Source organism: Humulus lupulus, chromosome 5 (assembly GCF_963169125.1).
Source record: "Humulus lupulus chromosome 5, drHumLupu1.1, whole genome shotgun sequence".
Lineage (NCBI taxonomy): Eukaryota > Viridiplantae > Streptophyta > Magnoliopsida > Rosales > Cannabaceae > Humulus > Humulus lupulus.
In genome coordinates, this window is record NC_084797.1 from 14398062 (window position 1) to 14470150 (window position 72089).

The 72089-nt window shown below is 37.1% G+C and overlaps 2 protein-coding genes and 1 non-coding gene across 5 annotated transcripts; 2 read left to right on the plus strand and 1 right to left on the minus strand.

Moving 5' to 3' along the window:
* Positions 1-11596: 11596 nt before the first annotated feature.
* On the minus strand, positions 11597-12902 carry LOC133778873 (uncharacterized). The gene is made up of 2 exons (XM_062218891.1): positions 12368-12902; positions 11597-12252 (listed from the first exon to the last, which is right to left on the minus strand). The coding sequence occupies exons 1-2, from the start codon at positions 12900-12902 to the stop codon at positions 11597-11599; spliced, it is 1191 nt and encodes a 396-aa protein (XP_062074875.1).
* A 13601-nt stretch (positions 12903-26503) lies between these two features.
* Positions 26504-30865, plus strand: LOC133834501 (uncharacterized). 3 transcript variants are annotated; one of them, XM_062264135.1, is made up of 7 exons: positions 26504-26682; positions 26802-26981; positions 27371-27850; positions 28390-28584; positions 28709-28738; positions 28947-30053; positions 30149-30865. In XM_062264135.1, the coding sequence occupies exons 3-7, from the start codon at positions 27419-27421 to the stop codon at positions 30698-30700; spliced, it is 2316 nt and encodes a 771-aa protein (XP_062120119.1). In that variant the 5' UTR covers positions 26504-26682; positions 26802-26981; positions 27371-27418; the 3' UTR covers positions 30701-30865. The 3 variants fall into 3 exon arrangements, with proteins under 3 accessions (XP_062120119.1, XP_062120121.1, XP_062120120.1); XM_062264137.1 differs by having other exon boundaries at positions 26802-26880; XM_062264136.1 differs by having other exon boundaries at positions 26802-26876.
* A 12957-nt stretch (positions 30866-43822) lies between these two features.
* Positions 43823-43929, plus strand: LOC133781019 (small nucleolar RNA R71). Its single transcript, XR_009869817.1, has one exon. It is a non-coding gene; the product is annotated as a small nucleolar RNA R71 (small nucleolar RNA).
* Positions 43930-72089: the final 28160 nt, after the last annotated feature.

Genomic DNA, 72089 nt, shown 5'->3' on the forward strand with positions numbered 1-72089 from the left:
TTTTTACCAGAAATGAGTTTTTAGCTTGGGGATTTAAGCCTTGGGCCTCGGGATCGATCCTACTACCCGGTTTAGTAGGATTCGATGTCTCGGAGGCTAGGTTTTGGTTTGGGAACTTTTGTCTCTCATTTTCATTGATGAATCTTATATTTTGGTTATGACCAGGTGACCGTCAAGGAATTAAAAGATTGATTGTTCTCAAGGGTCGTTCTTGTATTAACTTTCACTCGAACCAGAGGTAAGAAAATTGCACCCTGTGTATATGTGACATGCGTGTTTGTATTGAGGCATGTTGACTGATAAATGTGGACATGGATTGCATGTTAAATGCTAGTGAATGTCGATTACTTGTATGTGACACTGACTAGTCAGGGACACTGACCTAAAGGTCAGAAACGGCATAAGCATTCTGAACGCAGGGCCGAATAAAGATTAGATCTAATCGATATCAGCATTAAATGGCTCTATAGCATTAATGCTGGACCGACCCTAAGGTCGATGAACTTGTAAGCACTTGACTAGTCTAAGACTAGTTACTGAGAGCTAGGGCATAAGGCCCAGGTGACTGCTTGTCACATGGCTAGGGAACGATGTTCCATAGTTATGACTCTAGAGTCATGAGGAAGGTTATGTTGGTGACTAATCACCATGCACCTGTCCTGTTTAAGCTAGTGAAATGCTCACTTATCTGCTTAGCCCTGGTGATCCTATCGTCACATGGCTAAAGGGAACTGTCCCCATTCTAGTGAATTTTGCAACTGTCACCTATTTGTTTGGACTAAAATTCTTGAATGACTGTTGTGATCATTGTTGATATTATATCATGTTATACTGTGTTTTCTTGCTGGGCCTTGGTCACGGGTGCTATGTGGTGCAGGTAAAGGGAAAGAGAGGCTCACCCAACCTTGAGTGGAGAGCTTAGGTGGTGTTGTGTACATATGCGGCCGCTTGACCACCACGGCCAATGAGTTCTCAGGGGAACTAGGGGGTTCACCCTATTTTTTCCGCTTAGGTCGGCGGGGATTGTAAATTTGAAACAGTAGTGGCCATTTGTACTGTAAACAACTTGTACATGTTTTGAATAGCTCATGAGCAATTTATATACTTAATGAAATATATCCTTTCCTTTTTATTGGTTTTTCACCTTAGCCTGTTAATAACACTTAGAGCAAGTTTTTAACCAAAGGACTCGGGTAGCGGGTCAAATTTTCGGTTCACCGTTCACAGTAACTGTCCTAGGGTAACCAGGGCATTACAATTAATGTTGATCATATTGAGAATATTTGTCAATTAATTCCAATATTGACTTTAACTAGAATTATGGTTTTTGGTAATTCTAATTAATTAATAATATTCTAACATCTTGTTGTACTCTTATTTATGAATCTTGTTTTGATGAAGCGCTGAGTATCTTTGTTATCCCTAAAAAATCTAGAGATGACGTGGCGAATGAGAAAATGACACGTGGCATCACAAATCATGAAAAATAACGAAGTATTGAAAGAAGTTTGATAAGAAAAAAAGATAGGTCCAGACCTATAAGAACTCGACCAGACCTAAACCCCCTAGGGGTAGTCGGCCCAAGCATGCCCAAGAACCCCTCAGGGTGGTCAGCCCATCCTATCTTCCATAGGGTGGTCAGCCTACACTCCCAAAGACACTTCACTTTGTAAAACTCACGCTCGTTCAAACTGAGATCAACAGGCATAACACCCAAAGGGTCATCAGGCCTAGCACCCAAAAGATCAATAGGCCAAGCACCCAAGCTCTAAAGGGTCGTCGGGCCTAGCACCCAAGTCTCATAGACCAACCAAGACTTAACATTTTCTCAAAGGTTTCAATCGTGCATCGTCAACCACGATCTAGAGAAACAAAGAGAAGACCCCACGATCTCATAATCATGGGGAGGTGGACACGTATCTCCACTCATAATGATCGTGTACCAAACCACGATCTCCAGTACTACTGATCATGTAACAGCCCCTGGGTACTACAAATAAAGGACACATGGCTTCATAAAGGAAACTTTTGGACTCTTTTCTAGGACCTCTTTTTCTGGAATTTTAGGGGATAGATCTTTTTGATGACTGAGCTATTTAGTTTGTATTTGTAATTGTTAGTCGAGTGATTCAATACTAAAGACTAAGTGGATTAGGTCATTACTGTTCATCAGAACAAGGCTGAACCACTATAAAATTTATGTGTGTTTATTTAAGATATTTGTACTCTGTCGTATATTAGATTCATTCCATTCAAAAGGTGGCTGTTGGACAATGTCACAGGTCAACACTCTTGAAATCCCTTCAAAGAATAGTGAGTGCTCTCTTCCTCCCGAAGTGAGACTTGATGAAATCTTCTCCGAGAGATCATTGGAAACACGTTCACAAGAGATACTACTTGTTACAAAGAACAAGATAGATACAAAGAAAATTGCACTTGGCACAAACACAAAGATTAATGTGAACAAATTAATCTTTACAAAGAAAAAAGAACTCTTCAAGAAATTAACAACAAGTGTTTTTCAAATTCCAAATGGAAGAGGTAATTTTTCCAAAGGCCTTAGCAATGTAATTATAGCTGAGAAAAACGTCCAAAGCCAGCTCTTCTGAAATCTTGCAATTAATACAAGAATATTTACAAATTTCTTTAATTGAAAAAGTCGGCTAGCCTGGTTGATTCTGTTCCGACAAAATAGGAAACTACTGAGTTAGCAAGATAATTAGTCTTGTTTGACTGTAACGAATCCTGTCATTTTTCTTGACTAGATTCAAATTCGATTTTACCTCATCCAGAAAACGAAATCACTGAATGCTTAATCAGAATAAGTCAAATATATTATCCTTATCTTTTAAAAAATATTTTATCATAAAAGATATAATAATAATGATTTTATGATAAGATAATATATTAGCACAAATCATGGTCATTAAACATTGACAATTAGCTCAGAATATTTGAACAAGAATTTTCAAAAATGTCCACTAAATCTTCTAGAAGCAAATCTCATAATTTAATGAAGAAACAGTTTCATGAATTCACTACACCAAAATATGGATTTAGTAACGTTTAAAAATGTCATTATTGCTTAGTTTTAGTAACATTTATAATTTTAGTGACATTGTGAGTGTGCAAATGTCACTATATTCTTTTTAGTGACATTTGAAAAACAATATATCACTAAAAATAATTAAATATTATTTTCAAATATTACTAAATTATTTATAACAATGAATTACATATTTGTTTTTTATATTAAAAAATAATTGTATTGACATTCTATAAAAATGTTACTAAATATGATATTTCAGAATATAAATTTCTTTTTAATGTATATTTGTAAACATTTTAATAAAATAAAATTTTATGAATATTTTCAATAATAATTTAACATTGCAATAAAATTTATGTAAACAAACCATCTTGATAATACACATAACAAATAAAATGTCTGTAATTATATTTAGAAAAATTAACTAAAACAAAATACATAATTGTAGTATAGAGCTTTCCTCCTTCTTCTTCTTCTTCGGTTTCTTTCAATTTCTTCAAACAAGTCTTCTAAGCTCTTAATTTTCTTTTGCAATATGCATAGTCAAAATGCTTCCATCAAGCCATTTCTTGCTAAAGATGCTATCTCTACATCACTAAATTGAAATAATGCCTGCAAATCCAATGAAAACGAGGATGATAGTGAAGATTAAAATCATACACTCAAAGAAATTTCATTATCAATATTCAATATCTTGGATATATCATAAGAAAATAACCCATAAAAATAGATAAAATGAAAAATAATATATGGGAAGTAGATCAAGAAAACTATATCACGAAACTTGCTAAACAAAATCAAATTCATACTAGGAGTTCAAGATAACAAACACAAACATATATATAAAGATAAAAAAAAATCAAATATGACAAAAGTATATGCATGAGAGCTTTACCACACGATGACAAGTATGGGAGGTGCGCGACACTGGGCTTTGAACTCTTGACCCTAAGGTGTCCTATGGTGGTGGCGGTGACATCCACATCAGTCTACAGAGCAAGACCGGGGCCGAGAATCCCAAATGCCGGTGACATTCATTTGTGAGTCACAGGCGTCAAAGCCGATCTTTTTGAAAACCCAAAAAGTAACCAGTTTTTCTTTTTGAAAATTAGAATATAGCAGTTATAATATACTTAAGTTATTTTTTTATTAATATTAATATTAAAAAATAAATTATACGCAATAAAATACAGCAATCTTTATAGAATGTCACTAAAATGTATTTATAGTGATATTATTGAAATGCTACTAAAGGTTATCTCTAGTGAAATTTTGAAAATGTTACTAAATTTAAAAGTTAGAAACCTTTATACATCTAGTTACATTTTTTTATTAAATGTCACTAAAATATTATTTTTGTAACATTTTTGAGCAAATGCCACTAAATGAAATGTCACTAATTTACAATTTTGTCAAAAATTAAGTTTGCCAAGTAAGGACCTAACACATTCATATAAAATAATTATTAAAATTGATCATTATATCAACTCATCATTATACCTATACCTTAAAAATGTTACTTAATAAATTTGAGTTTTTAAAAGTATTTATTTTTTATATAATTTTTTATTCTTTCGGATAAGTTTACACTTCAAACTTTAGCTATAAAATGACACTTATAAAGAAACGTTAATGATAAAAGTTATATTAAACGAATGTGGGATTCCACAAATCATCAACATGTTGGTGCAACAATTAATGTCATAATGTGGGATTGCATTTATTTGATAAAATCTTTTATTTTTCCTGTTTTTTTTTTCGGACTAAACACCCTGAAAATCGTTTGTTTTTTTTTTCAAGCTTTAATCGATCAAGAAGAGTGGAATGTATTTAAAAACATCTATAAAAACACAACTTTACAATAATTAAAATGAGTACTAGAATAAATTATGATTGTGTACTAAGGCCAAAGATCATCACAGAATTAGTTTTACCTAGCTTTGAAGTAGAAGATTCATAGACATAAGATATAATATGAAGAAGATATCAACAATAATGTGATGTACTAAACAGATGCCATTGTTTAAATTTAAATCATCTTTCTAAATAGCAAGCACAAATTTCAAACAACTTCACTAAAGAAGACACCTCATGACCTTGGAAATGAAGAGCAAAGTTGAAAAATAAGTCATTTCTTGAGGTACATGTTACCACCACAATCTTCAAAATCTCAACTAGTTGGTTAGATTGCAAAATTAGGAGTAAAGATCAAAATTACTTATAAGATGTGTCATTAATTCTAACCACATCACCTACATAGGTCTTGATTAGCTAAACTTTTACTTTTGACTTTTAACTTTGTAAAAAACTATTTTCAAGAAAGCTAAAAATATATTAACTTATTAAGGAAGAACTTTTCAGATTAAAAAACAAAATTGACTAGTAAATTAAACTAAATATAAAAGAGCTTTGAGATGTTATGAGCACCAAAAAGAGTTTTTATAAGCCCTACCAACCACAACCATAAAAATATCAGCATTGCTATAGGACACACATGATGCCCAACACTACCTTAGGTCGATTAGTGCAATTTAGTAACGAGTCCCACATATTATATTTTAAATGTGAGATATAATATTAAATTGCACCAATAGCAGTATGTCATATAAGATGGTGTTGAGCATCATTAGTGATATTTAATATTAATCTAAAAATATTTAAATGACTAAGATTGATGACACATTATAATATATAATTTGAGTGTGTGTCTAGTATTACTCCTAAAGAAAAAGTCAGAGTTGTTTTTATGAATATGTAGTAATTTGATAATGTTGTCTGTGATTTCACCACTAGACACATGATAGTCATTAGATAAGTGATTAGGCTCCTCGGATACTAATGAAGTCTAGTGGAGCTCGCCTAGAGCTCCTCAGAGCGTGGTTTGTCCCAACGCATTATTATCCGCTTCCAAGCGTGGATGTCTTCAAGTTAGGCCACGTCCCGAGGACAGCCATTATGGTCCTCCCGTCTTCTTGATCAGTAAGTCCTCCATGCCTAAAAGTTGCTCCTCGGGACATGGAGGGAGTGTCAGATGTCAGTCCCAGCGACATTGGACCACAAGCGGCCACCTGACAGCTTTTCGTGCCTCGAGTAGTGGTGTCGAGGTCGTACACTCGATAATTGGTATGCCCCAATGCTTCGTCTAACTTGGGAGACGTGCGGCTGCATTCTAACCATGTCAGAGGCATGTTCCCCATAAAAGAGTGGGTTGCAACCTACGAATTGGGCCCCGTGTGATCTGCATGGGCCCACCGCCACCTTTATCTCAGAAGTGTATCTTAATTAGGCATTTAATCCCAGTTATGGGGGAATATCCTTGTATTAACTCCTCATTAAGAGAGTTAATTACCCTCAACCTCTATAAATAGGGCTAGGGCACCATTGTAAAAGGATTCACAACTTTTGTTTTCATAGCAAATCATAAACGCTGCCTAAACTCCATTGAAGCATGCCCAACCAAGCTTCACAGATCCTAATCCTAAAAGCCTTGTGGACTAGGGTTGTTTTATAACCTGAACTACGTAAAAATCTCGTGTTCTTTATGCTGGGGTTTTATGCCCTAATTAAAACTCAAATTCTTTGTAATCTCATTTATTATCAATAAAAGAATAGAAATCATTTTTTGACTTGGTCAATCACTTTGCTCACATGTTTTATTTTCATGATTATTTGTTTAATATAAATTTCTATTAAATCCCGAGCATATAGCTAATCTTATTTATAGTGACGTAATCACAGTGGAATATAAATATGATTATATGTTAAAAAATAAGTTAGTCCCAAGATTAGTCAGTGCACGGGATTTACACTAACTTGTCAATCTACGATATGGTCTACTTACACATTGTAGTGTTATGTTCTTTCCAGATTATTAGCAAAGTAGATAAAATCGGATGTATTTGTTACATTGGACTGGACTAATATTGATAGTAGATAAGATAAGTAAACATACTATTATTATTATTATTATTATTATTATTATTATTATTATTATTATTATTATTATTATTATTATTATCATCTATTATAGTCATATCATATAGTTTACCACAAGTCAATTCATTCTCAATTCTGAGTGGTTAGTATTCTAACTGATTGTATTGTTTGAGTTCTTTGACTTGTTCGTTACCAGCTTACCCTACGGACTAGCCCATACTTACATCTTGGGAACTCGGTAGTATAATTGAGTGGGAGTGTTAATCATAGATATGAACATCTATAGCTTCTGATGAAGAAGTGAAATGATGGTTTCCTTTTAGTTTGGTTCAAGGTGTTAAATGATAGAGAACTCATTTCAGTAATTAATATTAGTTTACTGAAATATCATTTACAAGGAACCAAGTGTTTTGAGGATAAAATACAATAAGGGGTAAAATGGTATTTTAGTCCTATCTCATACCGTCTATAGAGGATTGAATGACAATTATGGTTGTAACAATGGATAATTAATAGTGTATCTATATTTGTTATAGAGTGTTCTATGAATTCAAGAGTGCAATTCCGAGTCTTTAGTGGAGTCACGAGGAATTAATAAGTTAGCAAATTTATTTGTTAGATTTATGATAACTTATTGGAGCTTGATTTCATAGACCCATGGTCCCCATTGTATCTTGGATAAAATCATCTAGATAGTCTCAATTAATTGATTTAATTATCAATTAGAGTTATCAAAGTTGGCCAGGTCAATTTTGGATAGTTTCACAGAGTTATGTAATTTAGAGAAGAAAAGAAAAATTATGGCAGAGTTATTAATTAAGATAAATTGGTATCTAAATTAATAAATAAGTTTAAATCAAGGTTCAAATTATAAATAATTCATTTGATAAATGATTTAAATAATTATTTAATTAATTAAATCAATAGAAAATAATACATACCTTGATTTTAAGTCCAATGGGCTTATAATCAAATGAGAAATTTCACGAGCTTAAAACCCATGATAATTTCGACCTAGGGCTTCAAATTGACTATTATTATATTGATTTTTTTTAATTAAATAGCCTAATTGGGTCTATAAAATGAGTGCTTAGAGAGAAGTCAAAAGACAAGTTCATAAGTTGAGAAGTCAGATTTCTGATAGCCTTTAGATTCTCTCTAAACACAAGTCATTTTCTAAGCCTCTTTGTTATTTTCTCTTCTTCTCTCTATATCTATCTCATGTGTTGTGAATTGCCCACTCTAGTCTAGGTGATTCTAAGGATACTTTGGAAGACTGTGAATATTATAAAAGATCGGTTCAATTTATTGATAATACTCTGCGACAGAAAGGATACAAGGGTTAGAGAAACTGAAGGAATAACTCATTCATTCCGCTGCGTATAATGTAAGTATTCTTATCATTGTTTCTCTTTGCATTTAATTTTAGAAACATGTTCTACGTTATCTCATATTAATTTGTTTAATATTAGATCTACATGAAAATAAATAAATATCTCATATAAGTTTCCCAACACTTTATTACATTTCCTTAAAGTTATATTTATTAAGTTGATAGCGAAAAATGCAGTCAACAGATAATGCATCTTGAATAGCCCAATTTTATTTGTTACTAGGTTAAGACTTAAAAGTGTTAGTTTTCAAGATAAGTAATATTTTATTGGATTTAGATTTTTTACACAATATATACGATGTTATAACTTTTCTTGAAATATTTAGATGAAATTTAAAATTAAGGATTTCCCCTATTTTTAATGCATAATGAAGACTAAAATCCCTCTCCAATCCATACAAAGAGAGATCAATTGTTTGTTAATAACATATTTGATACTTGTTTATCATAATAATTGTTAATAAAAATTGAGATTTTAGATGCTTATTTTTTTTTTTGATCAAGAAGAATGAAGACTTCATTAATCAACTGAACAAATCCAACCTACAAACTCCAAACTCCTATAAAGGAGCTCAACAAACCTAACAAACTGATTACAAAATCAATCTCATCACCAAATTTCTCTCAAGTCTACTATGGTTCCTATGTATAACAGTATGTAATCGATACTTCACTACATTTTTAATATCATTTACAATATGTAAACTCGACCTGGAACAACCTTCAAACAGGCATTGATTCCTATTAAGCCAAATATAGTAGTTGACAGCTGCCAGGACAGTGACCCTAATGCAGTGCACCAAACCGGTCATCCTCATGCTCAGCCAGTTAACCCAACCTCTGAAATCTTTAGGCCAAGCAGCCACTCCTAACCAATCAAAAATCTGGTCAACAATTTGAGAAGATAAACTGCATCTGTAGAACAGATGATCATGAGATTCTGGGCTGATACCACAGACAGGGCAATCCAAAGTGACCAAATCAAGATGAAAACGAACCAAATTGTCCCTGGTAAGAAGCTGGGAATTCATTATTTGCCACAGCATGAATTGGTGCTTAGGAACATTCAATGAGTGCCAAACAACTTTATAGTAGGGACACACCTGAGATTGAGGAATTAAACTGTTATAGAGAGCAGCAGCTTTGAATTTTCCAAAGCATCCAGCAGCTTCAACATCTGCTTTAGGGAACCAGCGTCTCAAGTAGCAGAGCTTGCGCCAGTACCAGCTAGTGTCTGGTTTAAGTTCATACGACCAGAAAGGAGCACCTTTAAGATAGATGGAGTTGATCCACTTGACCCACAGCATGTCATTTTTATCAGAAATGGCCCAGATAAATTTCGCAAGTATAGCTCGATTCCAATTAACCCCATTCTTGAAGCCAAGTCCCCCATAAGACTTCGGAAGACAAACCTTATCCCAGGAGGCAACATGAACTTTGCTCCTAGTTCCATTAGTGCCCCATAAAAAACCTCTACACAATTTCTCAACCTCCTTAGTCACACTGTGAGGAAGCACAAAGATGCTCATCCAGTAGTTGCGAAGGCCAAATAACACAGAGTGAATTAATTGGATCCTTCCATCAAAAGATAAATGCCGACTAGCCCGAGAATGCAACCTTTGATTAATTTTCTTGATTATAATGCCACAATCTTCAGCTCTCCATCTAGTAGGCCTAAGAGGCACTCCCAAATATTTTAAAGGGAATTCTCCTTCTGTGAGTTGAAAGTCAGAAAGCATACTACTCCTTTCAGACGCCTGAACACCACCAAAGAAGATTTGCGATTTATCTTTACTGACAGAAAGCCCTGAAGTGTTGGTGAATTCATCCAAAATTTCCTTTATAACTAACAGAGATTGTCTAGTACCTTTGCTAAAAAGAATTAAATCATCTACAAAGCAGAGATTGATGAGATTTAGACTCTTACACATAGGATGAAACCTGAATAAAGAGTGATTCGCTGCTAGCTGAAGTCTTCTAGTCAGGTACTCCATGATAAGAACAAAGAGTAACGGGGATAAAGGGTCACCTTGCCGCAGCCCTTTCTCGCCTTTGAAGCTACCTTGCACCCTCCCATTCATAGACAGAGAATAGGTAGTAGACCGAACACAGATCATCACCCTCTGAACAAACTTACTAGGAAAGTTGAAAGCTGTAAGCAGAGCTTCAAGGAAATCCCAGCTGACTGTATCATAAGCTTTGCTTATGTCAATTTTTATAGTGCATCTCGGAGAAACTAGCTTTCTTTGATAATTTTTCAGAAGATCTTGCAATATCATCACATTATGAGCTAAAGACCTACCCTTAATGAAAGCTCCTTGGTTTTGGTTGACCAATGAAGGCAGCACTTCCGCAAGCCTCAAACACATTAACTTGGCAATGCATTTGTAAACTGTAGAACAACAAGCAATGGGGCGGTAATCAATAGCTCTAGAAGGGCTATCCTTCTTAGGAATCAATGATATCATCGTGGCATGAAATTCAGCAGGCATAATCCCTGAGTTGAAGAAATCCAATATGGCATTGCAAAAGTCAGCTCCCAAAACAGGCCACATGGTTTTGAAAAACCCCGAACCATATCCATCTGGCCCTGGGGACTTATCATCCGGAATACTGAACAGCACACATTTTATTTCCTTGATAGAGAACGGTTTCAACACAGCAAGTTGTTGCTCCAAGCTAAGCTTAGCACCCTTTTCCATACACTCACAGTTAAGTTTCATAGTAGTGGTACTTCTGCTCCCCATATACCCACGAAAATGAGATAAAAAGTGATTTACTACTTCAGAAAACTTATCGTTTATCATCCCCTGGTCATTAACAAAAGTAGCAATCCTGTTCTCCACCTTTCTTTTCTTCAGATAGGCATGAAAAAAGGCAGAGTTCTCATCCCCTTGTTGAAGCCGATTAATCTTACTACGTTGTCTCAAAAAGCTGAAATACATCTTTTCAATCCTGCTTAAATTCTCAGCTGCAGACTTCTCTAAATGCTGGTACTCTATAACACTCGGATGCATTTGAGCCTGAAATCTAGCTTCAGTGTATTTATTCCTGGCTTCAGTAAAAGCTATCCCCACATCACCAATAGCAGTCTTATTAAACTTCTTGAGAGAATGTTTTAATCTCATGAGTTTATAATAAAGACCTTTCAAACCCTTAATAGCCAAAGGTTTCTCCCAGCTGGCCAATACAGTCCCTTTGAAATCTTGATGATCAGCCTAGAAATTAAAATAACGAAAAGGTATAAACCCAATCTTCTCTGATATAGAAGCAGCAATGACACAAGAACAGTGATCAGATGAGGTCTCCCAAGCAAAATGAGCAAAAGAATGAGGGAAAATATCATGCCAATCCTCATTAACCAACGCATGGTCTATTCGCGAATATATTCTACTAGCTCCTTCTTGGTTGTTAGACCAAGTGAAAAACGAGCCAGTCCTTTTGAGAGCTTCCACATGAGCCTGAGCTAGCCACAAATTAGAATCATTCAAGTCCTTCATAGCAATAGGAACCCCACCAACTCTGTCATCACAATTGAACACTGCATTGAAGTCTCCAAGCAGAATCCAGGGCTTAACAGGAAATTTAAGCTTCATAAGGTCCTCCCATAAACTTTTCCTCGCATCAATGGTGTTTAACCCATACACAAATGTAGCACAAAAAGCAATATCCTGACCTGTCATTTTAACAAAGCAATGCACAAACTGAGTGGATTCAGAGATGACAATCACTCTGACAAATTTCTTCCTCCAAATAATAAGCAACCGACCCTCAATAACTGGGCTATTATAGCAATCCCAGCCACTGAATTTAGTCATCATCATTTCAGTAACCTTGTTCTCCTTCAACTTAGTTTCAATTAAAGCTCCAACTCCTATTTTATTCATACTACAGAAATCTAAAACAGAATTCTGTTTATTCTTGTTATTAACTCCCCTAACATTCCAACTAGCAATATTACAATTATCCATTATTCGTAATAGAGATACCTAACTCCTTTGCCACCGTTGGCACTGAACCCTTCTCCAAACTAGTTCCTGAATCTTGCAAAATGCTAAAAGCATTTCCAGATGTCTTCACTTCCTGTCTAGCTGAACCTGGTTTAGCATACTCTTGAGTTCCTTGCCCTTTTGCTTGAACTTTTATTTTAGGAATAAGCCATTCTTTATCCTGAGTAGGTGGTGCCTTAACTTTATTGACCAGCTGAACATCAGGATTAACCCTTGCCACCTCCACCGAAGTCTTTAGATCCTGAGCATTGGAAGCTGCTTCAACCTTTTCTACAACTTTCAGTTTCCCTTTAGTAATCATTTCCCCCTTACGACAGTCAGCCATAATATGCCCATACCCCGAGCAACTCTTACACTTCACAGGAAGCCATTCATAATCAATGCCCTGCTCCACTAACTGACCATGTTCATTTAGAAATTGGATAATACGAGGAGGAGAATCCGTAATATCCATCTCAACCAAGACCCGAGCGAACTGGACTCTAGTACGATCCTTAGTATGTTGATCAACCATAATTGGTTTCCCAACAGTGCTAACTAAGGTACTTAAGCTCTTGTTCCCCCAGTACTGTAGACCCTAGTCGTGTAACCGGATCCATAAGGGCACATATTGCACAATTTTTAGAGCATTCAAGTCCGCAGTCCAAGGCCTGATAATAACAGGCTTTCGATCAAAATGAAGAACCCCTGACTCTAAGACCTGATTTCTTGTAGCATCATCATTGAATCTAACCATAATCAACCCCATTCTCATTCTAGCCACTTGTGCGATCCCAAGATGTCCCCAAATTCGCTTGATGAAACCCTCAAAAACTGCCATAGGAGGATTTGCTCCCAAAACCATGCAGATAACAGCCGAACTCCAGCTAGCAGTCTGCATAAGCACCTCTTCTGGATCCACTTGAGCAATCCTCATCCCATTCTTGATCAGAGGCTCAGAATATGAGAGCATTGGATCACGACCAAACATGTTTTCCTTAGAAAAGGATTGCCAATGTGATTTCGCTGATTCATGGTAACAGCCCTTGCCGATCTCAGAATCCGGCATCGTCTCCATCTCTTCAGCCCAATTCGAATTGCTTTGGATGATCGGATCATCCATCAAACCAGGCTGATGCTCACGTCAACAAGTAGTCGGACTGTTTTCTCCTGAATTCACCACTTCTGCAATGAGATTCAAACCAGTTGAGGAATCAGCACCATTCTCTACATCTTCTCCGTCATGCGCATCAAGTACAGAACCATGATCCGGGGAATGGGAAGCAAGCTTTCGAACCACTCTCTTCTTCTTCGCCATGGAAAAGAGAAAACAGGGAAACGCGCGCCTCTTCTATTTTTTATTTGAAGAGTTTTTTTTTTTTTAGATGCTTATTTTGTGATTTTTGTTTTTAGGTTATTCTAAAGTATTGAAATTTTAATATATTTTAGAATATATATTATGACAAGGTGAAGATAAAAATCATTAGACTTTAAAGAAGTTGATTATTTAGTATTTTAAATATTGTTGATCACAATGGCAATTTAGAAAATAAATGACAAATAATTTGAGAACTAAATAGAAATAAATAAATAACACAAAAATTTATAGTGATTTGACTCTAATAATTAATAATAAGCTATGCCCACTTGACACTTTTACTGAATGAACACTCAAACTTAAGATCAGAAAAACTAGAATCAAGTGAGTTTCTCAAGTTTGAAAAAGTATTACAAGTTGACAAAGTTTTTGTATGGAAAAGTGTGTATGAATCTTTAATTGTAGAGTGAGTACTTTATTTATAGGCTCACTGATGTCACAATTCATAATGGGTCCCTAAAAATATGTAGGGCTTTTTTATCACGAAAAATACATAAAAATGTCTAAAAATACACTTAAAATCATTTAATTCAAAATAAGTTGCTCAAGAGCTATATTTTGGGTCTTGTACTTGACCAGCAACATTTGTTTACTCGTGACACACAATCAGGTCAACATTTTACCAGTGTCGTTAATGGTATTCGTCTTGACTTTCTACTCCATGGTCCTATTCAACTAGAATTAATGTTGTATGCACTTTCTTATTGTCACGCGTCCTTTATAAATGTCACGCCTTCCTACTAATTTTTAGGAATAACAAACGTCATTTAAATTTGAGATTACAATAGCATTGGTAGCACCACGAAGAAAAATAATTCACAATCAGCAAGTGGTGCTATAGTGCTATGAAATCTTTTATGCCCAGGAACTAGCGCTGCAACATTAATGCCAATTGCTTAATCATTTAGCCCTAATCATGCATTTTTTTAAAGTAAACATTACAGGGTCCAATTAGAGAGACTTTTGACGGCTGGTTCTTGAAGAGAGAAAAGAGAATGAGGCTTTACAACAATTGATCGATCTATATCAGCTTTCTCTTTTCTTTACTTTGTTTTAGAATTTGATTATTTCTTATGATTGTTTTGCTTTAGTTACCATAAACTAAACATAATTTCTAGAGGAATGGTTGAATCATCTTAGTGTTATGAATTGAAAATTTAGTATATTTTATTAAGTTTTCTTTCAATTTGCTAGCCTTTTTTTGTAAAGTTATACTTTTTAATGTTTGTCCACTATCAGAATGATAAAAAATTTAAGATTGAGAGATAATCTTAAATCAAACTATAAGGGGTATTTAGTATGAGAGTTTGGTTTAGTGGGAATGAGAATGAGAATAAAAATGAGAATGTCAAATCTAACCGTAAATTTATTTTTAATGGCTTAGGAGTTTGAGTTTCCAAGTGTTGCACGAAAATTAACTGCAAGTGAGAAATGTCTAATTTTATTATAGATGTGATAAATAATGATGTTGAACCCAAAGATAACAAATTTTAAATATTACTAAGTATTATAATTCTAATATTTTGATTTTATTTTGAAAAATAAAGATGAAAATGGATCAAGATAATTAATAAAAACTAAAGAAATTCAAACAACCAAATAAGAATAATTCCAATATTTAAAATCCTACTCTTAATTTTTCTAATATTTCAATTATGAATCTTAGTTTCTAAATATTTTCATTTAATTTTCTCTAATTTGTATCAAAAACTCTAATTTAATTATACCCTCTCTCAAGTGCAAGTAAATTTATCATTAATCTAACCATACAATATCCCTATTCAATATTAATTAAGTAATAATTCACTAAGACTTATAGACTTCATAGGAATTATAGACTCTTTCGATCTCATACTCTTCTTATATTCATTATGTAATTCTATATCCAATTCAAGATTACTTTTGTTGAGTGAGAATTATAAATCTCAACCCATTTTAATAGTGGTCAACGCCAATAAGTATAATTCAACAAAAAAGAATAAATAAATTGAATGAAAATATTATATTGGATAATTCTATAGTCCGGGCATAGAAATACCCATACTATAGGCTCATTTTTTATTTCTAGTATTTGAAAAAATTATAACCGAATTATTTTTTTTTATGTCGGTGTATATTATAGTTATAACAGACATTTTATCAATTTTCAAAAAATTTCGACTAATTTATAGTGTCCAAATCAAAGTTCAAACAGTCTGTTTTCTACGCATATAAAAAAAATTAGTCATATGTGTAACTAATTTTTGAACTCTCATTTAGGCACCGTAAATTTTTTAGAATTTCTCAAAATTTAGTAGGATGTTTGCTATAATTATAATATACACTGATATAAAAAAAAATTATATTATAATTTTTCTAAATGCCAGAAATAAAAAACACTCATGCAATAGGGATAAATGCATATTTATGCCCCTACCAATTTTATATTAAGAAAATAAAATGTATCTAAAGAATATAGGACAATTCTTCTATAGGGGTTTTACTTTAAGCTCTATTGGTAGGGCTCTCAGTGTTTCTCGACTCGTAAACAGTTTTTGGCGTGACTTTTTTTATGACCGTGTATATTGTAGCTATTTAGAGCATCTGCAAATTTTCAGAAAATTCCGAATAGCTTACAGTACCGAAAAGTAGGTTTAAACATGTTGTTTTCCACGCGCATAAAAAAAAATTAGTCACGCGTGTAACAATATGTTTGAACTTAGTTTTTGGTACTGTAAACTATTCGGAATTTTCTGAAAATTTGCAGGATGCTCTAAATAGCTACAATATACACGGTCATAAAAAAAATCGCGCTAAAAACTATTCACAGATTATAAACACTGAGAACTATATCTATAGGAGTTAAAAGTGAAGCTCCATAAAATTCCCTGAAGAATATATCCAAATGTTAATATATGATTTTACTTCAAAAGTTAGATTAGTATAAGCTTTTGCTTTCCATCGACCACTTGTATTCGTTGCTTTGTCCATTGGTGATGAATAATATTGAATTCTTTCTAAGGCTAATCAATTATTTTATTATACTTAATTGTGTTATATGACACGTACTAAATTATGGCACATTGATTGAACCATTTCGTGGCTGTTAATTAAGGAATACAATCATTGTGATGGTCCATCACATCAAAAAAAACGATAACTAATATGACAAGTGGCGAGTTGTGTTGTAACGTATATAAAAAATATAATATGTCCAATAGATAATATAAAAATTATTAAATTTGACTCACAAAATAAACAAATATTATATTGTGTTGTAATGTATACTAGATGCAAATTGATTGAAAAATTAATTATCATTTAATAATTATTAATAAATAAAATATTTTAAAAAGTAATTAATTGCAATATTATAATTAAAAAATGTGTATTAAGGTATTTCATTAATGTTTAGTGATAATATTATAAATAAAAAAGTGATCATTTATTATTGATCTAAATTTAAATTATGATATATTGTGATCCATATTAATTTTACATATGTTTTAGCTCATTATCAAAAATTTACATTTCTATTGAGTTGCTCCTTATTGGCTAGTTTGATCAGGTCCTAATCAAAATTATTAGTATAAAAAAAAGTAAAATTTGTTGAGAATACGTGATAGATACTAGGTGAAACGACATAATTTTCTTTCTAAAATAATGATGGGGTTGTTTGGTATGGTGTAATATTTTATTAGGAATAGTAATATTCAATATTTTCATGTTTGGTATGAGATTTTTCTTTGTTTTATGCCTAGAAAAATTATTATTGTGAAAATGAGATTACTCATTAAGAAGGTAATTTTAAATTCTTTCAAAACTGTGGATTTTAAACATTTTCATTAATTATAATACAATAGATTCTACAAATTATTAATTTTTCAAAATAATGTACAAACAATGTGATTCAATTGATGAAATTGAATTTAATGTTGTCATATACAACCGAACACAATTTTGAAGTTACAAGTCAATTATATATAACCTTTTTAATATTCTAGGTGATCAAATTATTTTATCAAACAACCTGAGAGAGTTTAATCGATTCTTTCTTTCTTTTTACTTTTCTTTTTTAATCTTAACCTTCTATTTGTACTAAGGACAAAAAAGTTGTGTGGTGCGTCTCACGCACTGTTTGGAAGCCTCGTGCAAATTTTTTTTTTTAATTATTCTTTAAAGATAGCATCTTTATCATTTCTAATAAAATAAAAACGAGTATAAAGTATTGTTTTGGTATTATGTATTTATAATAATATTTATTTGTTATTTTATATTTTAAAATTGTATATATTTGGTATTCTAAATTCAAATTTAATTAATTAAATTTTACCAATTTAATCAAACTTATATGAATTTTAAATTCAAATTTAATTACTTAATTACATATAATTGATGACAGTTTTGTCATATTGACAAAATTTTATTTATCAAATCTGAATTTAGGGTACTAAATATGTATAATTTTAAAATATAATGTACCATATAAATATTATTGAAAAAATAAAGTATCAAAATGATATTTTGTAAAAATGTAGGATACCAAATGAGTAAATTCTCAATAAAAATATATTGTCTGTGAAAACTTTAATTTTTTTTAATTTAATGTACTTATTTCTCTAATATAATTGATTTGTCATGTTTTATTATGAGAAAGTGACATGAACATATTTAAAAATATTTATTTATAATTTAACAGGAATATAAAATAAATAGTATAATTCTATTTCATTATATCAATGATATTACAACAAAAGTAATATGGTCACATTAAAATATTATTTGATAAAAAAATATCCATTAGATTATTTTTGTAAGTTTCGTAAAATAAAAAGATCATCTTTAAATTTATTAATACGAATCAAAATTGGTATTTTAAACAAAAAGTAAATAAATAAAAGATACAGTGAAATTATACATTCTCAATAATTTGTTATATATATATATATATCTTTTACAACTTTGGTCCCTTAGTTATAGCTACATGACACTTTGGATCTTTTGTTCCCAAAAAAATATTAAAAAGAAAAGAGTAATACTATAAGACACCCTAGAATATGACCATTAATCTGATTTATTATCGAATCCCACATATTTTAATTTAAATTAAAATATATAGAACCTAATATTGACTTAAACTAATAAAAGTATACCACTTTGTAAAATATTGGACAACTTAGGTGCTCCTTAGCATTTGTCTTGTAACAAATATAAGAAGCTAAATTGTATAAACGACAAATGTCTTAGGAAAATTTGAGTTTCTATGCTTAATGGGGGGTCCTAATTAAAACAAATTCTAAGGATTTTGAACATTTCAAAATGATGTCAATTGTTGCTAGTATACCCAAAATACTCTTAGCATAATTTTTACTATTTCTCTCTACCTTAATTCACTCATCTCAACTCTCTCTCTCATTCATTACTAGAGAAAATCCGCAAGTGAGGTAAAATATAAGAGAACTCAATGTAATGGCAAATATTCATCACTGAAGACACTAAAATACTGCATTTCAAATAAATCTGGGCATGATTTTTTATTTTATTTTTTGCGATTTTTTTTTTCCAGATATGAAACTATGAAATATTTAGAAAATTGATTTTTCTCGATGGTGCTCAATGTCAGCTTGATGGGGTCTTCAAAATCAAGGTTTTCATGACAAAATCGGTGTTGCTCGATGGTGGTTCGATGGTGATTCAATGGTGGCTCGATGGTGCTCGATGTGATTCTTGCAAGAGACGTAGTTTTTCACTCGAGTGTCCATTTGGGGTAATTTTTTTTATTTTGGATATTTTTTCAAGATCTACACGTTTGAAATGTGTATATACACATTTAGGAAGTGTAAATCTTGAAAAAAAAATACAAAATACAAAACATACCTCATGTTAAAGACATGTTTTGGTATGTTTTAAAGTTTTAAACTTTGAAAATGTGTACATGCACATCTCAAACATGTAGATCTCGAAAAAAAATACAAAAAAATCACTCCAAATGGACACTCGAGTGAAAAATTACGTCTCTTACAAGAATCGCATCGAGCAATATCGAACCACCATTAAGCAAAGTCATTTTTTTCATGAAAATCTTGATTTTGAAGGCCTCGTAGAGCTGACATCGAGCACCATTGAGCAAAGTCAATTTTTGCAGAGTTTTAGATTTGAAAAAAAAAACTCAAAAATCATGCCTAGCTCGATGGTTTCTTGATACCAGCTCGATGGGCCTTCAAAATCAAGATTTCATGAAAAAATGGTCTTTTCTTGATGGTGGTTCGATACTACTCAATGGTTGTTCAATGATGCTCAATGCGATTCTCGCAAGAGGCATAATTTTTCACTCAGGTGCTTGTATTAGGTTGATTGTTTTTTTTATTTATTTTGGGTATTTTTTTGAGATCTACACATTTGAGATGTGCATAAACAAATTTTCAAAGTTTAGAACTTTAAAACATACCAAAACAAGTCTTTAACATGAGGTATGTTTTGCATTTTTTTCAAGTTTTACGCTTCCCAAATGCGTACATACATATTTCAAACGTGTAGATCTTGAAAAAAAAACCAAAATTAAAAAAAAATATCTCCAAATGAACATATGAGTGAAAAATTACGTCTCCTGCAACAATCGCATCAAGAACTATCAAACAACGTTGATTTTTTCATGAAAATATTGATTTTGAAGGCCCCATCGAGCAATGTCGATTTTCTGCAGATTTTATAGTTTCATATCTGAAAAAAAAAACCCCCAAAATCATGCCAATATCGGTTCGAAATGCAGTATTTAGTGTCTTAAGTGAAATAAACATAACCATATTTGATAAATAATTACTTCCCTATTAATTTCTACTCCAAGAATCTTCAAAATATATGTTGCTTTGGGTATTGTGTTTATCTCTACAAGATGGCCGAAGTTATGGAAGTTTTTCTGGTATTAGTGGTGTTGTGAGGTGAGAGAGAAGAAAAGAAGAGAGAAGAAAAAAGTGTGGGGAAAATAGCAGAGGTATTTTGGGTAGAGTACCAAAAAGTAACATTATTTTGAAATGTTTAAAATGCCTAGTATTTTTTAATTAGTACCATCCATTAAGTATAAAAACTCAAATTTCCCATGTCTTATTATTATTATTTTCTTTTTAGAACTTTATACATAGAATAATTAATTAATTTATAAAAGTTCAATCAAAACCAACGCTCTATATGATTTTTCATTAGAAAACCTTGTCATAAGTGTTTGTGTCTAATATTTTCACGCAAGCTGTGAATTTTTTTTTCTTAGACAAAAAAATCCAATGTAATTTTCACCAATAGAAGGATAAACAACCTTACAATCCTCCATTATTTGCCAAGACTTGTCATTTACATCCTATGTTTTGCATTTGTATCTATTTGCACCATTATTTACAAAATGGGTTATCATTTACCCTATTTTCATAGTAGACCATGATCGGGAATTTAAAAAAATATGGCTTTTTAGCCATCAATGTGCAAAAATATGATAATTAAACTTTCCTTAATTTGTATAAAAAAATTTAAATAACAAAAACTCAGTTTATGAGAAAACTAATCACATATTGGAACTCATAATTAAACAAAAAAACATCAGCAAAATTAGGGGTACTATGGTAATTAACATAGCAAAAAATCCTCATTTGAAACTTGAGTCCATATCGTGTCTTCAGCCAAGCCACCTCTTCTCTTTCATTTTTCTCTAGCTGCCACCTCCCTGTCCCTCACTCGCCTGCCTCACCATCTCCACCATCATCTCCAGCCACCCACCTGTTGGGGTTTTATGCTCTAATTAAAACTCAAATTCTTTGTAATCTCATTTTATTATCAATAAAAGAATAGAAATCATTTTTTGACTTGATCAATCACTTTGCTCACATGTTTTATTTTCATGATTATTTGTTTAATATAAACTTCTATTAAATCCCGAGTATATAGCTAATCTTATTTATAGTGACGTAATCACAGTGGAATATAAATATGATTATATGTTCAAAATAAGTTAGTCCTAAGATTAATCAGTGCACCGGATTTACACTGACTTGCCAATCTACGATATGATCTACTTACACATTACAGTGTTATGTTCTTTCCAGAACATTAGCAAAGTAGATAAGATCGGATGTATTTGTTACATCGGACAGGACCGATATTGACAGTTGATAAGATAAGTAAACATGCAATTATTATCTATTCTAGTCATATCATATAGTTGACCATAGGTCAATTCAATCTCAATTATGAGTGGTTAGTATTCTAACTGATTGTATTATTTGAGTTATTTGACTCGTTCGTTACCAGCTTACCCTACGGACTAGCCCATACTTACATCTTGGGAACTCGGTAGTATAATTGAGTGGGAGTATTAATCATAGATATGAACATCTATAGCTTCTGATGAAGAAGTGAAACGATAGTTTCCTTTTAGTTTGGTTCAAGGTGTTAAATGATAGAGATCTCATTTCAGTAATTAAATTAGTTTACTGAAATATCATTTACAAGGAACTAAGTGTTTTAAGGATAAAATACAATGAAAGGTAAAACGGTATTTTAGTCCTATCTCATTGTAGACCGTCTATAGAGGATTGGGTGACAATTATGGTTGTAATAATGGATAATTAATAGCGTATCTATATTTGTTATAGAGTGTTCTATGAATTCAAGAGTGCAATTCCAAGTCTATAGTGGAGTCACGAGGAATTAATAAGTTAGTAAATTTATGTGTTAGATTTATGATAACTTATTGGAGCTTGATTTCATAGGCCCATGGTCCCCATTGTACCTTGGATAAAATCATCTAGATAGTCTCAATTAATTGATTTAATCATCAATTAGAATTATCAAAGTTGACCAGGTCAATTTTGGATAGTTTCACAAAGTTGTGTAATTTTGAGAATAAAAGAGAAATTATGGCAGATTTATTAATTAAGATAAATTTGTATCTAAATTAATAAATAAGTTTAAATCAAGGTTCAAATTATAAATAATTAATTTGATAAATGATTTAAATAATTATTTAATTAATTAAATCAATAGAAAATAGTACATGCCTTGATTTTAAGTCCAATGGGCTTATAATCAAATGGGAAATTTCACGGGCCTATAGCCCATGATAATTTCGACCTAGGGCTTCAAAATAGCTGTTATTTTATTGATTTTTTAATTAAATTAAATTGCCTAATTGAGTCTATAAAAGGAGTGCTTATAGAGAAGTCAAAATAAGAAGTTTGATAAGTCTTAAGTTAGATTTTCTGATAGTTTTAGATTCTCTCTAAACACAAGTCATTTTCTAAGCCTCTTTGTTATTTTCTCTTATTCTCTCTATATCTATCTCATGTGTTGAGAATTGTCTACACTAGTCTAGGTGGTTCTAAGGATACATTGGAAGATTGTGAAGAAAATAGAAGATCGGTTCAGTTTCTTGATAATACTCTGCGACAGAAATGATACAAGAGTTAGAGAAACTGAAGGAATGACTCTTAATTCCGCTGCGTATACTGTAAGTATTCTATTCTTTGTTTCTCTTTAATTCAAGTTTAGAAACATGTTTTAGGCTATCTCGTATTAATTTGTTTCATATTAGATATACATGAAAATAAATAAAGATCCTGTTTAAGCTTTTTCCAACACCACCCTCACCACCTGCGATTCACCTTAGGCACGCACCTTCATGAAACCCAGCCAAGAACACCCAGTCACGCCATTGTCGAACACAGCCCCAATCTGCCCGATTCCATTCGTGAGCCCCCAAATCCAAAACGACGGGGATAGGCTGAGGTGAGGGATGTGTTGGTGGTGGTCGGAGGCGAGGGAGAAAGATGGCGCCTAGGCTGAGTGTGATTCGTGGTGCTCGGAGCTCTGCAAAACGACGGGGATGGCTGGGGTTGCAATGGGGTTTTGCGCGCAGGGGATGGGTGGTTTTGGTGGTGGTCGAAGGCGAGGGTGGAGGTTGGTTTGTGGTCAGACCTGGTTTTTTTTTTTTTTTTTTCTATCTTCAGATCTATGGTAACTGGTTACCTTCACGTTCTTTGTGTGTATATTTCTGGAGGTAACTGGTTACCTTCACGTTCTGATGTGTGTGTATATTTATGGGTTCTTTATGGTAACTGGTTACTAAATTATACTTACTCTTCCTTTTTTCCTTCAAATTCGATGTTTCTTTTCATTTCTAATATGAGTGACTCATCACCCCTTTTATGGCAGAAGGTTACTCATCTCATTGTAACTGATTACTCCTCCTGATACACGTTATTTAACCTTTAAGACTATTTTTTACATAACTGTGAAAAATCAAACAAGTAACTGGTTACTCCTCTGGATAAATGTTATTTAAGCTAGCTGTAGGATTTTTTTTACATAACTGTGAAAAATCAATTAAGTAATCGGTTATCTTACCCAAATTTTGAAAAAAAAAATGTACAATCTAAAAAAAATGAAAAAAAAATGTTTATAATAAATAAAAATAAATAAACACAATTCATATTACAAAAAAAAAAAAAAATTGCAAAATAACCATGGAAAAATTTAATATAAAATTTTTTTTGGAAAATTTTGAATAATTTATAATATCGAAAATAAGGTTCAAACAAACTGTTTTCCACGCGCATAAAAAAAATAGTCACTCATGTAACAACTTGTTTGAACATTGTTTTCGGTATTGTAAATTATTTAGAATGTTATGAAAATTTATAGGATACTCTAAATAACTACAATGTACATGGTCATAAAAAAATTTCACCGACCGAAAAACACGATAAGGTGCATTGGTGCGCCTATTTTTAATGCTCCTATCATATAATTTTCTTATATATATATTAGTTGCTCATTTTTCCTTTTTTTTTTATCATATTTTTGTTTAGCAATATATAAGCATAATTTATATTTTTCTTCTAAATTAATATATACTGTTACACCCAGATTTCGAGACTTGAGGTTGTGACCTCGAAAGCTGGATTCGTCAGGTGTAAACTCGCGATAGCTAAAATACATGTTCGTAATCTAGACGCCAAATCTTCAAAGCAGGTGGCAACCTCGAAGATAGGTAGCCTCGAAGTCCTCACAAGCTCGAAAGACAGAACATCGGAGTACGTCCATTGTCGGGTGGCCTCGGATCAAGTGGTCCGAGCTTGGCATAGGTGTGAGCTCGAAATAAGGTGGCTTCAGTGATATTTACCCACTCCGAGATGGTCTTGGGGAAAATAATGCAACTCGTAATTTATTCAAAGACCTAGATTGACATGATGCTGATTGTTGATCTCGAACGACTTAATAGGTCACCTGAGGAGATGCAGTCTATGCATTCAAGAGATATTTATTGTTGTAACTTCCCTACAATAAAGGGATATTAACTAGTCGGTTATACGCCTCTGGTCTTCAGGACGTTTCCTTGTATATAAGAGTTACAAACTTTAAAGTCATTAAATTTATTAATGTACAGAATAACTTCCAAAAATATGTGGGATTGTATTCTGAGATCTCCTCTATAAATAGAGAGATCATGTACCTTTGTAAATGACCGAAATTTTGTGATCTTGAGAGAAACTCTGGAGAATTCATCCCTGAAGAATTTCCAGAAATTTCCTAAGTCTTAATAAAAAGGACTCGTGGACTAGGCAGAGTTAACTGGTGAACCACGTAAAAAACTCTCATTGTTTTATTGTGTTATTCTTGGCATAGTTTTTGCTGTTTATGTGCTCTACATTTTAAGTTGACGAAAAACGACGTCAACATATACATATATTAGTGAGTAACTTTTTTTAACTAATATATATATATATATATAGGAGACGACTATAGTGGGGACATACCTTTTGCCCCCACCGGTAGGTGTGTCTTTGTTTTTGGCACGTGGAAAAATTATAATTCAATTTGTTTTATATGATGTTGTACATTATAGTTATTTAGGACCTTCCACCAGTTTCTTAAAAATTTCGAATAATTTACGATACAGAAACAACTTATTTCACGTGCGTATAAAAACAAACTTCAAAACAACCTATTTTTTATTTTCAGCATTATAAATTATTTAGAATTTCCCAAAAATTTATGAGGAATTCTAAATAACTACATTGTACACCGTCATATAATTTTATTTTAATTGTAATCTATTCATATACTAAAAAAAACATGAAAAAATGTTATTTTTAAGCTTGTTTTATACATGCGTGAAACAAATTATTTTGAAGTCTTTTTCGACACCGTAAATTATTATGAATTTCTTGAAAATTGGTGGGATGCCTACTATAACTATAGTGTACACCGTCATATAAAAAAATTTTGGTTATAATTTTTCACGCACTAAAAATAAGAACACCCCTAACGGTGTGGACAAAAAACATCCTCCTATTGTAGAATTCACCTCTGTATATATATATGCTTATATGTTAATTTAGAAGAAGAATATAATATATGATTATAATATATTAGTTTATAAAATACATGCTCATATGATAGTAAGTAAAAATGAGAAAAATAAAAAGTGGGTTGGTAATTTTTTTTAAGGGTAATACAATTAAAGAGTAATATGTATAGTTATATTTTAATTATTAAAAAAAATCAAAAGTGAGAAAATTATCTATTTTTGGGGCGGTGGACACAAATGCAAAACATAAGCGCCAAATGAAAACTCAAAACTCAAAACAAATAATGAGGCTAAGGGTTATTTGTCCCCAATAGGATAAATGGCTAAACTAAGAGAGCCAACGCGCGGTTTTGGAGCGTGAACTAAACGCGTATCGACTTCGGGTAACAAACTATAACCAGCAAACACCGAGTAAGATAGGAGAGAACCTGGTTGACTCGCCATCTTTCTCATTAGATCTATATAATAAATTTTCTCTTCTTCATTATCTTTTTAGTGATAATTATTCATATATAAATATTATATACGACAATAATATAGCTTTGTAGTACAATCCAAATTCCCATATCTTCTTCTTCCTTTCATGGCCGATCGTTTTCTCAGGTCCCATTTCATTTTAAAAAAAAAGTTCTTACCTTTGTATTTATTGTCTTTTCAAGTTTATCACTTTTCATTGATTTGAACTTTATTTTTTTTTTGGGTTGTGTGTGGTTGTGATGCAGTTTCATATTCTGTGATCGGATCCAGTGGATACCTACCCATGGTGTTGAAAAAGGACTGCTTCGAGGGGTTTCTTGGTAGGTAATTGTTGTTCAAGATTAATAATCAGTCTTAATCCTCCATTTTGTGTATAAAAATCTTTATTCTTCTGCTTGCTGAAACTGAATGGGAATTATTGAATTGTAAGTTTATTATCTGGCTTACAATTATTTTTCTGTAATTTGGATTAATATTCTGCCGTTCGGTTTCTGAGAAACTTGTTGGGAAATGTGTGGATAATGTTGATATGGGGTTTTAAATTTATTATTCTTTGGAAAGCTTTGAGTTGAAAATAATGAATTTTTATACTGGATTCTTTTTCCATCTTTCTTATCAGATTCTTACTTAACTATCAACCTTAGTAAATTTACAAATTGTTTTTCTTATGGACTTAATTAGTCCTTTTACATTTGATTCTGAAATTTTCTCTTCAGCCAAACAGAATTGAGATTTGATGGGTTTTATTTATGCTTAATGGTTTTCACCAGTTGTTAATTTATTTTTTTGTTATCTTGAACTGGGATGATTTCAGATTAATGATCTGCTGGTGTATAAGGAGTACCAAGTTATCTGATTTGTAATGCAATCATTTGGTGATGAGAATAAGAAAAATCTGAAGCGTTCGAGATCCAACTCTTGCAATATGCCAGTTACAGACTCCAACATTGTTGATGGATGTAATCTTTTCCCTGTTGAGGAGATTGTACAATATCCGTTGCCCGGATATGTTGCCCCAACATCAATCAGTTTTAGTCCTGATGATAGTATTTTAACTTTTTTGTTTAGTCCTGATCATACTTTGAGTAGGAAGGTTTTTGCTTATGATCTAAAAAGTTCCAATCAAGATTTGTTTTTCAGTCCGCCTGATGGCGGGCTTGATGAGACTAATATTTCACCAGAAGAGAAGTTGAGGAGGGAGAGGTTGAGGGAGCGGGGGTTGGGAGTGACACGCTACGAATGGGTGAAGACAAGCTCTAAAAGAAAAGCAATTATGGTGCCATTGCCAGCAGGGGTTTGTTACTAAATTATCGTTTACAATTTCTTTTTCATGTCTATATATTAATGTGTAGAGATTAGAGGTTCAATTTTTTCTGTATGACATGTATAGAGCTTTTAGAAATTTGCATTAATAGGTTGGTTGAAATTATGAATTTTGCCAATATGGCTTTTTAAGGATGCTGGTTCTAATACCTTTCTTTCTCGTTGGTAGATAATGAAAGTGGAATATTTGTTACTAGACTCTAGTATTTCTTGATGAAGAAAGTCATACTTTTTCCCTAAGTATCTTAATTTTACCAATCATTTATTAGACTGTTAATCTCAAATTGTTTATTATGAAACAAAAGGTTATTTTCTATTGTGATTTTTGTTTTGGCTTGAGCATTTCTAATTTCATTTTGAAACACATTGGGTCACTTTACTATAGTACTTTTTTCATCCAATTTTGTGGCGAAACAGAAATATTTAACACCTATATCCTACTAAATTCAACAAAGTGTGCATCTTTATGCTCTACATTCATCTCTTACTTAGTGCTCTTTACATTGCTAGATATACTTCCAAGATCTTTCCAGTTCAAGGCCAGAGCTTAAACTTCTGAGCACCCCGTCTTCGCCAATTATTGACCCACATCTATCCCCTGATGGTTCAATGCTTTCTTATGTTAGAGACAGTGAGCTGCATGTTCTAAACTTGTTGTACAACGAATCAAAACAGTTAACATTCGATGCTAAAGAAAGTGCTGTGGTAAAGTTTTGTACAAGTTTATTTGACATCTGGAGTTTCATTCAGTTGTAATCTATGTAGAAAGTTGACTCTTAGATTTTGGCTTGTTTTGACTGATACGACTCTAATTTTCTGTTTTTTGCAGACCCACGGACTTGCTGAATATATAGCTCAGGTGAGAATATCATTTGAACACACCCCGAAATTCCCCCCTTCGATAAAATGCACTTCCTTTTGAATTGATAGTCTTGTAGGTGTGTCCGGTTTTTGAGGATTATGGCACATAACAAGAAATTAATTTCAAAATGCAAGTGATGCTTTGTTTTTTTCTTTTAGGATTCATAAAATTGTTACAGAGATTTCGAAATATATTCTTATTACAGGAGGAGATGGACAGGAAGAATGGATACTGGTGGTCACTAGACAGCAGATATATTGCATTCACAGAAGTTGATTCTTCTGAGATACCCCTTTTCAGGATTATGCACCAAGGTAAAAGTTCTCTTGGCTCCGATGCACAAGAAGACCATGCTTATCCATTTGCTGGAGCTTCAAATGTCAAAGTTCGTCTTGGGGTTGTTTCTTCTGTTGGAGGTCCTGTTACTTGGATGGATCTCTTATGCGGAGGAAAAGATCAACCAGAAAATAACGAGGAATACTTGGCCAGAGTAAATTGGATGATGGGGAATGTGTTAACTGTGCAGGTTTTGAACAGATTGCACACCAAACTAAAGATCCTAAAGTTTGATATCAGAACCGGTGAAAGGAAAGTTATATTGGAAGAAGAACATCACACATGGATTAACTTGCATGACTGCTTCACGTCGTTGGACAGAGCAAGCAAATTTTGTGGGGGATTTATTTGGGCAAGTGAAAGAACAGGTTTTCGACATCTTTATCTTCACGATACAAATGGAAACCTCTTAGGAGCTATCACTGAAGGAGACTGGATGGTGGAACAAATTGCTGGTGTCAATGAAGCTTCAGGGCTAGTATACTTTACCGGAACCTATGATGGGCCCTTAGAATCTAACCTTTATTGTGCTAAACTCTTCAGAGATGAAAACGAACCCTTGCAGGCCCCAGTGAGACTGACTCATAGCAAGGGGAAGCATGTTGTTGTCCTTGATCATCATATGAGGAACTTTGTTGATATTCATGATTCACTTGACTCTCCTCCTAAGGTTTTACTTCGCTCCTTGCATGATGGTAGCTTAATAATGTCTCTGTATGAGCAGTCATACACAGTTCCAAGGCATAAAAAGCTTCACCTTGAGCCTCCAGAGATAGTTCAGTTACAGGCAAATGACGGGTCTCCATTATTTGGGGCTTTATATAAGCCTGACGAAACAAGGTTTGGACCTCCACCTTACAAAACTATGATCAGCGTCTATGGTGGACCGTGCGTACAGCTTGTTTCTGATTCTTGGATAAACACAGTGGACATGAGAGCGCAGTACCTGCGAAGCAAAGGGGTCCTAGTATGGAAGGTAATTAGTTAGCGTACTTATTGTATTGCATAGCAATTAATGTCGTTCACTGTTATGTTTCCTGTCATAATCATCGCATTTTACTCGTTTTACAGTTGGACAACAGAGGAACAGCTAGACGAGGATTGAAGTTCGAAGGTTCTGTTAAACACAAGTTCGGTAGCGTTGATGCTGATGATCAACTAACTGGGGCAGAGTGGCTTATCAAACAAGGTCTAGCAGAAGCAGGCCGGATTGGATTATACGGCTGGAGCTACGGTGGATATCTTTCAGCTATGACTCTAGCCAGGTATCCCGATGTCTTCCGATGTGCTGTTGCAGGTGCGCCAGTTACCTCATGGGACGGATACGACACATTCTACACTGAGAAGTACATGGGACTGCCGTCTGATAATCTGACGGCTTACGAGTTTGGATCGGTTATGCATCATGTTAACAAGATGAGAGGAAGCCTGCTGATTGTGCATGGTATGATAGACGAAAATGTTCATTTTAGGCACACTGCTAGGCTTGTGAATGCACTTGTGGCGGCCGGAAAGCCTTATGAACTTCTGATATTTCCAGACGAACGCCACATGCCTCGCGGGCAAAGGGATCGGATTTATATGGAGAAGAGAATTTGGGACTTCATAGAGAAAAATCTTTGAGCTTAGTTAGCTTTCTGATAACTTCTGTGAATATCTGATGTTGTTTGGAATAAGATGCTTTTTTTGTTTTTTGTAATAACACATATCCACGTAAATTACTATTTGTCAAAACCCAGGATATATTCCATGTCATGGAACAATATAATACTGTGGACTTCATTCAAACTGACGCTCATTTCTAGATTTTGAAGTTTATGCAACTATAAACAACTAACATATATCCACTTTTACCTTTTTTCCGAAGTGATTTTTTCATATTTATGATTTTTAAAAGATTGTTTTACAAAAATATGGATATTTATTTTTTTTACTTTTTTTTTATGGTTTTTTGATTTGAAAGTTCACATTTATGAAAAAAAAAAAATTCGCATAAATTTGAAAAATATATAATTATGTCATATTTTTTTATATTTTCTTTGATTTTGAAGATAATTTTTTAATTTTGTCTTTTATTTTTCTTATTTTTCATTAATTTTTTATTTTTGTTTTCTATTTTTCTACCAATTTTTTCATTCATCTTTTTTTTTCTTTCCATGTTTCCATTTTTTTTTCATTTATCTATTTTTTTGTTCATTTGTTCATTTTTTTTTTCAGTTTTCTTTCTTTTTATTTATTTTTTTAGTTTTTTCCTTTATTTTTGTATTTATTATGTTCTTCCATTTTTTTTCCACACATATGAGCTTTTTTTTCTTCTTCTTCCATTTTTTTATTTATTTATTTTTCATTTTTTTCTACCAATTTTTTTCAAATTTTTTCATTATTTTTCTTTTTTGTTTTCATTTTTATTCATTCATCTATTTTTTTTTTCTTTTTTTTCTTCATCATTTCATTTCTTTTGTTTTGTTTTTTTTTTCATAGTTTTTTTAGTTTTCTTCTGTTTTTTTCATTCTTTATTTTTTTCCTTCCATTTTTTCTTCTTTTTTGTACTTATTATTTACTCCTTCCATTTTTTTCTTTTTTTTTACACATATTTTAACATTAGATAATTATTTTATTATTTTATCATCTTTTATTATAGTAATTGTTTTTTTCATAGTTTTTCCCACTATATGTAACAAAAATTCAAATCAATTTTTTCAACATTTTCTTTTTGTTATAACCCATAAGCATCCAAATTTGGAAAGAAAAACAATAAAAATATGAAAATGTGAATAAGTAACTAGTTACCCTGATGTGAACATTCAAATCTAGAAAAAAATTATCTGATAATGTGAATGAGTAACCTGTTATCCTAGTGGGAACATTCAAATCTGGGAAAAATAATATATATGAAAACTTGAATGGGTAACTGGTAAACTAATCACTTATATACAACAAATGTAAAAAAATTACTGTAATAACACCAAATAAACTAATTACAAAAATATATACAATCTATACCATTTTAATATATAAAATTATGAAAATGCAATCCCTTAATTTCAGTCACTTTCCATATATGTTTTAGTTTCAAAAGTTGTAACTTCCCATAAATAAAATACATACAAAAAACCATAATAGCTGATATAAATAAGGATATCTATCAATTAATATATAATATGAGTAATAATGATAGGGGAATAAATATACACAAATATTAAACATTTAAAATCTGATTTACACAAATAAAACAGAAGATACATAATCATAAAATATTAATAGGCGCCATTTTAAAAAAAAATTCAATATATATCTTCAACAAATCTGCATTTTGTTCACAATTTGATGAGTAACATTAAGAAAAAACGTTGGTTAAAAGAAAGATAAATATGTTTATATTTTGATATAGGAATTAAGTGTATTGATCTAAAGTAAACTACTTAGAAAAATGATGCAATATCCAATTTTGAAGCTGCCATTTTGAGACACCATTGTTTCCAGCAAAGTAAGCTTTCTGATTGAATTATATCTCAATTTTGTTTTAAAGTACATATATATATGTTTGATTTAACATTGTGATGTGCATAACATATGTTTAAGTAGTTTTATATTATAATCGACTAAGTTTAAAAATGAAAAGCTTGAATAATAATGGGTACAATCAGCACATTTAGATATAATTATCAATTTCATTAGTTCAAAAAAATAAACGGATACATTTATTTTGTAAGGTGTTCAATTGAACAACAAATTATGTTATGTTGCATTGTTAGGAATAATTAGATGAACTTAAATAACGAAATAAACAAAACAAAAAAGAAAACACACTATGATGTAGAAGGAAATAAACAATGCTATTGTAAATCTAAACATAAATTTGTAAAACATAAAAGGACTCTTTGAACAAATAATTAACAAAAACATTTATTTTTAAAAAAACTATAACCTAATAGTGTAATGTTTTTCTTTTTAATTATTTATTTAGATATGTTTTTGTTTTAAAAACAGAATATGTGAAATTAAAACAGATTTGTTTAACTTAAAACATTTTTTTTTATTTTCAATGTCACGAGGAAAAAAATAAAAATGGTCAGTAATTCAAGGGTTATTAAATAACATATAGGTAACTGTTTTTTTTTTTTTTTTTTTGAAAAAATTATACATAAACATGACTACAGTTTATATAAATCTTATAAAAAAAATAAACAATGTTTTTGTAAATCTTTAAACAAATTTTTTTTTATATAAAAGAAAACTTTGACCAATTTTTTTTTTAAAGAATATACATCTATAAACTGCTATTGTTATGTATTACATTTTATATATTTATTTAGCAATTTTTGTATAAAAAGAAATATGTAAAATTATAACACATCTGTGAAAGTTAAATACATTTGTTTATATTTCGATTTCGTGTGAAAAAAAATGAAATGAGTAAAGTAATACAAGTTTTATTATCTAACATATGTCTTATTGTTTATTATATGAAAACGGGATACACAAATATGACAACTGTGTACATTTACTACAATGATATTTGGGAAAATCAGTTTACTTATAAATATTTTGAGGTAACTGGTCTCATACCTCCTAGTGACTGTACTTTTCTTCAATTGAGTACAATGATCACTAAAAAAAATGAAGGTACAAAGTAAAAACATAGCTGTAGAAATTAAGTTCCAACCAAATCCATCATTACTACCGATAGTAATAGATGATGATGACACGGTAAAGTCAAGGTTTCATTAATAAGCTTTATTACATAATAATGAGATGTGTAGACTAACCTCCCACCCAGTCTATTCTCGGGTTTGAAAACAAGTTCACCATCTTGTAAAAAAATATACAAATGAACATATAAGAAAAAAAAATATTTCAGGAACGAAAGAAATAAAAATATTATTAAATAAAACAGGTTGCTATGAACAACAATTTAAAATCATAAAAATTAAAATAAATCAAAAAATTAAAATTAAAATTAAAAAATAGACAAAAAATTTTAACATGTGAAACAATAAACAATTGAAAAAAAATGAAAAAAAATAAACAAATGCAAAAAAATAAAATAATAAACAAAATTATAAAATTTCGGAAAGCAAATGAAATAATAGGCAATTGCAAAAAAATAATAAATAAAAACCGTCTGTTATAACTACACAAAAATAAAACTTAGTGTTGCGATAATTTTGCTATGCAAGTGCACATAGTCGCGAACTTGTAATAAAATGGTAAAACCAAGTATCGTCCTCAAGGACTGAGTTATCAATTACCAGTCAATTAATCTCTTGTTCTATTTGATGAATTAAAACTTCTTGATTTTTGTAAAATACAGCAAAAGAACCAATAAAGTGCAGAAATAATAATCGACAATTAAATAGAATAATAACTAATAGTAAAAACTCTTAATTCAATCACTGAGAAACAATTAGGATATTCAATCTCATCAACTATCCTTCCTATTATTCCCTAATGCAAAGTATGAATTCTTCTTATTTTTTTACCTAATTCAATTAACAAGTTGAAACAGCAGCCTATAATCATACTATGAATTATAAACTCAACCTAGGTGACAATTTCCTATATTTCTATGGTAAATTGAACCACAAAGGTAGCATTAAATTCCACAACTTAATAACAGCTACACAATTAATTCAGATACTTTCGTTCTAAATTATAATTATGTCCAATATAACCAAGGCATAATTAAATCTCACTTCTCAGATTTTGACTTAAAAACATATGAATATGACTAAAGATGGCCAATCAATAATCATTCTATAAGAACAGATTATATGGAATTGAAGAAGATTGAAGAAGATGAAATTAAAATTGCATTAGGTCATAACAGAAATTCAAGAGATTCAATTGAACATCCTAAACAGAAAATTAGTTCATAGTCATAGTGCTAATCACAACAGAAATTAAAAATAACATCAGGAAGAAAAACATGTAAAAATACTCTAAGCTTGAGCCTTCAACACCAGAACTCCTCCCTTCGTCCGTACGTCCTTCTCTCCTCTTTTTCGTCCTTTAAAACCTAGGATTTTTAGATTTTAGAGAGGCGGGCCGCGGCTCTACATACACTATGCCGCGGCCCGTGTCAAAATTTCTGGGCAGAATATCCTTTCAATGCCGCGGCTCTCTGAAACCATGCCGCGGCCCGCATCGTTGTTTTCTGGGCAGAGTGCCCATCCATGCCGCGGCTCTATCTAGCCATGCCGCGGCCCGAAGATGTCCTCAAAAAAACATGCTTCTGTTTCTCCCCCTAGCCGCGGCCCTACTTTGATCATGCCGTGGCTCTTAAGGAATTCTTCAATTCTTCAAGTTTTCATCCCAAAATTTCACCAACACTTCCAAATTGTATTGAGAACCATTCTTGATCAAAATATGATGAAAAACTCGGTTATTTCTTCCCTTTCTTTGGCATTTTCTTCCACATGCTCAATTCTTCCTGATATTCTCAAAAACAACCAAACAAAGCGTAAACCCGCGCTAAAACAAGGAAAAACAAAATAAAAGACTACTAAAAACATCACCAAAACATAATAAAAACTAGACTCATCAAACTCCCCCAAACTTAACCTTTTCTCGCCCTCGAGTAAAGACCAAGTTACACTAACAAAAAGAAACAAACACAAACGAACAAGCTAAACCATCATTACCATCTACACTGCTTTGCCAACACTCATGAAATCTCAATTGCAATATTTATAACTAGAATTTCAGCTCAATTGCCTTAAAGTCCAACTTATACAGTTCAATTAGGGAAATCAATAATATATCATGAAAATGACTACAACACTTGCATTCTATCATATATGCTCAACTCATTCCAGACAATTCCACAAACCAAATCTACAATATGCTTGCATTACTCGACCTTCTCCACTAATGTCAACAACACATGTTTTGAAATCAAAAGGACTTTCACAAGTTATAGTGTTAGGCTTAGGTAAGGGTAGATGAAATTCTCATTTAAGCTCAATCGTTACCATAAGCATAAAACCTTAAAACCAACCAAATTTTTCTTTACCACACCAAAAATCACCCTTTTATACAATTAGAGAGAGAGATGACAACACTTTTCATTATTTTCTTCTTTTCTTTTTCTAGACTTATCACTTTTTTTTTTTTTTTTTTTTTTTTCAAATCACACTCCCCCAAACTTATTATTTTCTATATATATATATGATCAAGGAGTGTGACAAAGTGATATTATTCCTTTTTTTTTTTTTCTCAAAGACTTCTCTCTCTCTTCTTTTTGTACAATCATACTGTATTCCAATCATAACAACCTCTTACTATTTTTCCTTCTTCTTTCCCACAGATTATATGCTTATGATAACAAAAGGAAAGGAAAACAAAAATAAAGAAGTTAAGAAATTTAGGCTCAAATAGTATGATCAAGAACAAAAACCAAATTCAAGGCTCAAAAGGGTAACTAAGGATAATTAACTCAAGGTCGGCTTGAAAGGCACAATCGATCCAAAAAAATTGCCTAAATCACTTTTCTAAACACATGTCATCAAGAATTTCGCCTCAAAAGCCAAATAATGCAAGTTCTATTAGATTCAAATTGTCATTCCACCAACCCTAGTCAAACACATATAATACAATCCAAAATGTTGTCTTTTCAAAACATATTAGAAATTTCCCACAGAACTTTTTAAATTCAACTCTAAAACAATTGAACCAAGCACACAGTTGAATTCAATTTCCTTTTCACGAGCAAAGACAAAGCAAGTACAGACAAGAATGATGGTTTAACTTTTACACTACAGAAAACTAAACTAAACAACGCAGAAAACAAAAATAAAACAAAATAAGCTCCCCCCCAAACTTAAGACGCACATTGTCCCCAATGTGATAAAGAAAAAGAACAAGGGAAGAGAACTTACCTGACGCCACATCAGTATGGCGGTGGAGGTGGTGGAGGTGGCCACTGATATGGAGTGTACTGTGGCGGTGGAGTGAAATAATTCTCATCGGCTGAACTCATAGTCCACCTCGTGACCAAAGTATTCAACTCCTCAATATGAGCCCGGCCATATTCATTTTGTTGCACCATAAAGTCATTATAGTGCTGATTTTGCGCTTGCTGCGATTGGATTAAATATTGATTTTGTTGAATAATGTAATCCAATCGAGCATGCGTACTCTGCGTGTGCTCGTCAATCGGTCCTCCAATTGCCAAATTTTCATGTGGGTTGCTGGGACCCGCTTCTTCTACTTCCTCCTCCTCAGCGTGATCAGGGCCCCCTGTTTCATCAGCCCGGCTGCGCTTATTTGGCTGAGTAGAGTCAGGCTGCATAAGATAGGCTGGAGGGAAGGCCGTAAACAAGGTCTGATTGATGGCCCCCATTGGCCTCCGGACTAGATCGCTGGAAAAGGTTGGTACCTCATAAGTGCTACATAAAGTCGAAAGGAAGGTACCATGGGCGACACCAGCGGTAGTGTTGAATCGACTGATGTTGCGTATGCTATATCGAATAATGCGGCCCACATCGACCTTCTTTTGAGTCATGATAGCGTACACTAACAAACAACGCTCTCGATCAACAGAAGACAGGTGAGACGTTGGCAGTAAACGTGCACACACAAAATAAAACCACGCCTTCGCAACTGGGTTTAGCTGCCACCTGAACAATTCTTTGGGCCTCCCATTATGATAACTGAAACGTGCCCCTTCCATACTCAAGACCGCAGCCACCGCATCATAGTCTGGCTCCTCGAAATGGGCTAACTGCCAGTATTCATCCTCTTGTGCAGAAAAAGAGGGAAGACCCAGTAATTGGTTGAATGCATAGGCTGATGTAGGCACCAATTTGCCTCTGACAAAATTATTCTGCTCTGCATCTTGATAGGAGAAATTGGCGAAAAATTCATATATAATAGAGCAGTTGGCTGAATCCACATGGTTCGAGTCACAAAACAAATTCCATCTTCGACGCACTATTTCAGCTTTTATAAGTTCATAACCAGGGTGTTGTACAGCAGGGGCCTCATCAAAGTCAAACCCCCTCTCCCTTACCACTGATCTTTTATAAATCTTTTTAAACAACTCGGCAGCGTCCTTACTAACAAAAATATTAGTGTCATACTCAGCTGGGGCAGGTGGTGTTGGTGGTGGTTGAGTGCGTGATGAGGATGCTTTCTTGGAGGAGGTGCCTCTAAGGGGATTTCGCTTAGGACCCATAATATCTTTAAAAAAGAACCAACTAAACCCCCAAATATGCTCTCAAGAACTTGAGTATAATTTCCTTTTTGGTGTCACTCCCCCAAATTTACTAATTACCACAATCAACAACCCCAAACAATAATTCCCACAATCAATAGTCTCAAACAATAATTCCCACAATCAATAGTTGGCAAAACCCTAAATCTTCTCACAAGAACAACAAAGAACAATCCACAACACCACAATGCAATCTAATCTCCAATCAAAAGCATAAGACTAGAGAAGATACACTTACTTGAATGGCTCAACAATCCTTCTTGTGGTCTCCTTGACTGATGGAAGTCTAAAAAAAAATTAGAGAGAAAGATGTTTGGAATGTGATTTGTATTGTGAGAATGAATGAATGAGACAATGGCTGATTTAGGGCTTTTTATCCCAATTTTCGGACTAGGGCCGCGACATTACCTTGACTATGCCGCGGCCCGCATCAAATTTCCAGGTTGGAATGCCGCGGCCCTCTAAAACATATGCCGCGGCCCGCCTCAAATTTCCAGGAAATCTTGGGTTCAATGCCGCGGCCCTCCTCATCTATGCCGCGGCCCGCCCCTTTTCTGCCAAATCCGTGAGCCTCTGGAACCCCCCAATGCCGCGGCATCATAGGGCTATGCCGCGGCCCTTAAGGAATTTTTATTTTTTTTCATTTTTCACGTTTTTCACGATTCTAAAAGTACAAAAAAATAAACCAAATATCCATTGTTTACAAATCCAAAAGTAAAAAAAATAACAAGTAAAATATAGGGTGCCTCCTACAAGCGCTGTCGTTAACGTCATTTAGCCGGACGCGGAACCCTCTTCAGAGAGGCTTCAGAAGGAGGATAGACTTCGCTTGATCAAAACTACCACCCAAGTAGGGCTTCAATCTCTGACCATTGACTTTAAATGAATCACCTGAGTTGCCCCGAACTTCTACAGAACCATAAGGAAAAACTTGAACTACAGTGAATGGTCCTGACCATCTTGACTTCAATTTGCCAGGAAACAGTCGAAGTCTTGAATTGAACAGAAGTACCTGCTGCCCTGGTTGGAACTCCCTTCTGATTAAGTTCTTGTCATGCCAAGCCTTTGTTCTTTCTTTATAAATCTTGGCATTCTCATAAGCCTCATTTCTGAACTCGTCAAGTTCATTCAGTTGCAACAGTCTTCTTTCACTAGCGGCACTCCAATCATAATTTAACTTTTTCATAGCCCAAAATGCCCTATGCTCCAATTCGACTGGTAGATGACACGCTTTACCAAACACCAACCTATAAGGAGACATGCCTATTGGTGTTTTGAATGCAGTTCTGTATGCCCAAATCGCATCATCTAACTTTTTCGACCAATTTTTCCGCGAACTGTCAACAGTCTTCTCAAGGATGCTCTTGATTTCTCTGTTCGAAACTTCAGCTTGTCCATTTGATTGAGGATGATAAGGCAAAGCTTTTCGGTGATAAACTCCATAATGAGCCAGCAGTGCATCCAATTGCTTATTCACAAAGTGTTTCCCTTCATCGCTAATCAGAGCTCGGGGAGTGCCAAATCTAGTAAAAATATGTTTATGCAGAAAATTAAGCACAGTTTTACCATCATTGGCTCTAGTTGCTGCAGCCTCCACCCATTTGGATACATAATCCACTGCCAATAGAATATATTCATTGTTGTAAGATGGTGGAAAAGGCCCCATGAAATCGATGCCCCATACGTCAAACAGTTCCACCTCAAGAATCCCTTGTAGAGGCATTTCGTTTCTCCTCGAGATATTGCCAGTTCTCTGACATCTATCACAAGCCTTGACAAACTCATTGGCATCCTTGAATAATGAAGGCCAATAGAAACCGCTTTGTAATACCTTAGCCGCCGTTCTTGATGCACCAAAATGCCCTCCGCATTGTTGAGTATGACAGTGATTAAGAATGGACTGCGTCTCTTCTTCAGGAACGCACCTTCTGATAATCTGATCGACACAGTGCCTATAGAGAATAGGTTCCTCCCAATAGTAGTGTTTCACCTCAGAAAAGAATTTCTTTAATTGCTGCTTTGACATTTCAGAAGGCACAATTTTTGCAACCAAAAAGTTCACTATGTCTGCAAACCACGGGACACCTAAAGTCTCACTTACCCCAAACAACTGCTCATCAGGAAAATGATCATTGATTTGCACTGCTTTCTTATTTTCAGTCTCCTCCACCTCAAGTCTAGAGAGATGATCAGCTACCACATTCTCGCTGCCCTTCTTGTCACGAATCTCCATGTCAAATTCTTGAAGCAACAGAATCCATCTAATCAAGCGGGGCTTGGCATCTTTCTTTGACATCAAGTATTTAATGGCAGAGTGATCAGTGTAGACAATCACCTTGTTACCAATCAGATATGGTCTGAATTTATCGCAAGCAAACACAATAGCTAGCAACTCTTTTTCTGTAGTGGCATAATTAAGCTGAGCATCATTTAGAGTCCGACTAGCATAGTAAATAGACCTGAATACCTTATCAATCCGCTGTCCCAGAACTGCCCCCACTGCGTAATCACTGGCATCACACATCAACTCAAAAGGCAATTCCCATCTCGGAGCTATCACAATTGGAGCAGAAATAAGCTTTTCTTTCAAGAAATTGAACGCCCTCAAACATTCGTCATTAAAATCAAAGACAACTCCATTCATAAGCAGATTCGAAAGAGGCTTAGACACTTTTGAGAAATCTTTGATGAATCTTCGATAGAACCCAGCGTGACCAAGAAAACTTCTAACTCCTTTGACTGAAACTGGTGGAGGCAGCCTTTCAATGGTGGAAATTTTCGCTCTATCTACCTCAATTCCCTCACTTGAAATTTTATGGCCAAGAACAATCCCCTCTTTCACCATAAAATGGCATTTCTCCCAATTCAACACCAGATTAGCCATCTCACAACGACGCAGCACGTTCTTCAAATTACCCAAACAGAGGTCGAATGATGAGCCAAAAACAGAGAAATCATCCATGAAAATCTCAATACACCGGTCTACCATGTCTGAAAATATGGCCATCATGCACCGTTGAAATGTTGCAGGGGCATTGCATAGTCCAAATGGCATTCTCCTGAAAGCAAATGTGCCATAAGGACATGTGAAGGTTGTTTTCTCTTGATCCTCTGGTGCAATAGCGATTTGATGATACCCAGAATACCCATCTAAGAAACAGTAGTAGCTGTGGCCTGCCAATCTGTCAAGCATCTGATCAAGGAAAGGCAAAGGGAAATGATCCTTCCTTGTTGCCTTATTGAGCTTGCGGTAATCTATACAAATCCGCCACCCCGTTACAGTTCTTGTTGGAATGAGTTCATTGTTCTCATTTTTCACTACAGTCATTCCACCCTTCTTAGGTACCACTTGCACAGGACTCACCCATGCACTGTCAGAAATTGGGTAGATCACCCCAACATCCAACCATTTAAGAATCTGGTCCAATACTACATCCTTCATGGCTGGATTGAGTCTTCTCTGGGCCTCTATGGATGGCTTGCTATTCTCCTCCAATAAGATTTTATGCATCACTGTCGCTGGGCTTATTCCTCTAATATCTGCCAAGGTCCACCCAATGGCCAATTTATGCTCCCTTAGAACCCTCAAAAGTTTCTCCAATTATACCTTTGACAGGTCAGCTGACACAATGACCGGTAAAGTTTCATTCTCTCCCAAATAAGCATATTGCAAGTGATCTGGGAGAACCTTTAATTCCAACGGTGGTGGTTGCTGAATGGAGGTTAGCGGTTTTTCAGTCGCATCCGCTAATTCTTGGAACTTTTTCCAATATGGTAAGAAAGAATTGATCCAGTTGACACATTCTCTGATCTCAGCGTCCTCATCATCATCGCCCTCATCACCCAATAATACTGCCTCTAAGGCATCACTGCTCATCCTTCTCTTGGAGACTGCCTTTTCTATCACATCCACACTAAAGCAACTGTCATTAGCCACCGGATACTTCATAGACTTGAAGACATTAAAGACCACCTCATCTCCTTGAACTCTAAGCTTAAGCTCTCCTTTTTGAACATCAATAAGAGCTTGGCCTGTGGCTAGAAATGGCCTACCAAGAATAATAGGGACATCTGTGTCCTCCTCCATGTCCAGAACAATAAAGTCAGCGGGAAATATGAACTTATCCACTTTCACAAGAAAATCCTCAATAATTCCTCGTGGATGTGTTAACGATCGGTCTGCGAGCTGTAAAGTGACAGTTGTTGGTTTTGCCTCCCCCAAACCAAGTCTTTTAAACACAGATAAGGGCATCAGATTGATACTTGCCCCCAGATCACATAAGGCGTGCTTGCATTCAAACTTGCCAATGGTGCAAGGTATGGTGAAACTCCCCGGATCTCTCAGCTTTTGGGGTAACTTCCTTTGTAAAATAGCGCTGCACTCTTCAGTGAGTGCTACAGTCTCATAGGCCTCCATTCTCCTTTTCTTTGACAGAATCTCCTTCATGAACTTAACATAACTGGGCATCTGCTCCAAGGCCTCCGCAAAAGGAATGTTTATGTGCAGCTTTTTAAACACCTCAAGAAACTTAGAAAACTGTTTATCAAGGGTAGTCTTTCTAAGCCTCTGAGGGTATGGAACTCTAACTGGCTGCTCAATGACAATTGGGGGACTCTGATCTGACTTCTGATGGTTTTCAGTAACCCTTTCTGAATCAGACTGTGCACCCATCTCTTTTTTCTGAACTACTGCCTGTGGAGGTCTAGGCTGCTCTGTTTGCTTCCCACTCCTCAGAGTAATTGCCTGAACTTGCTCCTTGGGGTTGACTTCAGTATTACTAGGCAAGTTTCCCTGGGGTCTGTTATTGAGCATATTGGCCAACTGCCCAACCTGTGTCTCAAGGTTTCGAATGGAGGATCTTGTCTCAGTCATAAATTGAGTCTGAGTGTTAGTAAGAGTCAACAGGGCAGCTTGCAGTTCATTAGGTCTCTCAGGTTGAGGCATTGATTGTGGAGGCCTAGGCTGCATTGATGACGAAGCTTGATTCATAGGTGGCTGAGGCATGTTATTATGAAATTGTCCCTGAAACTGAGGTTGTTGGCCTTGATTATTCTTCCACGAAAAATTTGGATGATTTCGCCACCCAGGATTGTAGTTGTTGGAGAATGGATTATTGAGCGGCCTTTGAAAGTTTCCCACCGCTTGAACTTGAGCATGATCCATTGGGGTGTTATTATTACAGATAGGGCACTGATCGAAAGAATGAGCACCACCACACATTTCACACCTCACTGCCATCTGAACCGCATTAGCAGACACACTACTCTGTTGCAACTGCTTGGTCAAAGAGGCTACTTGCGCTGTTAAAGCAGTAATTGCATCTAGCTCATGCACCCCAGCTACCTTTCTAACTCCTGATGATCTTTCCTCTGACCACTGATGGTTGTTTGTAGCCATGTCCTCCAGTAGCTCATAAGCGCCAGTTGCGCTCTTGCTCATAAAAGTGCCACCCGCTGCAACATCTATAATGGTTCTGGTTGTCGGACATAAACCATTGTAGAAGTTCTGTACTAGCATCCACTGTTCAATGCCATGATGAGGACATCTTCTAAGGAGTTCCTTAAACCGTTCCCACGCCTCATATAATGACTCTCCGTCATTCTGGCAAAAGTTATTTATCTCTCCCCTTAATTTAGCAGCTTTGGACGGAGGGAAGAATTTGGACAAAAACTTCTGAGCTAGATCTTGCCAAGTGACAATGGAGTTTGGCTGCAGAGAATTCAGCCAACTTTTAGCTCTGTCCCTTAGAGAAAATGGGAAGAGCCTAAGCTTGATTGCGTCATCACTCACCCCATTATATTTGAAGGTTCCACACAACTCCAGAAAGTTGGACAAATGGGTGTGAGGATCTTCAGAGGGCAACCCATTGAATTGCACAGAGGACTGCACCATTTGTAAAATAGCAGGCTTTATTTCGAAGTTGTTGGCCTCTACAGTTGGTGGGCATATACTATTTTGTACTCCCGTCAGAGTGGGTAGCACATAATCTCTCAGACTCCTCTCAGCGTTGGTCTGAGCCTGAACCCCTTGGACAACTCCTGGATTTAGACCATTCCTGCCATCCCCATCATTCTGTGCCATCTTCACAGAATTCTGGGTCTCTCTCTTATTCTTTCTGATTTGATTGCAAGACTTTTCGATCTCGGGATTCAGAGGAACAAGTGTGGCTTTTCCTTTTCTGCCACGCATATACCAAAATTCACCTGAGATAGACAAATTAAGCAACTAAACAGATTAGAAACGAGAGAAATTAAAATCAAATTAGAATAAAAATTAATTAGACTGATATTGATAATTTTCAGTCCCCGGCAACGGCGCCAAAAACTTGTTGCGATAATTTTGCTATGCAAGTGCACATAGTCGCGAACTTGTAATAAAATGGTAAAACCAAGTATCGTCCTCAAGGACTGAGTTATCAATTACCAGTCAATTAATCTCTTGTTCTATTTGATGAATTAAAACTTCTTGATTTTTGTAAAATACAGCAAAAGAACCAATAAAGTGCAGAAATAATAATCGTCAATTCAATAGAATAATAACTAATAGTAAAAACTCTTAATTCAATCACTGAGAAACAATTAGGATATTCAATCTCATCAACTATCCTTCCTATTATTCCCTAATGCAAAGTATGAATTCTTCTTATTTTTTTACCTAATTCAATTAACAAGTTGAAACAGCAGCCTATAATCATACTATGAATTATAAACTCAACCTAGGTGACAATTTCCTATATTTCTATGGTAAATTGAACCACAAAGGTAGCATTAAATTCCACAACTTAATAACAGCTACACAATTAATTCAGATACTTTCGTTCTAAATTATAATTATGTCCAATATAACCAAGGCATAATTAAATCTCACTTCTCAGATTTTGACTTAAAAACATATGAATATGACTAAAGATGGCCAATCAATAATCATTCTATAAGAACAGATTATATGGAATTGAAGAAGATTGAAGAAGATGAAATTAAAATTGCATTAGGTCATAACAGAAATTCAAGAGATTCAATTGAACATCCTAAACAGAAAATTAGTTCATAGTCATAGTGCTAATCACAACAGAAATTAAAAATAACATCAGGAAGAAAAACATGTAAAAATACTCTAAGCTTGAGCCTTCAACACCAGAACTCCTCCCTTCGTCCGTACGTCCTTCTCTCCTCTTTTTCGTCCTTTAAAACCTAGGATTTTTAGATTTTAGAGAGGCGGGCCGCGGCTCTACATACACTATGCCGCGGCCCGTGTCAAAATTTCTGGGCAGAATATCCTTTCAATGCCGCGGCTCTCTGAAACCATGCCGCGGCCCGCATCGTTGTTTTCTGGGCAGAGTGCCCATCCATGCCGCGGCTCTATCTAGCCATGCCGCGGCCCGAAGATGTCCTCAAAAAAACATGCTTCTGTTTCTCCCCCTAGCCGCGACCCTACTTTGATCATGCCGTGGCTCTTAAGGAATTCTTCAATTCTTCAAGTTTTCATCCCAAAATTTCACCAACACTTCCAAATTGTATTGAGAACCATTCTTGATCAAAATATGATGAAAAACTCGGTTATTTCTTCCCTTTCTTTGGCATTTTCTTCCACATGCTCAATTCTTCCTGATATTCTCAAAAACAACCAAACAAAGCGTAAACCCGCGCTAAAACAAGGAAAAATAAAATAAAAGACTACTAAAAACATCACCAAAACATAATAAAAACTAGACTCATCACCTAGATTATGACCAAAAAATGTATCAATATCATTAAAGCATTTTTCTTTTTAAACACTATCACTTTCAATTATAAACAAATTCTTAAATAAAGAAAACAAAGAAAAACAATAATTGCTAGTTGAAGAACTAAAAAAAATATACATAATGAAAAGTCTGAAGAAAAGATTATGATGTTTACTTTAGAAAAAAAAAGCTATATAAAAAAAACAAACCTTTATCAATAGAGATTCAGGGATTGGGTCGGAATCTGAAACCGAATCTTGAACAAGCTCTGTCTCATCAACAATTTTCAATTTCTTGTTAGTTCTAGGTTTAGCAGAGGGGAGCAATCTACTTTTCATCTTCCTAACAGGTGCATGCATCTTCACACTCGGGGGGAAAACTCTTTCATCTTCGGACTCGTCAGATTCAAAGTCATCATCGAAGGGTTCATCCTTCTTCGGCGACTCGGTGGATAGAGTGTCTCTGGCACTCCGAGTTGAGACCATGGCAATGGATGATGAAAAATAAAAAATGGGTTTGGGTGTAAGGGTTCATGGTAAGGAATGGAAAGAGAAGGAAGTATGGGGTTATTTTTGAAATGGGAAAACAAGCATTTCCTGGGTAAACGAAATGTCAGAAGAACAAAAATGGGTTTGGGGGTAAAGGATCACGATAAGGAATAGAAAGAGAATGAAGTTTGGGGTTTTGTTTTTGAAATGGGAAAAAAGTTTTTTTTGGAGAAACAAAATGATAGAAGCTTTTTAGAAAGTGTTAGAAATTTAATTGAATAAAAACAAAAAGACAACCAAAATTTAAAAAGTAAGTAATAAATATAGAAACTATTATCACGGAAAGTAATAAATAATACAAAATCAGTATTGGAAATACAATATACAATCATACTAATTAAAATCCAAAATCAGTTAGGATATGTATATAAAAATGAAAATATGTTGAAACGTATTAATATAGTAAATAAAAAATATATTGTAATGAATTGTGTAAAAATCCCTAACTGGTAACCCTGATAGGAACATCCAAATTCGGAAAGAAAAAAAATAGATATGAAAACGTGAATGAGTAACCAGTTACCCTAATGGGAACATTTAAATCTGAAAAAAAAAATCTGATCAAAATGTGAATGGATAACCAGTTATCCTAGCGGGAACATCCAAGTTTGGAAAAAAAATTAGATATGAAAACTTTCACATTTGAAAAAAAAAATGATATGAAAACGTGAATGGGTACTTGGTTACTCTGATGTGAACATCCAAATTTGAAAAAAAAAATCATATATGAAAACGTGATTATTATTAGTTACTTAACCCAAATAAGGAAAAAAAATAGTCATGATCTTTGAAAAAAATGCAAAAAAAAAAAAAGTTAGAACAAAAAAATTGATTTGATTTTTTTAATGTATAGTAAAAAAAAATAAGTACAATAATAAAAAATGATAATAAATAATAAAATATTTTAAGTTGAAGGGAATGTGACTTAATAAGAAACTTTCTCCAAAAAAGTTTGACAAAGAGGGAGGAGAAATAAGACGTCAACGAGAAGAGAAGTTGAATAGATAAAAACTAAAAGGCTTTATACATTTTTGGACCACGTATTTTGACAAATTACTTTTTGGACCCTATGTTTTGTAAAATGGTTCAAATAGAACCTTAAACCCGATTTCGGTAAAAAATTTCTCAACTAAAATCACTAATAATTCACCAAACTAACAATTCAGAACAAAAATAAAATCATTCTGCTTAAAAACTGTGTTGTTATATTCAATTTTTTATTCATCGAAATTGAGTTCATGGGTCTATTTGAACTATTTTACAAAATATAGGGTCCAAAAATAATTTTTTTAAAACACAGGGTCCAAACAAGTAATCAGAAAAAACATAGGGTCCAAAACAGTATAAACCCAAACTAAAAATAGTAAAATGAAAATGTATTTGTGATTTTAAATTGCAACATTAAATTATGAAAAATAAACATTAAACAATAAAAAACAATAAAATAGATTAAGTTCCCTTTTGAAAATATTAAGTCAATATTGTATAGTGAAACTAATATAAAAATAATAAAATAAAAAATACTTAAATGACTAAAATAATCTTGTTGACGCCGTTGTTCGTCAACTTAAAATGTAGAGCAATTAAACAATAGGAACTATGACGCAGATGATTAATACAGTAGAACAACATGAATTTTACGTGGTTCAGCAGTTAACTCTACCTAGTCCGCGAGTCTATTTTATTTAGACTTTGGACTTTTCTGGAAATCCTTCAGGGATAAATTCTCCAGAATTTCTCTCAAGATATCAAAAAATCTGTCATCTACAAATGTTCATGACCTCTCTATTTATAGAGGGTTTTCAGAGTTCATTCCCACATATTTCGGGAAGATGCTCCTATTTATTAATAAAAATAATGATATTAAATTCTGTAACTCCTATATACAAGGAAACGTCCCCTGAAGACCAGGGGCGTATAACAGACTTGTTAATATTCATTTAATGTTGGGATGTTACAACAATAAATATCTTTAAATGCATGGAACACGTCTCATCAGATGATCCATTACGTCGTTCGAGGTCGGTAATCAGTATCATGTCGGTCCAGGTCTTTAGGTAAGTTATGAGCTAGCCACCTTACCCCAAGACCAGCTTAGAGCGGGTAAATACCACCGAGGCCATTACACTCCAAGCTTATACTCATGCCAAGCTCGGGCTACTTGATCTGAAGACACCCGACAACGGATATACCCCGATGCTATGTCTTTTGAACTTAAAAAGAACTTCGAGTTTACATATCTTCGAGGTTGCCGCTTTGCTTCGAGGGTTTGGCATCTGGACCACGAACATGCACTTTAGATATCTCGAGCTCACTCTTGATAAATCCAACTTTCGAGGTCACAATTACAGGTTTCGAAATCTGGGTGTAACAAATCTCCTAATTTAAATAAACTTAATTAAGAATAAAAATATGGCATAAACCAATTTTTATATAAAAATATGAGAAACTAAATCTATAAAATTGATTTTTTTTTTAAAAAGCCACAAAATAAGTTCTTTTGATTTTTTTTTTTTGTAAACTCGTTAAAAAACCCCGTAAAAGATGTAATTTCCTCTTTTTTTCAAGTACACAACTTTTTTTTCTTTCTTTCTTCCTTTTGTTGATAAAAGGAGATTTGAGTAACTCTTTTGAGATTAATTAGAAATCATTCTTAATGCTTAAAAGTCTTCAGCAAATAGGTGTGGTTGTCATTTGTAATGTGATTGCAGAGATAAAATCCAATTAAATTGAGGAATTTTAATCTTTTACGATTTTCTTTTTTATATATCATTTTATAATTTTTTTTACATTTATACAATTTGATATATATATATAATATGTTGGGTATATATTTGATATCAATTTTAGAAATCATACTTTTAAAATAAAAAAAATCATATTTTAAAAAATATAAAATTCTATATCTTTATATTTCTCTTCTATATAAAAAGTTTGTAGATAATATAAATTCTTGATTTTAATATTTTTTTTATTAACTTTAATGAAATATTCTAAATATTTAATTAAATATACTTTTAAAATTAATTAAAAATAAATATTTATTAGTTATTATAATAATATATAATAAGATATTTAATAATTATATAAATTTAAATTTAAATGTTATAAAATAGTATTATTATTATAATAATAATAATATATAATCTTAATTTTTATAAAATTTTGCTAGAATTAATATTTAGTAATTATATCAATATAAATTTAAATATCATAAAATTTATTATTATAATAATATTTGTAATAATTATATTAATATAAATTCACATCTTATAAAATATTATTATTACAATAATATATAATATATAATAAATACATTATTGTTGACGCGGTTCTTCGCCAACAGGTAATTAAGAAAAGAAGAGAAAGGGATTAGTGCTAAGGTTGAACCGAAACAGATATATGATCTTAGGAAATGAAATGGCTACTCAAGACACGTTTTTTAAGTGGTTCGAAGGTTAAAATCCTTCTACTCCACTAGTCAATATTATTGCTATATTCTGAGTATAAGATTACAGGGTATTTCTTACAAGAGAGAATCCAACCCTTCTTTATTCCCAGGGTCTCCATATTTATAGGAGAAGGCACCTGGGAGTTGGTAAGAAGGTCATCCCGTGACCTTCTTACCTATCGTATCAACTCTGTGACATTCATGATTAATTCCTAAACCTGCACATGAGTGTGGTCAAATCAATATGTAAGGAGATTGTTATACCCAGATTTCATGCCATGTTAAATGCAACCTCGAAAGCTGGATTCACAACGAAATGAACTCGTAAAGTTTGAAGTATGCTCTAGGACTAAATATCGAGCCTACAAGACTGAGACGACCTCGAATGTGGTGGCCTCGAAATATTCACGATCTCGAAGGGTAGCTCCCGAGACGCATCTATCCTCAGGAAAGCCCTCGGATCAAGGGTTCCGAGCCTGACACACGTACGATCTCGAAGACATGTGACCTCGGGAGATGTCATTAGCTCGAAAGCTGATGAGAAACCTGGGAGAGTAAGGGCTTGGAGATATATGATAATAATCTTGAATATCTACAAGTGTTGTCTATAAGGGACGTGTTCTGCATTTATTATTGTAAATCCCATAAAATCATGGGATATTATTTGATTAGTTATACGCCCCCTGGTCTTCAGGGGACGTTTCCTTTTATATCGGATTGCAGGCATTTAAAGCCATTTAATTTATTTACACAAAAAGGGTCACTACCCAAAATATGTGGGATAGTATTCTGCATCCTTCTCTATAAATAGAGAGGTCATGCACCATTGTAAAGAAAAAAATTCTGAATCTTGAGAGAAAACTCTGAAGAATTCATGCTTAAGAATTTTCAGAGATAATCTTGAGTTTAATAACAAAGACTCGTGGACTAGGCAGATTTAACTGCTCAACCACGTAAAAAATCGTGTTTTGTATTATCATATTTTAATTGGCCATTACTAGCTATTGTTTATGTGCTCTTGTTTCACTGTTGACGAAAAACGGCGTCAACAGTTTGGTGCTTTTCATTGAGAGCCTTAAGCATTCATTGTTTAACGCCCAAAATGTGACTACACTAAGCGGTAGTTGTAGTAAGATCGGGCGGTCGATCCACAAGGAGGTAACCTAAAATCAAAAGGTTAGTAGAAAATGACACAAAAAGTTAGTAACAAGAAGGAAATAAAATTATAAATGGAAAGAGGTATGAGATTTTGGAATTGTATTTTTGATAAAGTGGTGAAATGAGATAAGTGAAATAAATGTAAGATGTAATCAAGAGTTTGAGAAAATGAAAGGGTTCAAGAATCATCCATATGCTTGTTTAGTTACTTGGTTACTTGATTTACAAAAATACACAAGTAAATAGTTCACATCCCAACATTTACTTGAAAAATCATATTAAAGTCCATAGTTTTTCTAACAAAAGTTCATTTGAGTCATAAAGTTCTTTACTTTAAAAGCACAATGTTAATCTTATGAAAAATCTAAAAATGACAAAATACCCAAGGGCAATAATGCAATAGAAGATTAGACATAAAATTATGTATCAATATTACTTTTACTAATTAGAAGCACATAGAAAGAGCATGACTAATCCTATATATTATTAGATTAAGTAAATAGAGATAACAAAATAAAGATAGAGATGAAAGAACATAAATAACTCAAATATATTACATTAAGAACATAGTAAATCAAAGTAGCAAAATAACATCACTTGCATATGGAATCATCCCTAACCTTCCTAGGAAGATTAGGCCATTATGCTCATGATTCTCACAAAATTCTAAGAAGAAAATATGAGAAGAAAGTGAGTGGAAATTTTGCTATAGTTTCTCTACTCTCAAAATTACATGCCAAATGTGAAGAAAGTGTCCCTATTTATAGATGGAGAGAAGGACTAAAAAGAAATTAAATAACAATTTGGGGTTTACAAAATAAATCTGAAATATTAATAATAAAATATGATTTTGAAAAATCAAATCTTATTATTAATATTAACCTAGCTATTTTGGTGTATGGTCAAAATACCATTTTTCAAAAGCACAAAAAAAGATGAGCTTTAAAGCTCAAAATGGTAATTTTGCAAAGCCCAATACCCACAAAATATGGGTTGAAAGTGGCTGTGGCAGAAGTGGGTTTTGACCCACTCCAACCAATGATAGTGCGACACGTAGGCAGCTGGCTGGGGTGAATTGGGTTGGGCTTTCGGACTGGTCTTCAGCTGCATTGGATGGAGTTGCAAAAGAAGGCAAGGCCTTCATTGGGCCTCAGCTGTACATAATCGGATTGGCCTTCGTTGGGCCTCAGCAAAAGATGGTACATAATATGCATATATGTGTCAAGGAGGCTGAAGGTCACATTCACGTTGAAGGAAAATATGCATATATGTGCATATGGTCAATGCAGGTGGAGACAGGTGGCGCAAGCTGGAGGAGCTGCCTCGGACACGTGGTAGGTGGGGAGCGCGACAAGTGGCTGCTGGAGAGAAGGGAAAGCTTTGGGTCTGTGGTGCTTTGGGCCGAATTTCTGGGCTTCAATTTTTGCAAAAATGCCAACTTTTCCTCCTTTATTTCTTTATTTCTTCTTTCTTTTCTTTATGTCAAAATGCACTTTAATTCCTACAAAATAACAATAAATTAAATTCTAATAAAATATTTTCATTTATAAAATAAATCATATTAATTCCATGAAAATATTAATTAAAACTTAATTTATTTTGACAATTAAAATCAACAAATGTACATTTTTCACCACTAATCATTCATCCCTGAAAAAGTCATGGCCACCAATAATCAGAACACACCTGAAGAAAATTACCCAAGACGTCCTGGAAAACAACCAATGGAGAACCCGGATGTTGAAGAGAGAAGTGGGTCTTCTGATTCCCGGGGACCACCTCCTCCACCAAGAGATGAGGATATGTATTACAATCCTGGGCGCTATGTTCCTATTGTGGAACTTGAAAACCGGCAATTGAAGCAGCAGTTGGCAGAGGCCAACAGATGGAATGAGGAGTTGGCAAGGATAGCCGCAGAGGCGCAGGTGGCTCAGCCCCCACCTCCGCGCGAAAACCAAGTTCCTCCTCCAAGGGACGTGCATGTTCCTCCCCGTAGACCCCGTGGGCGTCCACGAAAAGACGCTACCACAAGGAGGCCGACTCAACCTCCGGCACCAACAGAGCCATCCTCTCCACCTAGGCCCCAGAGGAATACTCGGGCTCGGGCCCCGGCTAACCCGCCTGTGGAAGTGCCTGCAGGAACTGAGAATAACCGAACCCCTGTAGAGGCTCGGACTCAGATACCCGGGAGCGCACCAAATGCGTCCGACCCATCTCGGGCAAATTCTGGACCCTCTAGGCCGCGACATGGGTGGTGGCCACCATCGCCTATACGGTTTCCTCCATCACCCATAAGATATCCTTCGCCCCCCCGCAGGAACGCTCAACCCATTTGAGATCAGAGCGAAGGGCGTGCGGGGGGAAGACAAGGAAATGGGGAGGCTTTCCAGGAGCGGAGAGGCGCCCCATCTGAGAAAAGTCAAACGTCTCGGTCTCGCATGGCGGAGACGAGGCGACGTGGGAAGAATCCATCATGAAATAACCAAGCAACAAGTTTTACCAGTGATGATTCCGAAGATACCAGGTCGGTCAGTAAGCATGACCGAGGTCGTAAGAATACTGGAAGCTGCAAAAATCGTCCCGACCTGCGAGATCACCTGAATCAGAGTCGGGATAATGGTGACCAAACAAATCCGGACTTGAGGAATCGCTTGAATAGGCATAGAGATCCCTTGCGGAGACGCGAGCTTGGGATTGTGATCGATGACAGCCAATTCCAGACAGTGCCTCTTGCGAACCCAGTCCAAGAAAGAATTGACCAGCTTGAAAAGGCTTTTAAGCTTTTGAAAAACGAGCAAAGGAATGATCGATATGAAGACTCTGACGAGGAGCTCGAACCGTTTGCTCCTCATATTTCCAATACTCCATTTCCTCAAGGGTTTCGGATCCCTCACGTCCCAACGTTTGAAGGAAAGACCGACCCGTGCAGTCACCTGAGCACGTTCAACACCATCATGAGAGCCAGTAACGTGGGTTACAACTCAGGTGCATGTTGTTTCCAGTATCATTGACAGGACCTGCCAAAAGTTGGTTCGAAAAATATAAGATACACTCAAGAAATTCTTGGGAGTAGTTGTCTAAAGACTTTAAGAAGCAGTTCAGAGCAATGATGGGGGTCAGACCAGAGGCATCCACTTTAACTAACGTCCGACAACAGCCGGGCGAAGCACTAAAAAGTTACTTAACAAGGTTTAATCTGGAAGTTGCTCGAGCTCGGGACGTGGATGACAGTGGACACCTAATGGCTGTCCGAGCCGGTGTAATGCCAGGAAGTGCCCTTTGGGACGACATGCAAAGAAAACCAGTAAGATCCATAACCGAGTTTAACAGACGAGCGCAGAGGTTTGTCAATGTAGAGGAAGCGAGGTCAACGCTCAATGCGACTTCCCAGCCCGAAACTACAACGATAAACATCAACTCTGCCTCAACCTCGGCGGACCCAGCAGCTCCAAAACCTGTCACGGAGAACCCCTCCAAGAGGAAAAAGAATGAAGGAAGTAACCCCGAAGCCGAGGGAGGAAAGAAAAAGAAAAGGGAGAGATATTTCTCCGTGTATAGAGTATACACCGAGCTCAATGAGTCTCGGGAGAACATATACCTGGCTAATGAAAACCAGGTCCCCTTTAGGCGTCCGGACCCGATGAGAAATCAAAAATCCAAGAGGGACTCCAGTAAATATTGCCGATTTCACAGAGACACCGGACATACAACCGATGAATGTCGACAACTGAAGGACGCGATCGAAGGATTGATCTCGAGAGGTTACTTCCGACAATATGTCAAAAACCAGAGTACTAGTCAGGCGGCCATGAGCCAGAGAGTAGCCGCGCCTCCGACAACACAAAACAATAATTCCCGAGCTCGGGAAGAAGATAGGCCCCCATTGATAGATGGAGAGGATGTAATAACCATCTCGGGAGGGCCTCATCTCGCAGGAGTGGGCAGGAACGCCCAAAAGAGATATGTTAACGAACTGAAGACCGGGGACAAGTCTCCTTATGAACCCGAACCTAGGGCCCCAAAAAGCCAGAGGATTGAGACACAACCAATAACCTTCACTGATGAAGACACGTCCCATGTCCAGTTTCCTCACCATGATCTGCTAGTCATTACTCTTCAGTTGGCCAACAAAAGGGTCCACCGAGTTCTCATAGATAATGGGAGCTCAGTCAACATTCTTTACAAAGCAACCCTCGAGAAGATGGGACTCTCCCTTCGCGACCTGAAAGCGTGTGCAACTACTTTGTATGGCTTTTCAAGAGAAGGAACCGCCTGCATGGGATCCATCGAGCTCCCCGTGACCTTGGGAGACTACCCAGTCTCAGCAACCAAGATGATGGAGTTCGTGGTAGTAGACTTACCATCAGCCTACAATGTGCTGCTCGGGAGACCCGCCCTGGTCGGGCTGGGGGCATTTTCATCAGTAAGGCATCTGGCCCTTAAGTTCCCAACCCCTAGCGGAGTTGGGACATTGAAAGGAGACCAATTAGCAGGGAGGGAATGCTACAACATCACCTTGAGAGGAAAGAAACAGACGAGCGCACAAGCACTCGTCATCATACAAAACAAAGACGGAACGGTCTTAGAAATTGATGAAGAGATTGATCCAAGGATTGAGGAGAAAGCTGACCTCGAACCTTTAGAGGAGCTCGAAGAAATTCAGCTCGAGGAAGCTGATCCCTCGAAGAAGGTGAAGGTCGGAAAATACCTCCAAGATGAGACAAAATAACAATTAATTTGCTTTTTGAAGAAAAACCAGGATGTCTTCGCGTGGTCACACTCAGACATGGTAGGGATAAGCCCGAATATAGGAAGCCATGCACTGAACATAGACAAAAGCTTCCCCCCGAAGTAACAAAAGCGAAGACAGCTGGACGAAGACAGAAAGAAAGCACTAAAGGAGGAGGTTGACAGGTTAAAGGCAAACCGATTCATAAGGGATGCCTTTTACCCTGACTGGGTAGCCAATCCGGTGTTGGTCCCAAAGCCCAATGGGACGTGGCGAACTTGTATTGACTACTCAAATCTCAACAAAGCTTGCCCAAAAGACAGTTTTCCGTTACCAAGGATTGACCAGCTCGTGGATGCCACGGCGGGGCATGGCCTGATGTCGTTCATGGATGCTTATTCTGGATATAACCAGATTCCCATGCATGCCCCCGACCAAGAACATATGAGCTTCATCACGGATAAAGGGCTATACTGCTATAATGTCATGCCATTCGGGCTCAAGAATGCTGGAGCCACATACCAGCGGCTCGTAAACATGATGTTTTCAGAACAAATAGGGAACAACATGGAAGCTTATGTTTATGACATGCTTGCTAAGTCTCAACTCAACAAGAACCATGTTGATGACCTCGAAGAGTGCTTCGGCGTGCTCAGAAAGTATAACATGAAGCTAAATCCTCAGAAGTGCACTTTTGGGGTGTCTTCAGGAAAATTTCTGGGCTTTATTGTAAACTCTCGTGGAATCGAGCCTAACCCCGACAAGATCAAGGCCCTGATTGACATGCCCTCACCTCAGAGGCACAAAGATGTCCAAAGTTTGACTGGCAGGATGGCAGCCCTAAGCAGATTCATCTCGAAATCTACGGATCGTGGTCTTCCATTTTTCAACTTATTAAGAGGAGGTAAGAAATTTGAATGGACGGAGGAATGCGAGCTGGCCTTTCAGGAGCTCAAAAAGCACCTTCCAGAACCACCCATCCTGTCAAAACCTGAAACGGGAGAAATAATGTACCTATACCTTTCAACCACCGAACATGCGATAAGCGCAGTGCTCGTTCGAGAAGAAGAGAAGGTGCAAAGACCCGTTTACTACATCAGTAAAAGATTACTGGGGGTAGAGTCAAGATACCCATTGATGGAGAAACTCGCGCTCAGTTTAATTCATTCATCTCGTAAACTCCGCCCCTACTTTTAGGCGAATCCCATCCATGTGCTGACTGATCAACCGCTTAGGCAAGTCTTGTCTAAACCAGAAGCTTCAGGTCGTCTTCTTAAATGGGCTGTTGAGCTCGGACAGTTCAAGATCACCTACCACCCAAGAACGACCATTAAGGCACAGGCATTGGCGAACTTTATAGTGGAATGTACTGGAATAGCCGAGGACGAGGTAATAACCACGGCCCACGAGCTGTGGAAACTTTACGTCGACGGCTCATCAAATGAAAATGGAGCGGGGGCAGGGGTCATTTTGGTTACCCCCGCAGGGAGCAGATTTCATTTTGCCTTAAGATTTGGCTTTAAAGCGTCGAATAATGAGGCCGAATACGAGGCTTTACTCGCAGGACTTCGTATAGCAAATGAGCTCAAAGCTAGAGCTATACATTGCTATAGTGACTCCCAGCTCGTGGTTAATCAAATCCTAGGAGAATACCAGGCTCGTGGTATAAGAATGGCAGCTTATCTGGAGAAGGCAAAATCCGCATTGGAGTGTTTCAAGTTTTACGCAATTGAACAGGTTCCCCGAGAGCGGAACTCAAATGCGGATGCCTTAGCTCAACTAGCCACATCCACCGAAAATGAAGAGCTGAATGTTGTACCCATAGAACACCTATCAGCACCTAGCATTAACGAGCCAGAAGAGGAAGATGTGTGTATGATCGAAACAGAGCCGACCTGGATGACCCCAATAGTTGATTATCTCGAAAATGGAGTCCTTCCAAAAGATCGAAACCAGGCTCGAAAGTTGATGTATCAACTTCCCTGTTACACCATTTTGGACGGGAAGCTATACAGAAGGGGATATTCCATGCCGTTACTTAGGTGCGTAACCCCTCCCGAAGCTAAGAAGATCATTGAAGAAATTCATGAAGGATTTTGCGGAGATCACACCGAGGGGCATAACCTGTCCAAGAAGATCATACGCCAAGGATATTTCTGGCCAACCATCAAAACGGATTCTTTCGAGTACGTGAAGAAATGCGAAAAATGCCAGAGATTCGCCACGATACCCCGAGCTCCACCATCCGAGCTGACCATGTTGACTTCCCCATGGCCTTTCGCGGTATGGGGGATCGACCTCTTAGGCTCTCTCCCGACTGGCAAAGGCAGAGTAAAATATGCTGTGGTCGCCGTGGATTACTTCACAAAGTGGACGGAGGCTGAACCATTGGCGACTATAACTTCAAAAAAGATCCTTGATTTCGTGGTAAAAAGCATCGTGTGCCGATATGGGGTACCAAGGAAGATCATATCCGACAATGGAACCCAGTTCGATTGCGACTTGTTCACCAACTTTTGTGAAAAGAACGGCATAATAAAGATTTTTTCATCAGTAGCCCACCCTCAAGCGAATGGCCAGGTCGAGGCTGTAAACAAAACTCTCAAAAGTTCTCTGAAGAAAAAGTTGGAGGAAGCGAAGGGACGGTGGCCCGAAGAATTGCTCCAAGTCCTTTGGGGATATAGGACCACAGCTCGAACATCAACAGGGCATACCCCGTTCTCTCTAGCATACGGCTGCGAGGCAATGTTGCCCATCGAGGTTGAAATCCCAACGATCCGAACTCAGATTTACGACCAAAATTCAAACCACACTCAGCTCGAGGAAACCTTAGACTTGATTGAAGAGAAGAGAAAATAGGCTCAGCTGAGAAACGTTGCTTACCAGCAACGAACTACCAGGTATTTCAACAAGAGGGTTCGAGATCGAATGTTAGGAATGGGAGATCTGGTGTTGAGACGTGTATTCTTGGCAACACGAGATCCAGCAGCTGGAGTGCTCGGGCCGAATTGGGAAGGACCATACCAGATAGAGTCAATCATCCGTCCCGGTGTGTACAAACTTGCGAGATTGGACGGGAGCCTGGTACCGCGAGCATGGAATGGCGAACACCTTAGACCTTACTATCAGTAGTGTAGGAAAAGTGTTGCCTATAACCATGATTTTCTATCTGTATTAGTTTGTTTGCTTTTGAATTCCATCAAATAAAGATCTATTTCGTTCAATACATTATCTCTTTTTATTTTTGCAATCTCTCTTAATTTAATAACCTATGGTCACACTCATAGGATATTAAGGGGGCATCATTGGTATATATACCATCAGCTTAAAAAATAAAAAATACATAAAAGTATTTGGATATAACCAGATACGCGAGCTTAGATAGTTCGGATGTAACCGAATTATCAAAAACATAAAGTATTTGGATATAACCAGATACGCGAGCTTAGATAGTTCGGACGTAACCGAATTATAAAAAACATAAAGTATTTGGATATAACCAGATACGCAAGCTTAGATAGTTCGGACAAAACCGAATTATCAAAAACATAAAACGTTTGAAGTTAACCAGATGTGCAAACTTAACAGGTTTGGAACAAACCAGCCAAAAAACCAATCGACGATAAGTAGGGACCTAAAAATACTTCGGGACAAGTCGAGATCGAGGCTGGAATATCTTAAAGAAAAATAGTTTCGAACTCTTAACCTTGGAGTAAAAACCAAGGACGAGGAAAAGTAACTAAGAAAAAAAGATATAACCAAACCATTCACATTACATACCATATAAGTACTTTCGGGTTCATGGTTAAAGTAATATCCGACTTTGATGAATAACGAGGTCGGAAGCGGATATTTCGAACAAACTATGCATGAATGCATCGAGTTTCAAGCCTAAATCCACACTATGTTTGTATGAATAAATAAACATAAATGATTCATCAATATAAAATGTGTAAAATATTTCGAGCTGAGAAATGTAAAGCATATATAGATCAATAATAAAAGAAATTGTATCAGCCCCGTGGGCATAAATTAAAATAATTACAAAAATAAGGGGACGCAGCCCCAATAAATGATTTCCCGAGATCATATTTAAGAAGGAGGAGTCTCCTTGGCCTTCTCAGTATCAGCAACACCGGACTCCTCAGGACGAATAGCGTGACTATCCTTCTGGGCTCCCGCCGAAGCAGCCTCCCGAGCAGCCTCTTCCTTCTCAAGTCGAGCATTCCACCTGTCAAGAAGTGTCGCCTCGTGAGGACCTAAGAAGTTGGTATCCAGGACTTCGTTGTTGGCCCACATTCGGTACATGGCCGAGTCAACTGCCTGGTCCTTCTTCTCTTTGTACTCAGCAAGGAGACGAGCTTTTTCATCCTCCATAATGTCAAAGGTGGCGCCCTTTTCATCTTCGAGCTTCTTGCTGGTCTCCTGGAGCCGGGTGATATCCTTCTTAAGGTCCGCGAGCTCGGCATTCTCCTTCTCAAGCTCCTTGAGCTTAGCCTTCAGCTTCCCAAGCTCGGAGGCCATGCCCTCAAGTTCCTTAGCTCCTGCATCAAGCTTTGCATTGGCTGCCTTCAGATCATCGCTTGCTTTGAGGTGGAGATCCTTCGCCTCCTGAGCATGAGACTTGCTCGAGTGGATCTCGTTGTTCAACTTATAGTTGAGCTGGGCAGTAAAGGCAAGAGACTGACAAAGGAAGAAATCATCATTAGCTCCAGGTCAGTGTGATTATAACCAAGAAGTAGGACTGTAGGACACTTACCGCGACAGCAAGCTCGATACTCTTCTCATAAAGGACAGTGCAGTCTTGGGTGTCGTTTAAGCATTGCCATTGGGGAGCTTCGAGACTGCCAAAGCTCTGGCTGATCCGGGACACAACATCCGAGACCAGCGTAGACCCATGGGACCCGGTGGCATTGTCAACCACATATGCATCCATGTGGGTAGAAACTGACAGCTTTTGAGCTCGAGAGGCAGAAGGCTTTCTAGAAGGTGGACCAAGTGTCGATCGAACCACTACGGGAAGTTGGGGCTCGGTCGTGTTAGAGGCATCGACCTCCGAAGTCGATGCCACAGTTGCGGCACCGACCTGCGAAGACGGCGCCGTGATGGAGCCGGTAACAAGAGGAGCTGGGGGAGGAGGTGTCTTCTCGGCCCTTTTGGGAACTTTGGTGGGCCGGTCCACCTTTCGCGATGGTGCCCTGGGACGCTTGGTCCTTTTGGCACCACCGCTCTCGATGATATTGTCAAGGTCGGAGTCCATGGCACCTGCACAGTTCCAATCGGAGTTAGACATAATGATAATAAGCTTGGGAAAAAAAAAACCAAGTAAAGAAAAGACCTAACTGGAACTCTTCCCCGAACTAGAGCTCGGGGACCATGAAATTCCTCCATCTTCAGAAGAAGCAGGGGGAGTACCTTCCCTATAAGTGGGTGACAACCTCGAAAGGTCCCTATAATCATTGGTCCCGTATTGGATAGCTATCCCGTTCCACACCTCGTCCGAAGTATACATGGTGTCATACTTCCCGAGCCCACTATCAAACCTATGAACACAGTCGTCTACCCAACTCCATATGTAGAAGTGGTATCTATCATGTGGGCACGAGACTAACCTATTGGGTTTATGCTTTAGTAAGGTGGGGGACCACATTCTCGAGGTAAGGAGGGCTTTACCTTCATCCGAATCTGAGCTCGAGGCTTTGTCATTAGCCTCATTCCCCGACGGCGGACTCCTTATGCGAACTGGAAATGGGGGCCTCACCTCTCTCCTCGGAGGGAGGACGCTTGTGGGCAAAGGCACCTGCTCCCAGTGTTCATTCTTTTTAGTGGACCAGTTAGAGGTGGATTGGCCCTCCCCAAAAAGTCCACATTTTCGGAGCTTATCCTTATGTAAAAGGTACAGGAGAGACCTCCTACCATGAGGGAGTTGGAGCAGGGTCTCCCTATGCCCCTTCATTGCCTCGTCAGGAGTAGGACGCTGAAAATTAGCTGGAAAGCAAGAGACATTTCAACTAAGTACGGGTCCTACAACTAAATCCCGAGCACAGAAATAAGAGAAATTGAAATACTTACGAATCCGCCTGAACGAGTAGTGTCGAGACGGGGACAGACCGTCTGTCCAGAAGAAAGCTTTTTTGAAATCTGGGGAATGATTAGGGAGATCTTCAAAGACCTTCTTCTCTTTGGGATAGCTCGAAAGATAGTAAAAGCCATCTCCTCCCCGAGCTCGGGAGGGGTTGCTTTTCAGAAAAAAGAGATATAAAATCTCCTCAGGCGAAGGCCCTTCCCACTCCAGCTCGTGGTAAAGCGACCTCAGGGCAGACAGCACCCTGTAAGAATTGGTGTTGAGCTGGAACGGAGCCAACCCAACAAAATCCGTGAAGTCCTTGAAAAAAGACTTCAAAGGTAACAGTGCCCCTGCCCTCATGTGTTCCTGGCTCCATGCCGCGTATTTCAGCTTGGCGTCACGGTCCCCAGGGGCGAAACAACTTCGTTCGTGGGCGGCCGGAGCTTGACACTTCAAAGAACCTGACAAGCTGAGGCCATGGAGGGCCAAGATGTCAGTTATCTGACTAGTCGAGGTAATCGAGCTCCAATAGTGCTCGGCCTCGAACATTTCTTTCCTCGGCTGCGAGGAAGAAGGCTCCCCCATTAGTGAAAATTGAAGTTCTCCTGGACTGTACGCGACAGTGACCTTTAATACGGGGTCGAGGGGGATCGGCCTAGGCCCTGAGTTGGACTCTGGATAAAGGGCCTCCCGGAGAGTTCTCCTATTCTTCTCTATAACCTCATCTATTTGACGGCGATAATGAGCTCGAATATCCTCCTGCTCGCGCGCAAGCTCGTACTCCCGAATTCGGCGTTGATTCTGAGCGAACAACGACTCCGGGCTCGGGGTTTTTGGCGAGTAAGGGATTGCCAACAACGACCCCCACCATCTTTCCAGATTCTGTGACATCTAGCGAGAAAGAAAAAATGGTGAGGGCCATGCATGCAAGGATTACGAGCTTGATAGAGCGAGCTCGAAGTTTAGGAACAAAACGAGCTCGATACTAAAACCCTATAAAAAGGTCAGAACGTGTGTTCTACAGGAAAAAGGAGGAGAATGGACATAACTTTTTGAAAATCCCAAAGTATCAGGGAAAAAAGGTGGCGGTTATTCAGGAAAGGCAACATGGGGTATCGTGCATTCTTTAAAAACCAAGATTTTGTGCCCAAATATCTTGGTGTGCAAGATACATCTTTTAAATTTTGAAAACCCAAAAATGAAGAAACCATGTTTGGGTTTGTTCTATGCAAAAAATTGGATTTGAAACCAAAGATTCAACACCTAGTATGGGAACGTAAATGTAGAAGCCTATTGATCAAAAATTTCCTAGCATATAATACTAAGGAAATATATCAGCGCATTCCCAGAAATAACAAGAACACTATGGACAGAAACTGGCATAAGGGAAAATAAAAATTGCACACTTACACAATAATGGCGATTGCAGAGAGATCGTTGACTGAAGGAGAGGCTGCAAATATGAGCTCACGGACTCGAACAAACCGGAGGTTCTTTGTTTTTTCGGCTGAGAGAACATGCGCGAGAAAGAGGTTCTCTGGGATGGCCTCTGGTTTCGTCCTTTCCTTTTCTTTGTTTCTGATGTGTGTAAAATAAGAGGAAGAAGAAGACCTTGAACATATAAAGGAAGAAAAGTGATAAAGAGGAATAATCTGGGCCATTGGCTAGAATCCTCATAAAATCCAATGGTCAGGGGTCAATGACAAGATGGTGCCGAAAAGGTGGCAGAAGAATGATCATGGGCATGTTTTCAAGGTACTCAAGTGCCGTAGATGAGCAATACCCAACTGACGCGTGTCCTTTTTCAATTGTATGACGGTACGGTTCCCGAAGAAAGTAGTTCAAAAGTTTCCTTTCTCTTAGGATTCGAACAAATACTTTTGAGGGGGCAAGATGTTATACCCAGATTTCATGCCATGTTAAATGCAACCTCGAAAGCTGGATTCGCAACGAAATGAACTCGTAAAGTTTGAAGTATGCTCCAGGAATAAATATCGAGCCTACAAGACTGAGACGACCTCGAATGTGGTGGCCTCGAAATATTCACGATCTCGAAGGGTAGCTCCCGAGACGCATGTATCCTCAGGAAAGCCCTCGGATCAAGGGTTCCGAGCCTGACACACGTACGATCTCGAAGCCATGTGACCTCGGGAGATGTCATTAGCTCGAAAGCTGTTGAGAAACCTGGGAGAGTATGGGCTTGGAGATATATGATAATAATCTTGAATATCTACAAGTGTTGTCTATAAGGGACGTGTTCTGCATTTATTATTGTAAATCCCATAAAATCATGGGATATTATTCGATTAGTTATACGCCCCCTGGTCTTCAGGGGACGTTTCCTTTTATATCGGATTGCAGGCATTTAAAGCCATTTAATTTATTTACACAAAAAGGGTAACTACCCAAAATATGTGGGATAGTATTCTGCATCCTTCTCTATAAATAGAGAGGTCATGCACCATTGTAAAGAAAAAATTCTGAATCTTGAGAGAAAACTCTGAAGAATTCATGCTTAAGAATTTTCAGAGATAATCTTGAGTTTAATAACAAAGACTCGTGGACTAGGCAGATTTAACTGCTGAACCACGTAACAAATCGTGTTTTGTATTATCATATTTTAATTGGCCATTACTAGCTATTGTTTACGTGCTCTTCTTTCACTGTTGACGAAAAACGGCGTCAACAGAGATGATGGACCACACGGCCCAACCCAATCGTGGGTGTCTGAATACGCACGTTCCTGCTGCGTGTCCGAGAAGTCAGGGGAATATCAGACACGTGATGTCTGATATATGCACGTTTACCTTGCGTGTGTTGACTTTACAAAGGGCCATAGTCTCCAGGTCCAGCTCGTACCACGGTCTGGACACCTAACTCGACCTTCGGCCTTCAGAGTCTGGACTTAGTTCTTAGGCAAGCTTGGTGAACCCTTGGGTTACCTCGATCTAAGGAGGTACGACCTTATGACGGAAGCTCTGGTTTTGGGGATGTCCATGAGATAATCATGATTAGGCCGCGGCTCAGCTCGCTAATCAGCCCGTGGGAAAACCAGGGCATACATCTGCCCCTCAAGCCCCTGCTCGTGGTATCCCACGTCGTATACGGCCACAGTATGGTCTTTTAGGCTTCCCCATGAACTATTCACATTCCACCTCTAACCTAGGCGCCTGATACGTGGAACATCGTAGTTGGTGACGGTACGTCTTACAAGAACCGCATTTAATGGCCTAGCCTATGCCCAGCCGTCGTTTCATATTTCGAGTGGGGGGCCTTGGATCCCACATCAGGGCCATCCAACGGCCCTCTATACGTGACCCTTCACGTATATAAAAGGGGTGGCCACCCTATGCATGGGTCACCCTTTCATTTGAAATTTCTTTGAACTTCTCTCCTTCTTCTCTCTTCATTTCAGAAGAAAAAAGAAACCCTTTTCTTTGCGACCGCCATTCTCAGTGTTCAAGAAGCTCAGGCGTGAGGATTCCCTCGAATCTTTGGAGACAACAACTCCTACGAAGCTCCAATCTAGGCGACATCTTTATTCACCTCCCAACTAAACACTGTAATTCTTCTGACCATGCGTGTTTTGAAAATATTTTTCACTGTAGCTTAGGTAAATATTTACTGTAGCCACATGCAAGGGTTTACTGGTTTTTGTGGGTACGGAGGGTGAAAGCCTTTTAGGTTATGATATTTTTGCTGTAGGAAAACATTTAGGAGTATGGTCTATAGGATGCATTTTCTGGGGAAAATTTATGGGTAGGAGTTTTGGAATTTTGGGTGCAAAACCGGGTAGCTTAGGGGACACACTTCACAGGCGGTTTTGTAATTTTTGCCTACTAAAACTTTTCCCCCAAGGAAAATTCTATCCTGACCCTCCTGACACACGAATTCCGAGTAATCAGGGATCTGTTGGGAGCACAGGCGCGTGTTCATTGAACTGCGTGGTCCCACTCTCCACGGGTTGGGCTTACCTCAGCTCGTGCAAATAGCATTTAATTTTTCCTCATACTCGGGTCGCCTTTTCTGAAATATTTTCTTTTGTTCGTTAGGCGACCAGATGGCACCGAAGAGGAACGCTCCCAAGAAGACCGTCGGCAGCTCGGCCTCTTAGCAAGACAAAGGAAAGGCGGTGATGCCGGACTCCCCAATTCCCAACTTTGGGCCGGCAGTGGAGCAGGAGGTCGAGGTCTCTCCCGATGCCTTCTTTGAGGCGTAGAGGAACGTCTCAAAGGTCACCGACTGGGCGAAGATCAACAAAATCTTTCTCTCCCACAACATCGCCCTGGGGAGAACATCTGTGGTTGCCCGACACCCTGCGGAAGGCGAGCGAAGCTGCGCGCCACTCGACGAGGTATTCGCGGCCTGGAGCGGCGAGCATTTCAAGGCGGGGGCATTCCTCCCCCTGGACCAATATTTTGCGGACTTCCTCAATTATGTGAGGTTGGCACCATTTCAGCTCCCCCCAACTCTTATCGGTTGTTGGCGGGGTTGAGATATTTATTTTTGAAGCATGAGTGGGAGGTCCCCTCTCCAGCGGACATTTTGTACTTCTTCTGCCTCAAGGCCAGCCCGGATCAGCGGGGTCGAGGCGATGGGTTTTACTACTTAACCCGATTTCCCAATACGGTTGCGGTCATCGAGCTTCCCAATCACCCCAACGACTTTAAGGATCAATTCTTCATGTCGACGGGGTTCAGGAACTGCGAGCTCCATTACTTCAATCGTCCTCGTAAGTGTTTTTCATCCTTAGCTCGTAAGTTAAGTGTCGTTTTAGCTCCTCCCGTACCCCTTTCTGACTTAGACTAATTCTACAGCCATCTTCGCGATGACAGAGAAATTTGTGACCCTCGGGGCCCAGTACGAGACGCTGGCGGGCTTGCCCCCCAGCGAGAAAGATTACCGCGTGTTCGTAACAGACGAGACGATGATAGCCTGCAAGCTGATTTTCCCAAATCAGACTTTGAACCTCAGGAGGCCTCAGGAGCTTCTCCCAGCTCGCGACACCAGGCCCATCATTGTGGAGGAGGTCGCGGGAGATGAAGATGAGGAGGACGAGGGCGACGAAGTTTCCCTCGTGAGAAATAGGAAGCGGGCTTTGGAGGTCGCCCAGAGGACGGGCGAGGAGAGGATCCAATCCGGAGCAGCCGCGGGTCCTTCTGGCCATGGTAACCCTTACATGTTTAGGAGTCTAGATAGGGCCACAGCAGACCCCCGGCTGGCTAGGTTCAACCCTAGGTAGCTCGTCCATCGTCACCGAAGTGATCCGGACCTAAACACAACCCTGCTCCACTGTGTCGACCGACTCGTGCTGGACTACCAAGATAGCCAGCCTAGGGGTACCGTAGTAGTAGATAACACCCTAGCCTTTAGGTCGATCCTATTCGAGGAGTATGGGACCAACCTTCGGTCATGGCCATCACTCCGGAGGGGTGTCGTAGCTCCGGGGCTTAGGCAATATGTAGAAGAATCTAGCCCGGAACCGGAGTCGAATCCAGAACTTTCACCAGCTCGGTAGATGATCGACTTAGATTCTCCTGCAGGAGCTCCGGAACCAATGGCCGTAACCATAGGTTCTTCTAGTCCAGGGGGTAGGATCCCTTTTAGTATACATATACTTTAATTTCTCTTTTCCCCCCCTTGTTTTTGTTTGTGTGATCGCCAACTCGTACTAATCATGTCTTTGCTTTGACAGAAGAGATGTCTCAGCCCGAGGAGAGCCTGCGAGGTGCTTTCGCTGGGGCCTCGGGGCCAAATATGAAGAAGCTCCGGACATTGAAAAAAGCTGCCGGAACACCCACCAAATCTCCTGCAAAGGAGAAGGAGCAGCCCCCCGCCGCCTAGGTCGCGTGAACTAATCCTCCTGCTGCTGGGGGGAGCAACATGCCTCCACCCCCTCCGCGAGCTCCGGCCGCCAGCCGGGACGCAGGAACGGAGCTCGGGACTGCGGCGATCGTACCTTCCGAGGTACGCATCCCAGTCAATCCCCAGGACCTGGAGAAGATCCCAGAGGCCTTCCGGGGAACCGTGTATGAGTCAGCGAACTACGCCGTCAGCCACATATACAAGTTCAACGAGAAGGAGCTTCGGGCCATCGAGACAATAAGCCCGGTGGGTGTGCTGGAGTCTTCACCGGGCATGACCCTAACGGTAAGCTGACTTTACCCCTTTATGGCTTTTTATTATTACACCTTGCCCTGCTTTTTCTTTCTTCTCTTTTTTCTAAGGCGATTGTCTTTTCACCTTCGCAGAGCGCTGTTGCCCTTCACCGGAGCATCGCCAGGACCAAAACTCAGCTCGAGGACATGAGGAGCGAGCACCAGACTTCCCTACAGGCGGCTAAGGATGCCTTGGCGGCCTCGCAGGCCGAGTTGGAAAAAACCCGCTCGAAGGTCCAAGAGCTCGAGACCTCCCTCGCCACCTCGCGGACAGACCTAGATGTCGCGAAGGCTGAGGCTCAGGTCGCCCAGGCCGCCCTAGAGGTCGAGCAGAGAACTTCGGAAAAGTCCCTGGAAGACCTGTTCTTCCATTGCTGGGCCTACAACCCGGATGCTGACTATTCCTTCCTGTCAGCGAGTCTTTGGGAGCGCCTGCTGGTGAAGTTCCAAACTCGCCTTGATAAAGAAGCGCCCTCCGAGGCCGGGGAAGGCTCTGGCGCAGCTGAGCAAGGCGAGACGGCGACCTCCAAGGGGCCACCTGGCGGGGCTTAGGGCTTTTCCTCTCTTGTGCCCTTCACTATTTTTTAGGATTTTTTTGTGTAACCTTTGCATGAGGTACTTCCACCTCGAGACAATTTGATTCAATGTTTTTAATTGATCCTCTTTCTTGTCCTTGCGCATTTTGGTTACAATTTTTTTAAAAACTTAGTTCGCATCAACTTTTATCCATATATCGAGCTCTTTAGGAAGAACAACGATCAATAGATTTAAATCAACTTCTAAGTTTTGTGACCCGGTTATGACCATGAACTTATTTTGAAAAGTTAGTTCGTGTTAAATTTTATCCATATCTCGAGCTCTTTAGGAAGAACAACGATCAATAGATTTAAATCAACTTCTAAGTTTTATGACCCGGTTATGACCAGGAACTTATTTTGAAAACTTAGTTCGTGTTAACTTTTATCCATATCTCGAGCTTTTTAGGAAGAACAACGATCAATAGATTTAAATCAACTTCTAAGTTTTATGACCCGGTTATGACCAGGAACTTATTTTGAAAACTTAGTTTGTGTTAACTTTTATCCATATCTCGAGCTCTTTAGGAAGAACAACGATCAATAGATTTAAATCAACTTCTAAGTTTTGTGACCCGGTTATGACCATGAACTTATTTTGAAAACTTAGTTCATGTTAACTTTTATCCATATCTCGATCTCTTTAGGAAGAACAACGATCAATAGATTTAAATCAACTTCTAAGTTTTATGACCCGGTTATGACCAGGAACTTATTTTGAAAACTTAGTTTGTGTTAACTTTTATCCATATCTCGAGCTCTTTAGGAAGAACAACGATCAATAGATTTAAATCAACTTCTAAGTTTTATGACCCGGTTATGACCAGGAACTTATTTTGAAAACTTAGTTCGCGGTAACTTTTATCCATATCTCGAGCTCTTTAGGAAGAACAACGATCAATAGATTTAAATCAACTTCTAAGTTTTATGACCCGGTTATGACCAGGAACTTATTTTGAAAACTTAGTTCGCGTTAACTTTTATCCATATTTGGAGCTCTTTAGAAAGAACAACGATCAATAGATTTAAATCAACTTTTAAGTTTTATGACCCGGTTATGACCAGGAACTTATTTTGAAAACTTAGTTCGCGTTAACTTTTATCCATATTTCGAGCTCTTTAGAAAGAACAACGATCAATAAATTTAAATCAACTTCTAAGTTTTATGACCCGGTTATATCCAGGACAGGACTTAGTTAGCGTTAATCCTTATCAATATCTCGCGTTTTTTAAGAAAAACAACGCTCAATCGATATGAATCAACTTCTAAGTCATTAAGGAGACCTGGTTATATCCAGGTACCATATGCCCCCCAAGTAACTGGGAAAGGGTCTTTCGTGGTTACTTTAGATTACACTTGCAAACATGTACAAAAAGCTGATTCTCATTCATACATAAAAAATGGCCTTCCAGGCCTTACAAGTGAATCATTGATAATATTTCTTTAAATGGATGGCGTTCCAAGTCCGCGGGACTGCCCCTCCATCAAGTCGAGCTAACTTATAAGTTCATTCCTTAATGATTTCGATGACTTGGTACGGTCCTTCCCAGTTTGGTCCCAAGACTCCATCTTTGGGATCTTTCCCGGCCAGGAAAACTCTCCTAAGGACCAAGTCGCCAACGCTAAAGGCGCGCTTTTTGACTTTGGTGTTGAAGTAGCGAGTGATTTTCTGCTGATAATGGGCGAGCTGGAGCTGCGAATCTTCTTGCCTTTCATCAACTAGGTCAAGTGAATTGCTCAGTAGCTCGTGGTTGCGGTTCTGGTCGTAAGACTGGACCCTATGCGAAAGCACTTTAACCTCCACGGGGAAGACTGCCTCACTCCCAAAGGTTAGGGAAAAAGGAGTATGACCCGTAGGAGTCCGATGTGAGGTCCGGTATGCCCATAGGACCTGGGGGAGTTGTTCTGGCCAGACTCCCTTTGCTTCATCTAATCTCTTCTTGAGGCTCGCCTTTAGAGTCTTGTTGACAGCTTCGACCTGGCCATTCGCCTGAGGATAGGCCACGAAGGAGAAACTTTTGACAATTCTGTACCTCTCACAGAACTCGGTGAACAGGTCGCTGTCGAACTGAGTACCATTATCGGAGACAATCTTCTTGGGCAGGCCGAATCGACAGATAATGCTTTTAACCACGAAGTCAAGCACTTTTTTGGACGTTATCGTTGCCAAAGGTTCTGCCTCAGCCTACTTCGTGAAATAGTTGATGGCCACCACGGCGTAACGGACCTCGCCCTTTCCAGTGGGGAGGGCGCCAACCAAGTCTATCCCTCATATGGCAAACGACCATGGGGACGAGATCATCTTTAGCTCAACTGGAGAAGCTCGGGAAACTGTGGGGAATCGCTGGCACTTGTCGCACTTCTTCACGTATGAGATCGAGTCTTTGGACAAAGTTGGCCAATAATATCCTTGCCTCAGGACCTTTAAGGCCAAGCTCTGCCCCCCCAGCATGGTCTCTGCTTCACCTGGAAGAACACATCATAGGAGAGGCAGGGAGTGCCCACGCCGGTATAACACCCCGTCTACTATCGTATACCTGGGAGCTTGATAGAGTACTCGCCGTGCATCATTACGCCCTTCAGGCAGCTTTCCCTCGACGAGATACTCAAGGATGGGGGTCATTGATAACTCTACAAATTAGAGTTATTTTACCATATTTTATATGCTAATTGTTGCTTAAGTCTTGAGTTTTTAAATAATTTATTAAGTTTTTAAGTAATTTTGAATTTATTTGTCTTATCATGATTTTATATACTTTTGTGTGTTTTTATAATTATATTATTGTAAAATGTTATAGTTTAATTATTTAAAATTAATATTGTTAAGTTAGGAGTAAAAAGATGTAATGTTGAGCTTAAATGTTAGGTGAATTAAGTTTTAATTAATATTTTCATAAAACTTTTATTGTATAATTAGTTATTGAAAATATTTGATTTTAATTTAATTTATGTTTGTTTTATAGGGAAGTGGTTGTATTTTATTTGCTCTTGAGGAGAAAGAAAAATAAAGAAGAAAAGTAGCAAATGTTAAAGAAGTTGGCATTTTTGATAAGCCCAAATGAGCCTCTGCCACCTTCGGCCCAGTCCAGGCCCGCCAGGCCCACTGCCACCTCCATCAGCTTCTCTCACTCATGCCTTCCACGTCCCAGCACTCAGCTCTTCACCATTCAGCCATCATCAATTCAGCCAACACACTTCCCTCGCCAGCTGTCCACCCCACCAATTTCTTCACATGGTCTGCCGAAACCATCAATGCCCAGCCATGGTCTCATTTTCTATGCAGCCTTCTGAAGCCCAACAGAGCACAAGGCCCAGGCCCGTACGGCCCAGCCACTTCTCAGCCGTGACCCCAGCTGTGTAAAGCCTCCTACAGCCGCCCAACTC

Bases quoted from the DNA above. Each gene is read 5' to 3' on its own strand.
- LOC133778873 (XM_062218891.1), bottom strand. From the start codon at position 12,902: ATGGTTGATCAACATACTAAGGATCGTACTAGAGTCCAGTTCGCTCGG. The intron at 12,253-12,367 runs GTATCTCTATTA...TGAATAAAATAG, and splicing joins AACGGTGGCAAAGGAGTTAG to GAGTTGGAGCTTTAATTGAA.
- LOC133834501 (XM_062264135.1), top strand. From the start codon at position 27,419: ATGCAATCATTTGGTGATGAGAATAAGAAAAATCTGAAGCGTTCGAGA. The intron at 28,585-28,708 runs GTAAAGTTTTGT...TGTTTTTTGCAG, and splicing joins ATGCTAAAGAAAGTGCTGTG to ACCCACGGACTTGCTGAATA. The intron at 28,739-28,946 runs GTGAGAATATCA...TTCTTATTACAG, and splicing joins TTGCTGAATATATAGCTCAG to GAGGAGATGGACAGGAAGAA.